This window comes from Fringilla coelebs (genome assembly GCF_963513975.1).
Source record: "Fringilla coelebs genome assembly, chromosome: 5".
In the NCBI taxonomy this organism is placed as follows: Eukaryota; Metazoa; Chordata; class Aves; order Passeriformes; family Fringillidae; genus Fringilla; species Fringilla coelebs.
In genome coordinates, this window is record NC_140033.1 from 49,719,448 (window position 1) to 49,779,501 (window position 60,054).

General features: G+C 51.7%; 3 protein-coding genes across 4 annotated transcripts; 1 reads left to right on the forward strand and 2 right to left on the reverse strand.

Moving 5' to 3' along the window:
• Positions 1-352: 352 nt before the first annotated feature.
• TAB1 (TGF-beta activated kinase 1 (MAP3K7) binding protein 1) lies at positions 353-9,216 on the reverse strand. Its single transcript, XM_084206367.1, has 11 exons — positions 9,153-9,216; positions 8,231-8,367; positions 7,885-8,038; positions 7,185-7,271; positions 6,490-6,628; positions 5,904-6,017; positions 3,350-3,461; positions 3,099-3,243; positions 2,496-2,718; positions 2,052-2,208; positions 353-1,048 (listed from the first exon to the last, which is right to left on the reverse strand). Exons 1-11 carry the CDS (start codon positions 9,183-9,185, stop codon positions 841-843), a joined length of 1,509 nt encoding a protein of 502 aa, XP_084062493.1. The 5' UTR covers positions 9,186-9,216; the 3' UTR covers positions 353-840.
• A 5,254-nt stretch (positions 9,217-14,470) lies between these two features.
• SYNGR1 (synaptogyrin 1) lies at positions 14,471-33,419 on the reverse strand. Of its 2 annotated transcripts, none has more exons than XM_084206616.1 (4): positions 33,187-33,419; positions 22,361-22,598; positions 21,365-21,510; positions 14,471-18,812 (listed from the first exon to the last, which is right to left on the reverse strand). In XM_084206616.1, the coding sequence occupies exons 1-4, from the start codon at positions 33,283-33,285 to the stop codon at positions 18,594-18,596; spliced, it is 702 nt and encodes a 233-aa protein (XP_084062742.1). In that variant the 5' UTR covers positions 33,286-33,419; the 3' UTR covers positions 14,471-18,593. The 2 variants fall into 2 exon arrangements, with proteins under 2 accessions (XP_084062742.1, XP_084062743.1); XM_084206617.1 differs by having other exon boundaries at positions 18,669-20,043.
• Positions 33,420-35,702: 2,283 nt separating this feature from the next.
• Positions 35,703-42,789, forward strand: RPL3 (ribosomal protein L3). Its single transcript, XM_084205912.1, has 10 exons — positions 35,703-35,739; positions 36,746-36,938; positions 37,452-37,620; positions 38,481-38,616; positions 39,776-39,962; positions 40,346-40,506; positions 40,796-40,897; positions 41,373-41,468; positions 41,922-42,041; positions 42,684-42,789. The coding sequence occupies exons 1-10, from the start codon at positions 35,737-35,739 to the stop codon at positions 42,726-42,728; spliced, it is 1,212 nt and encodes a 403-aa protein (XP_084062038.1). The 5' UTR covers positions 35,703-35,736; the 3' UTR covers positions 42,729-42,789.
• Positions 42,790-60,054: the final 17,265 nt, after the last annotated feature.

Sequence of the window (60,054 nt, forward strand, 5' to 3'; positions counted from 1 at the left end):
CCTGTACAGGGAAACTTCATTACATACTCCATCTGCCCTCTACACCTTTCCAGATGGCCTACATGAGGGGAAAAAACATGCATTTTACCTACAAAAAACAATAACCTGTATTTATGGTTTGACTCTAAGCCATAATTCAGTGCCAAAGCTCAGCAAGTAAGTAAACAAAGAGCTTATGCTTTTAAGTCACCTGCAAGGCTTCAGGCCACTTTTTCGGCAGAAGTTTTCCTCCTGCAAGGTGCAAGCCTCAGTTCAGGAGGAACAGAAGGTTTCACCAGGAGGAGCTGTCACACCCACACACAACATTATAAGGAAGAGAGCAAGCCACATGGGTGCCAATGACTGCAGCTATAAGTTATTTATTCTGCAAAATAGAGGTATCTTCTATGGAGTTGAACACTGGAATCACAGCATTATGAATTGAGTTGTGGAAACATTATGACAGCACACACACACACACACACACACACATACACACACACACACAGAGGCACACACGTGTACACCTACACACGCGCACACACGCAGCCTTGGCACGGGCCTGGCTCCCGCAGCATCCACCAGGAGCCCTCTCCGCACCTTTACTTGCTGAAACCTGCAGTGAGGGCTGCATTCAAGACCCCTTCCCCTATTCACAGGGCTTCCCAGGGCTGGGCAGGATTGGGAGCATGGCACAGGCAACACGTGTTTAGTGCACAAGATCCCCTGCTCAGCGTGCAGCACATCCTGGACAGGAGTTAGCTGTGGGCAGAACACAGCCCTCAGTGGAACACTCTCACCCTTGCCTCAGTCTTTGCTCACACAGACGAGCACAAGGTGTCTGCAGGAGGCAGACACAAGTTAGGACACAGTCAGTGCTCCCTGCTCGCCATGGTCCATGTTCCAAAGCCGGTAAAACTCTGCAAAATCCACGTAGGGCTCCACACGCCCATCCTCATCTGGCTGCAGCGAGTGGGTGGGTCGGGAGCGGAAGAGACCTCCATCCGAACTCGAGCTGCTGCTCTGCGTGTGAGTATTGGTCGACTGCAGCGTCACTGTTGGGCTTTGGCTACAGAGGGAAAAAGAGAGAACATAAATGTCTTTATTCTACTCCACCTGATGCACTGGACAAGAAAAGCACCAGAACAAGCACCAGTTTCTCCACAGATGAAGCTGTCCTAGCAGACAGGTAAAAAGTTGCAGTCACTTGCTCTATGAAGCACTCAAAGTGTTGAGAACTGATTTGAGTTGACAAACATCAAAGGTATCTGATTCACATTAACTGGAAGGCCTTAAGTACAACCAGGCATCTGAGGAACAGAGAGGAAGCAGAAAAAAACAGGCATGCACTCTGCTGGCCTCCCCATACCCAGAACAGTATGAGCTTTACGGGAAGAGTCTGGCAGCGAGGAAAGCTATGCTTGCATGACCTGTGCTGCAGCCAAGGCAGCTCTAGTGCGTCAGCCTCATTGTTTCTGGAGCTACAGAGCACAATACCCACAGCGCTTCTTCACTGTGCAGCGTGTACACACCATGCCAAGGGCTCTGCCTAAACCACAGCCACTAACTAGTATGACCCTGCAGACTGGATCCAAAGAGGACCTAATTCTAACCTTCATCCCCTTTTTATCCTGGGCTGTGCCTGTAAGCAAATCAACTTCAGCAGTGCTCTCTCCAAGAGCCTTACAGGTGACCTGCATAATCCTTCTTCCTTGCTGCAATGAAGGGCACCCACACTCCCTCTGTGTACAGCACCCAACACACTTGGCACACGAGGCCCAAAGAGAAGGGCTGCTCACTGCCAGAATGCCCTCCACGAACAGCAGCAGATGCTGCTCCCAAGGCATGTCACCAGAGCTGGCTTCTGAGCTGTTGCTTCACTCATTCCCACTCCTCACACAATCGCTTTCCAGCTAACACATTATGCTGGCTGTCAATGCTGTAGTGGGGGGGAGCACACTCCAGATAAGGGACTGACTAACAGGTAACTGACAGCTGTCTCTGCTTTTCAACCACTTTATACAGCATGAGGTGCAGGGAAAACTCTGAGTAGCAAGAGAGCAGGACTTTACTTAGTGAGGGTGGGAGTGGCTTCATCCAGAGTTGAACTGCTGTGAGCACCATTGACCATCTGGCCTTGAGAAGGCATGACAAGAGACAGCGTGACACTTGTCTTGCTTGTGCTTTGGGAGCTGGAATATGGCACAGAGACTGGGTAGACACGGCCTCCTGAGAAGGGAGAAAACAGAAGTTATAAAATGCAGATCAGACATGAGCAACTGCGGATGCAGCACAGCAGCAAAAAACCCCAAGAATTTGTATCAAAGTGCCCTTGATGCTGTACTGTATCCTGTCAAATTGCCACAGATTCCACATCTCAAAAGCCAATCATCTTGTTCAATAAGAAAATTCCTTCTACACCAACTAGCTCCTCTCCCAGTGTGAGGTGAGTGCTGGATCAATCAAGAGATCTTATCTTCCTCACCCCATTTTGTTTCATTCTCTCCCCAACACACCTTGCGTTGGTGTCAGCGTGGGCTGGCTCATCTCACCCAGGGGGTACCCGAAATTCCTCACAAGCAGCGTCATGTCTTCGTGACGGGGACAGAACTTGGACCGCTCCCCACCACTGGCGAAAGTGTCACAGTGAATGCGCTTAACCCGGTCCACCACTGCTTGTGCCACAGCATCCAGTGACGTCTGCTTGGCAAACTCTGTGGCTATCATGGCTGCAATTTCCTGAGCAGAGAAGGGGGAAAAAAAAAATCACCAGAGGAAAGATATCTAGGAGATTTTGGAGGAAACCATTTCCTGCCATCTGATCTAAGAGTTTTTATGGCAACTCATCTGACCGTGATGCTTACCTGCTGATAATGTGCCTTTGTGCCTTGAGTCATCCCACTCCCTTTAATGGGCTACTCCTAAGGGACAGGCAGCTGCCTAGAAGAACGGGCTTGGCAAAGCAACTCCCATATTATTAGACTGGAATGGGGTGGCACAGGCATTCAGCCTGGCCAGCAGTGACAGCACAGATGAGGAGGACAGCCTCTATGAGAGCAGCTGACACCGCTGGAGTGAGTCAATACCCACGGGAATGTTTCCCTTGTGAGCAGGCTCACCTGGTTGGCCTGCCCAGGCCCATGAGCTGCCTCCAGTGCTTTGTAGAGCCCTTCGGACATGAGCACCAAGAAGCCCGTCACCCCATCCAGCGAGTGCCCTCCGTGGATTTCAGGCTCTGCTATGATGGGCTTAGATTTAGCAGCACTGGAAAGAGACAGTAATTTAGCATTTAACGGTGACATAGTAAGTGAGAATGGAGTGATCATGAAGAAAAGGAGGGCTTGAAATCCCACAGTTGAGTTTTTCTGACCTGAGCAGCTCAATATCAGTATAGCCGTACTTGACTTTGTAATCTCCAATGCGCCGAGTGCTTTCCTGCCCTCGAATAGTTCCCACTTGTTTTATTTTCCCTGCATCCAAGCCTGTCAGATTGAAAACGAAAAATGCTTCATTAACTTTGTGAAACTTGCAGAACTTCCTCTGAGAAAAGAAATATCCACGGTTACACAGAACTGTAAGACAAAACGAGACACTGAAGAATCATCAGGAGCTAAATGGAGAAAAGGAATAACTGTGTTCAAAAGGACACCTTCTCATTAGTTCCAAGCTGGGAAGGAGAGAGAAGGGAGACACACACAGCCCAACAGGCATACTCTGAATTCAACAGCTGGCCCTGTTATCCATATCCTGGTCCAAAGCCACCAGCAGCAGCTGGCCTGGCTGCACAGGCATTTGCTGAAAAGGCAGGGGAACACCTGTGCCTGCCAGCTCTGTGTGGTGGGACTGCCAGGACTTTGTGATGGGAGAAGGCAGGAACAAGGAAAACATACATGAAGGATTCTGCCTTTTCTTCCACCTGTAACTGACCTGTGCTCCTAAGCTCCACATGGCAATTTCACTAATGCATGAGACTGCAGAGAGAGGCTGTGGCATCTCCCTCACTGGAGATATTCAAGAACCTGTACAACGTGCTCAGGGGTGACCCTCCTTGAGCAGGAGCTTGGACAAGATGATCCACTGTGGTCCCTTCCAACCTTACCCATGCTATGATTCTGAGAAATGGAGAACTATCAACAAGAGGCACTGAATTTGCTCAAGTATTCAAATTGATGTGGGCTACTCCTAAAATAAGAACAATGATCAAGCAAGTATTTATTTAAACAAACTTATGGTGATAGAGGCCCTAGGAAGTAATCCCATCTTGAAGAAGGTTCTAACAAGCACCATCTGAGTGCTACTGCTGTTTGAGGCAGGACTTGGAGCAGATGATCCACTTACCTGGTCTGTTCTGGCAACCCCCCTTCCCTCATTATACCTAGAGCTATCAGCCAGAAAACATTGAGATTTAATCTAGGGATGACTGTCCTCGGTACAAGGTGAAGGCAGGGGTCCAGCTGAAACTCTCCCTTTGAGTCAAGCCAAGCCTTGCTGCACAGATGGCTCCACACCTACCCCAGCAGTAAGACACAAGTCCTCCATCTGCTGCAGACCACAGCTGACTCATCAACACGGCCTGGCTCATTTGCCAGCTCCTGGCAGGGAGGTACATGCCACTGACAGACACAAACACAGGGACGCCAAGAGAAGTCATGTCTAAATCACAGCAACTCTCCCAGGGTACTGAACAAGCTGTGATGTGCTGGCTGAAGAACCACAACATCACAAGACCTCTCCCACCCCTCCCCCAAGACAGGGGTGGCACAGGCATCATCATGACAAATGCTATCCCCACTACCTCTTATCACTGTGCTTCAACCTAGCTCAAAAACAACCTTCCCTGGGCCCCCAAAACAGCCTGTGCACACTGTCTTGTTCCACAGGATCTTCGTTATGCTGGAACTGTAGGCAGGAACACCAGCGCTGTGCCAAGTTAAGGTTGATACATCTAACAGATCCCTGTTCTACTATGGACTGCAGCTAAATTCTGCATTTTTGGTAGTAAAAACACTCAAGAAGTCTCTTTCCCTGGATTCTTGTATTCAGTGTTCTGTTTCACAGCACATATCCCTAGCACAGGAGTAGCAGCGGGAATGAAAGAGAAATAGAATAAAAGAAGACCTAGTAGCAGAAATTACCACATCAGCAGCCTCACCCAATAAGAATATATCTGCCAGGTAAATCTAATGAAGAATGCCACCTTAGATCTACCTAAATAAAAGCACAGGACCCAAGTACCTCAGAAAGAAGAATTTGGTACTGGCAATCACACAAGTGGTCTGGGTTAGCTCTAGACCAAGAAAGCAAGCATGTCAAACACTGTAAAGGAAAAGAGAAATTGCCTAAAGCAAAATGTCAGCATTAAGAGTTCCGTAGTTACTGATGTGAGAGAAGTAAATGCCAGTGCTTGGTCTGGCTCTGTCTGAAGTGAAGCTGCTTTTTTTCAGCAGCAGCTTGTACAAAGGCAAATTGAAATGTACCATCCTGAGGGTGAGGCATAACACAAAACTTAAAGGAGCATAAACTGCGGTTTGCCTCCACAGGAGCCGTCATACATTGTCTGCTTCACTTCTACCCTCTGGCTCTGTGCTTCCACTCCTGCCTTCCTATCGACTACAGCAACAGCTGGAGGGCAAATCAATGCCACTTTGGCAGCTGGACACAAAACTAACACTCAAAACTTGAAACAAAAGCATAGTTTTCTGCTGGGTCAGTGAGATGACCCAGCAGAAAGCTATGCTGGGTCGTCCTGTAGCCCCAGAATGGCTAGAAAGGCACAAAAAGAAGGCACTGAACTTGTCATCTGAAAACATAGTAAGCTTCTTTTTGTGGTTATTTATTGTTTCTGTGGCTTGAGTCATTCTTGGTGCCCCAGATAAACAGTCATGCGATGTTCTCAGCTAAGAACATGAAACCCAAATACTCACCCAGCTGAGAGAAGCGAAAAAGTTCATCTTCATTCTCCGTGGTATGGTCCACATTGAGCTGAGTCACCTGCAGCCCATCCACCGTGGACTTGCACAGCAGTGCCCGATTGGTACCTGCAGTGGGAGCAGTGAGATGAGGCACCAGATAGCTCTGCCGTTAAGAGGGAGAACATATCCAAAGGGAAAAGGAGCAGAGATGGGAATAAAGACAGAAAAGAAGACAAAGGCTCATGTACTGTCTCATCATGATCTCCAAAAAGCAGCCTTGCTAGCAGCACAGTAAGGGCCTGCTAGGCAGCTCCCCATCCAGACCTGAGCTGCTACCTCCCAGGAAAGTTCTCTATTTCAAAGTGAACCTGCACTCCTCCTCTCAACCCGCTTTCCCTCTGTTCTTTGGCCACACACACCAACATCTGCAGGGATGAAGAGCCAGGCTGATTTCAAGTGCTTGTGTAAGCAGCAAGCATACTGCTGCTTGGCCACACACCAAGGAAACTGCCCCCCACATTCAAATGTCTTTTACTTCCTAGAGCCCCTGCCACCCTCAGGAATGCTGAGACTGAGCCACTGACAAAAACCAACTCACCCACATTGGCAATGTAGAGTTTGTTATTGAGAACGACAGCCACAATAGCCATGGCTCCTCCAGAGATCTCCTGCTCTACAACCTTCAATCTTTCCACAATCTTCTGGTACTGAGGAGGGAGCTGGTGGTGAGGGACACCCTGGAAGCCAAAATGAGGGGGAAGCTTAAACACACAGTCCACAACACAGAAATCACAGCTGGAATAAAAATTCTGCAGGGAGGGGACTCATCTTGATATGTCTTAGCTTTGTGTCATATACAAGACATAAAATTTCCTGTTCAATTCTAAAGAATGACACAGCTTTGATAAAATTCTGGAGAGGACACTCCAATACACTTGAAGAGCAGAGCCCATACTTGCCCAGATGCCACGCAAATTTGAGGCCTTTCCTCTAATCTGCATGGCTTTGTCCTGGAAGAGCCACATGTAGAGGCTGAACTCGCCTCTTGATACACTCAGCTCCTTACTCAGGTGACCAATGTCAGGTCTAAGCAGTGCCAGTACGAACAGTGGGAGCTCCGGGAAATGGACCAAGGCACTTGCTTCTCTTCATGCAAGCTTCCAGAAGAGAACCATGGAGTAGTAACTTTCACTTACAGCCTCCCTTGGATCAAAGTGACTAAAGTGCCCAAACCTCATCCAGCAAGCTGGAAGGTGGGACCTCCAGCAAGCTCTGCTCTTAAAGTTACATTACCTCTGGTAGCTGAGACTGCAGGCTGGCCTTCTCTGCTAAGGCATCATCAATGGACTCCAGGAAACTTCTTTCCACCACATCAAAAGCCTAAAAAAGGCCATAAAGAGAAGCAAAGCACTTATCCAATGCCTACAGACTTTGGGGCTACTCATCCTCACCTCTCTAAGACCAGCTCATAAGAGTGGATGATCACTGTACATACAGACTTTCAAGACCAATACAGCACATTGAAACACAATTGTTTCAGCACAACTAGTTAACAGCTTGTAAAAACAATCTGCAACAACTCCAAACAGAAGACAACACCATAAAAATCACATCCACAGCAATGTCAGAGACCTATCTGATCTTGTGTGTTGATCCTGTCACTCAAGAAAGCACACTCACAAATCCATCTCCCCACACATTAACTTCTCCCCTTCACTCACTGTCATCTCCTTCACAGGCTGACTTGTTCCTACACGTCCAGGGAAGGCTGGCTGCAGCTTCCTGGAGAGCTCTCAGCACTGTGCTGACGGAGCCAGGGGACAGATGGGATGAGGCAGGAGGGAAACAAAGCACTACAGATGCTCAGGATGAGTGCAACTGCAACCACCAGATGTTTCCAACCCCCACAGAAACCAGATGCTGTTCCCCTGATGGCAAAGAGGAGGTGGGTAATGCAAGAAGCAGGAGCTGCTCCCACTCAAAGCTTCTTTACCTGCAGCAGAACTCGACGCACATCAGCATCGCTGTGATCTGCATGGAGCTGGCCCAGCAGCAGCTCTGCAGAGAGCCTCTGACCCACAAAGTTGGTGACTCGGTTACCATCATAGCCATTGAAGACACCATAGAGGTAGCAGTTGTTCTCGCTCCTGCCAAAAGGGCAGAAGCAAAGAGGTCACAAATCTCTGTAAGACACAGATACAAGCAGCAAGTGCCCATAGACACCTCTTGCATGCTCAGGCCCCACCCTCTTCTTCCACGTCCAGTGTGACAAAATAAATAACCTCTTCTACCTGCACTTGTGCCAGCAGGAGTCAGTGTCCCAGGTGCAACCCACTTACCTGAATTTTAACCAGTTATCTTCCAAGGGGTGACCCTCTGTCCCCTTGCCATCTGCACTGTAGGAACGGTTTGGAGCTGAGCCCACCCCAGAGAGATGGCAGGATGGTAAGTCATCTGTCCAACTGGGCTGCTGCTCCTGGCAGGAAGAGGAAAGAGCCCATATAAACCTCAAGCAGTATGAACTGAAGATTGTGGTCCAGTATAGGTCACCAGTCCACCTCCATCCTCTTCTCAACCCTCCTCCCTTTGCTAACTAATAGCACAGCCAATAACTCCACATTTCCCTGCTGCAGAACATCATCACTTACCACATCTCTTCCCTCTGAAGCTGAGCTCTGGCTGTACTCCGGCTCTTGTTAACAAGAAACCAGATGCGAAATTTGCACACAAGTTTTGCACTCCATACAGCACAGCACAGCACAAACTTAGCTACTCCTATGGTGAATCAGATCCTCACGCACCCATGGCACAGGAGTGCAGGGAAAGCTCTGGATTCTCCCAGGACTACTCAACCAGGACAAGGGACTGGGGCCTGACGCTGCAGCCAGCAATTACAGAACCATCCCTGGGGCCGCCATCTCCAGCCAGGCCTGCAGGCGCCAGCTGCCCCCTCACACAGCGGGGCACCCCGAAGCCCGCAGCCCGACACGGCCCCCCAGCCACCTGTGGCGCACCGTGCGCTGCAGAGCGGCCGGTCCGCGGGCGTGCGGGTCGCTGCCCACGCAGGGACCCCCGCAGTCCGGGCCCCCCTGCCCTGAGGAGCCACAGGGGCCGGGAGAGCACCAACCCACCGCCCCGCGGCGGGGGGACCTCCCCCTTCCCACACGGCAGCGCGGGGGGCGGGTGAGGAGGAGGCCCGGGGACTCCCTCGCACCCACCTGGGGGGTGCGTGTGCGCGGAGGGGGGGAAGATGCCACTCACACTCTGCAGCAGACTCCTCCTCTGCGCCGCCATCTTGCAGCGGGAGCGGCCGCCTCCCGCCCGCCCTCCGCCGCCGCAGCTCGGCCCGCGCGGGCCCCGCCCCCGCGTCAGGCGGCGCCGGGCAGGGCCCGGGCCAAAGCCGCGGAACCGGAACGCCGCGGAGTGTGCCTGTCCGTACACCTTCCTTCTGGTCTAGGCGGAGCGCAGGTGTCTCCATTTCTTACCTGTGGCCTTCAGGTGTGTGAGAAAGAAGCACCTGTTGGCCGCCACTGCCAGCGTGTGTTTGTGGAGGAGGAGGAAAGAGGGGCAGGGTTGTGAGGATCATCTAATCATGGGATCATCAGGGTTGGAAGGGACGTGTGAGATCGTCCAGTCCAACTGTCCACCCAGCACTGCCACTGTAAGCCCTAAGACACATCACCCGGCGCCAGATGTAGGTGCTGCTTGAACACTCCCAGGGATGGGAACACCCCATCACCTCTGTGGGCAGCCTGCTCCGAGGCCTGACCACATAAACAACAGTGGGGAAAACAATCTCTCGTCTCAGCTCAAGGCCATTTCCTCTAGTTCTCCCACTGCAGGCACAGTATAAGAGACCAGCCCCGACCTCACTATAACCTCTTTTCATATGTTGTAGAGAGCAATGAGATCTCTTTTTAGCCTCCTTAGACTAAAAAAACCCAGCTCCCTTAGCAGTTCCACAGAGGATGTGTTTTCACTGGACCTGCTCCAGCATCTCAATGTCCTTTTTAAAGTGAGGGGCCCAAAACTGAGCACAGTCCTTGAGGTGCAACTGGTACTGTGAATCCTGGTACCTGTGAAATGGGGCCACCCTGAGTGCCAGAGACCCCTGAGGTAGCCTGGTGTTGAAGCACTTTTCTTAGTAGTGCATCATGTTCCAAGCAACCTCCAGGGAAGACTCGGCCCAGGTACCAGCTCTCAGCTGCACCCTGTTCCATAGGCACCACATGCATGGCATCCATGTGTCTCAGCTTGCAGTCCGTGTCCTGCCCTTTCCCTCTCTCTTGCAGGCCATAACAAGGATGTAGTTGGACCGTGTCCTCAGGGAAGCAGTAGGAAGGTGTCTAGGACAAATGACAAGTGGTTCTCAATCCTCACTGCAGTTTGGGGCAGTCCTTGCTAGTCTCGAGTCAGGCACAACAGTGAAACCATTTGCGTGCCTGCTTGAGCAATGCTGACAAAATCAGAGAGCACTGATTTTGCTCTTATTTAAGATCCTTTATTGGCAGACATAGGCTGTTTCCACTGAATCAGCTCAGCTGGGGGAGGAGGGAAGACACAAGATTCAGTCTCACTGCTTTCTCAATATTATAAGTCAGCAGAAGAGCCCTCCAGGAGTGTGAATGGCATATCTTAATGTGTGATGACCAGCAGTCAGGCTGTGGCAGCAAGGGCTTCAGGAAGAGCCCTGTGTGTTTCCCTGTGTGTATTGTGGCTCCAGGGGCTCCAGCATGAGAGACGTGCAGTTTCAGTCATGGGCAGCAGCACAGTTGTGGTGAGGGTGGGAGTGTAAAATAGTCTTGACTTCCAGCAGTGGCTTGATACACTCATAATGACATCTTTGTGGCAGATATATTCGGTTCAGATGCACTTCAGAAATAATTGCCAGTTAATTAACCTCATTCTATGGAATGATGGCTTTTGCTGCAGGGTTTTTTGCCAGAGGATTCCAGCTTCCTTTCCTGTAAATCCTCTGTCTATTGTTTTGTTACATTTCTGTCTTCAGACTATACAAAGATTACAGATCCTTCTCCTTCATGCAAGGCTCACAAATATACAGACATTCAACCAGAATTAGGTATACGGGCAGAATTACTTTTTTTAAAGCTTCTATTATGCAAAGATAGAAGAAAATGCAAGATTTAGAACCTGGGTCTACAAACAGGTTTCCTCAGGTTTAGGCTTCTGTATGAGCTTGGTCTCAGTGGTGATGTCATTCAGAGTATTCCTGTGGGTAGAGCTGTGAATAGGTAGAAATAATTATAGGAATAGGTCTGAAGTATGTATTAGAAGTAGGATGGACAGATTAAGTACTGACAAAGATTTGTTTTCTTGCCAGTATCAAAAGAAGAATTCCTGGTCCTGCAGAAAAATGCATAGCACAGCATTGTCCGTGTCATTAAAAAGCTACAGGCAAGTGTCTTTGCTTTAAAACAGGATGACACTTTTTCAGCATTGCAGCAGCAGCTTATGGTTATTTAATGCCACTGAAGGTTGCAGTCATGCACCTTGATGAGCACAGTCAGACTCCGTCCTTGCTCAGAGCGACACTGAAATCAGCAAGGCTTTGGGTGTGCCTAGAGACTGTCAGCATGTATTGCATTGCAGGGCTGGGAATTTAGGAGTCATTTCTGTCTTCTTCTATCCATAAGTGAGTCCTTTTGAAACTAACAAGAGCAGAGTCTGTGTGAGTGTGCGATAAGGCAGAATGTGAAGTCAATGAGAGAGCAAAACAACTTTCCTAAAGATACAAGATAGAAAATCTGCCACTTTCCTTGTTTGTACAATGGCTTGTCACCTCTTGCAGGTAAAGATGTGCCCTGTTCCTAATTTAAATATCTGGCTTCAGCTCATAGTCACTAATCTTTGTCATTTGGGTTTATCTTTTTTCTGCCAGTTTGTGCTGGAATGCAGACCTGGTGCAAAGCATTTTTTTCTTGGTGAAAATACTTGTGCCAGATTCTGCCTGGATACTCCTGTGGTTCTGTCATTGAGCTTCTGCCCTAACCTTGAGTCAGTCAATTAACTACTTGACCTGGAAAAAAAGTGGATAGTAGGATTTAGCAAACGAGGCCATTTGCAGCATTAAATGCATGTTTGTCCAGCATTTCACAGTCCTCCAAAGGAAAGTGCTACAGAAGCTGGTGAGCTGCTCCATTAGTGTCTGCTCATTGAAAGCTTTATGCAGCACTTGGAAGATGAAATAGTGCACCGAGTTTCTGTTGGCTGCATTGATCAAACTAATTTTAACCTCTGTTTATGCTTCTTACTTTCTGCAAATCCTCTCAGAAATTGCTGTGCCGTATTCCCATGCAGCCAAGATCTCCTCAGGAATGAAGGATATTGGTCACTGAACCTCACCATCCATGCACAAGTAAATGAATTATATGATTCAGTGGTTACCAGATATACAGCTCCCTGTCTCATGTTGAATTCCCACATTTCTCATTCCTCCCTCTCTCTCTCCTTTTGTAATTACTCTCCCATTTTCTCTGTCCCCTGTGCTAGGGATTATACACACAGTATTCCTGTTTCCAAGCTGTACTGCTGCCTTCCTGGTTTTATGGAAGCTTTCTCTGCAGGAAAGGAAGAAACATGGTCACTACTCTGCTGGATGAAAGATGAACAGCACGACTGAGCAACGTGCCATGGGGAGCAGGGAGCTGGGGGCAGCCCCTGCACAGTGCTATTGCAGGCGCTCAGGAACCGGGAAGCATTTCCCACATTACCGGCAGAAGGCATCACATCATTTTGTTTCTCTCTACTGATGATGTGTGAGATATGTTTAAGGAGATTTTTTTCTGTTTTGATGCTAACAGAGGCTGGGGCTGGAAAGGAAAGCCATGATTTTTGGCAAAGCTTGCAGGAGGTGACATGGAAAAAAAGGAGGAAGGGTCTCTCTGCCAGAGCCAGCTTGCCATACTCGCTCTGCTCCCACGGCAGACAGAAAGGGATGGTGGGGGGGTGGCGTTGTGAGGCCTCACACAGCTCCACCCCGAGGTCACCTCATCTGCCTTTACCAACCTCAGCCTGATGCTTCCCATCTCTTTGCAGGCCACTGTTTCCAGGCATGCTGGAAGGGCAGAGAAATAATATGGGGCAATAAAAAGAAAAAGCTTTAAGGAAGAAAAGCTGGAAATAACAGATTCCTCCTCCCAGCACCCTCTGTGAAAGTTGGAGACCCAATGTGGAGAGCTACTGCCAGAGAAAGGGGAAATTACAAGTGTGCTGATCCCCCCCAAGAGAGAGTCAAATACCTCTGCAAATCAGAGTTTGTACAGTTTTAGGCCAGATGGATTTATGAGCGCGTTGTTTCATATCATTTTATTGATCTCCTTGATACACTAACCAGAGTTTCATCTCCTTGAGTCCTGGGATTATGTGAACTTAAAAAAAAAAAAAACAACTTTATAACAGAATTGTTTCTAGATGTCATGGCTGCAGGGAGAAGCTTCAAAACATGACTCATAAGCATGTGAAATACCAGAAAGCAAAACTAAAGAGATTTCAAACTATTAGAAAACACAAACAAACTAGTAATGTTGGAGTCCTACTCATCTGAAATGCTTGCTTTTGGCAACATCTTGTCTCACCAGTTCTTAACACCACCTGTTGCCAACACAGATATTTGCCTTTCTGTGGGCTTGGTATCTCCACAAAACATCCACCCCAAAAGCTGTGACTGTAGGAAGAGTCTTTGTCCAAACAAAGATTAATCATGAAACAGATGGGTCGGTCCACCAACACTTTTGCATATAATCTGTGTGCAGCTGCAGTGTGTGCTCAGTAGTGGTCCCAAGAGGGGAGACAGTTTGGGGGACTGGCTGGAGCCTGTTCACCATCATGTGCCTCTGTTTACTGTCCTCAAACCTTGCAAAGGTTGGGAAATGTGATACTCAGGTACTCGGGTGACAGACTCATTAAAAGGGGACGAGAGGGAAGCTTTAGCTAAGCATCAGCACAGGATGGGATTTTGATTTTCATTTTTATTGCAAAGCCTGTTGGAATAAGATCATTTTTACTGATGGGCTGCCAATCACTGACACCCACTGTGGGCAATGGCCCTGAGAGCTCATTTCCCAGGATTTGATTATGTTTTGAACAACAGACACCTGAGCAATGGTCACACGTAGATGACTAAAGATAAAGACACATCAAAGGACTAAACACTTCTGCTTCCCTCGGTGAGGAAATACAGGTGTTTATTTCCATATGGATTTGTATCCTCTATTCCTGTAAGTCCCCCATCCTATTGCCACATGCTTTTCACAGTGAGAGTCCACTTCTAACATGGCGTGTCAGATTCCTCAGGTTTTCCAACTGATTAGGTGAGAGACACTTGATGGTGTGTGTGATTTGAAACTTAGGCCAAGTAAAACATACAACCATTAGCTTCCACCAAAACATCTCAATAAGGGCAGCTCTTTAGGTTTCTTTCCTCCATCCAAGCCACTGATTGTCACTAAACTTGCCAGCTTGGCCATGCAGGAGCACAGGAGCCAATGCTCTTGTAGCAAACCAAGAAAAGCCGTCCCTCCCCAAAGAAGAAAATTCAGACCATTTTTTTTTCCATATAGTACGGTTATTTTGAACGTCATAACTTTATTGAGACACCAGTAGTTACCACCTTCACTTTGTTAACCACAAATATATAGGACATTGTAAACACAGGTGCCGAGGTGGCGGGGTTCGCTGTAGTTGAATTTCAGAAGGGACGGGGGCAGGGGCAGGGGGAGGAGGAGGGGTGAAGGGACACTCGGGCTTAGACAAGACCACTCAGAGGATCCTGTATGCGGCAGGCCATCCATGAGTCATCGGATATACGTATATATGTATAGCTTTATATTATACATCTCTTTAAATATATATATATAATATATATACTATACACAGGCAGTAATGTGGCAGGGGAAGGGGCAGGGCAGCCCAGGTGGTGTTACAAATGCCACACAGGCAGCAGGGAGTTGTCTGGATGTATCGTTTGAATTTGCTGCATGAGGTGGCCTCACTGGGCTCCTTACCTTGTACCTGCTCTGGGGATGGGAGCTGAGACTCCTGTGGGAATCACCCTGCAATGCTGCCTTCCTGGGTCCTCCCAAGTGCTTGCAAGGGTACAGGGACAAAGACACCTCCTCCCCTGTGGGAACTGCCAGGAATAATGCAGAGAGGAAGGGCGTGTGATGAGGTGATGAACAGGGTGGTGGGGATATGGGTGATCCAGGGATGGGGACACATCAGGAGGCTGAATGCACAGACAGAACTGGGGCAACATTTCATCATCTCTTTGCCCTTCACAGCCTCTGCTTCCACAAAACAGTCCCTTACTTGGGGGCTTCATAAAATAAGAAGACATCAAGGAGCCATTGCTCCCAACAAGGGATGTGTAATCCCCTGTAATCGGAACAAATGGCAGAGGGGGAAGAAAGCCGCCTTATCATTTTGCTTATACAGCCTTCCCTCTGATCTCCTAATCTCTAGAGCGGGGCTGATCTCACCCACACTTAGAATGTAAAAGGGACATGTTCCAGTCAGCTGCTCGGGTCTCGCCTATGATCACCAGAAATAGGCAGCACCTTATCAGAAGCCCCTAAGATAAGATAACCAGCCCTTTGGGTAGGTCTGTATGTCTCATCAGCCACAGAACCAGCCAAATGCCACTGGAAATTGCATTCTGCATTTCAAAGGGCTACATGCAAACAAGCAGAGTCCCACTCCCAGGTCTGCCACCACCAACCCTCCACTGCAAAGGCTGAAAGCACATGAAGCCAACCAGAGTATGTTTTCTCCCATGAGCAAAAGCAAGAAGCTGTCCGAGTATCTACTGTTGTAGTGTCACATCAATGCTTTTCTCATGACATAAAGCAAGGAGAACAACAGAGAGATGGGAAGTAACCCAAGATGAAGTCACTTGGCTCAAGTCCCACTGGTTCTGAGGGGGAGGCTCATTCCTGCCTCCAGCCCACCTGAGCCATCAGCTCATGAGGGAAGCAAGCCCAAGAGGATAAAGAAAAGCTTGCTCATTAGTCAGCCCCAAATGGTGTTTAGCCACCTACGTAACTCTGATGGGAGAAGGGGCATGCAAGATGCTCCTGCACCACACCCCAAAACAGAGCCCCAGGTAGATCCCCCACATACTGCCTGTACCTCTCCTTATGTGCCTAGTCACTCACAGAGGAGGGATCTCCCAAAACGTACAACATATTTTTGTGCTGAGGGATGGTTACTTATAGCCTCCACCTCCTCTTGGCTCCCACCCCACACCCCAAAGGAAAGCATGAAGGATAACACAGATGAATCTAGGTGAGTACAACTAACTTCTCCTCCACCTCATCATTCAATCATTCTTCTTCCCTGGTGGGAGACAGACAGGAGGGTGCTCCCCCCACATCCAGTCACAACAAACCTCTCTCAATAAAGTAAACCCGTCCCAAGCCTAAATATTAGGCTGAACCCACAGAAAATGAAGCTCGAGGGGCTACCTCCCAAAAAGCACCCCTCTTATTTACAGTATTGCATTCACTCATAGGCACAGAGCAAGGGATGTGTGCCTGTGCCCAGTCATTCCTGCTGCGTCCTAGGGCTACCTGATCCCCTGCTCCTGTCCTCACCAGTGGGTAACCACCAGTGAGGCAGGCCAAGCCTGGGGAGGACAAGCCATGGGGACAGCTGCCAGCAGCACAAATGTGCTGGAAGGAACAGGGAGAAACAGTGCCTGTGTATGTAGTGGAGAACACTGCTCCACTTCCCCCTGCTGCTCTACAGTTTCTACCCCTTCCTTATCTTTGTGGGGCATTGGGAGGAGGGAAAGACTGGTAACCTTGGTGTCCTCCAGATGAGATATTCACACAACCACAGCCCAGACCTGTGTCCCATTCTCCCCACTCCTAAGGGGGCTATGAGGAATAGGCTGGATGTGCAGTGCAGGCACTGACAGATTTTGGATCTGCTCCTGATCTCTGCTACTGGGACCAGTGTCGCATCAAGCAGGGTGGCTGCCTGGGGGATGGAGCTCCTTACTTCTGCAAGATAAAGCCTGCTTCTTGTGCTCTGAGAGATGTCTGTGCCCAGGAGAATGATCTAGGTAGCTATTGCTAAATTATTTCCATTTAGGGGAAATCTGGGAATCTGTCTTCACGCACAGACCAAACTTCTAACTTGGAACAAAGAGTGGGCTTCCACAGTTGTGTCTTTACTTGAAGCAAAATCATGAGGAGTGTGGAATGACACCCATAGGAGCTCTATCTAACAGTCACTGCTGCCACCTAGGCGAGGCTCTGAATTCAGCCAGGATCTGAGATGCTGCAGAAGAGCACTAAGGTATGGTCTATGGCAAGTAAGAAAGACCAGTTTTTAGACACTCAATCTGCTCTATCTGGCCCCAACCAATTTTCTGCACACCAAGACCTCTTCCCTGTCTGAGTGGGAGGCAAAGCGCAGCCGTACAGGGCAGGACCCCTCGCGCTTGGCTGCACTCCTGTGCAAGAGCCAGACACATGCTGGCTATCTCAGCAGCAGTATTTCTTCCTAAGTGGGGTCCTGCTCCATTCCTGTGTGCTGCAAAGATGGTGTCAGCAAGAGGCTTTGCACTATTGTAAAGGAACAGAGGAACAGAAGATTCAGCAGGACCTGAGGAGCAAAACTGTCTTTCTTTTCCTCCTGCTCTGGGTGAAATGACAAAGCTCCCCTCTACCCCTCGAACGAGCCCAGCTGGGGTTAAAGGCTCTCAGGGCTCTCTAGAAGCCCACCTCCTCCATCTTTCCTCCCACAGGCACTGTGTCTGGGCCCAGAGACTGGGCATGGCTCCCCTCCTGCCTCATCAAACACTGGTCTGGGAAGAGCAGTGACTAGCAGGACGTACAGCTGAGGGGAATCACCGTCCACCTCAATCCAAGGGGGCTGAGGAAGGACTGAATCTCAGGGCACCGCCCCTCTGCTCTGCTCAGTCTCTTGCTGTAACCTACAGACATGCCTGTGATTTCTGATTGTACCTGCAAATCTTCCTTTTTCCCTTCCCATTTTTTCTTCTTTTACTCTCCTCTTCTCCAATACCACTACTCCCAAACCCTCTAAAAATAAAGCACCCCTCCCTCACTAGCATGTGGTAGGGAAAAGCCCCATTGTCTTTACATGGAGGACACCGTTCCTTCTGTCCTTCAGGCCCCTCCTCACACTCTTGAATGCTGACTCCAACACCATTCTCCTCCCTGAGCCACCAGGTGCTCCAAACCAATGTGGATGCTCCCACATCTACTCCAGCCTTTAGCAATACCATCTCTTCTAGGAAGGTCCCTGTTCCCTCTCATTTCTTCTGTTCTGCCTCCAACACCCTTTTCCCTGCCCTGCCGGTGCCACAGCTCCTCTCCTGTCCACAAGACAGACTCTGCCCTCTGTAACAAGGCAGAGGGAGAGGAGGACAGGAGGGACCTTCCTATCAAAATGCAGATTTGGGAAAAATTTGGTTCTGGCAGGTAGCTCGGTGGGAGAGGAGAAGGAATAGGTGATGGGGAAACCTTTTTTCCTTTTTTTTTTTTTTGCCTTTTTTAAAAACAATAAATAAAAACAGATGACCCAGAAGGCTGGAGCATAGCTGAGAGCCACCTCTTGTACCACTATGCACGTGTCTTGTTTGTGCCTCGGCTTTCTGCCGGCAGTGGGAACGGGGGCAGAAGGGAAAGGGGAAGGGAAAGGGGCATCGGTGGCTCAGTAGTTCTGCGTTTGGTACCCCTGTGTCTCGGTGTCGAAAGCATCTGCTGGAGGGGGCTGCTGGTACGTCCCCACCGCATCTGTAGCATCCTCCTCGTTCGTGTAGGGAGCATAAGGCATGCCGGAGTCCTGGCTTGGGTCCATGTAGTCCTGGGAGAAGAGGGCCGAATCGGCACCCAGCTGGAAACGCTGATACGCCAGGAACGCCTGGCCCACCTTTAAGGGAGGAGGTGGAGGGAAGAGATGGGAAGCAGACAGGGAAGAGGAAAAAGAGGAGGAACGTACCGAAAAAGAGAAACAAACAAAAGTGGGGTTAGTAATGGTTACGGATTAGTGTGCGAGGCCCGCCTGGCAGATCGCCGGTGAAACGCCCCACGAGCACGGAAGTCCACGCTCTCCCACAGAAAGCGCGAGCCCACAAGGAGAGAGGAGGACTGGGCAGGGATGGCTGCAAGACCAGCTGGCTGTGTGCAGCCTGCCAAGGCTCCCTGCTTTCTCTGGGATGTTCAGGGCACCGCCTGTCTGCCAGCAGGGTTTCACCAACATTGCACGGGTGGCAAAGGCTCAGTTGGCACTGGTTATCCCGGTCAGCCCCTCCTGGCTGTGGGGAGGCAATCTGCCTCAGCAACACCAGAGAGCTCGGCTGCTGGGCTGCATCCACGAGGCCATTTGACTTGTAAAGCCAGTAAGGAGAGCAGGATTTGACACAAAGTACTGAGGTAGAGGTCACTCCCTGAAACACCTTCACCAGTCAACATCTGCAAGGTGTAGCAGAGACCTTGGGAAGGAGCAGCAGGAAGCAAGGCAGCTGCTTCCCAGACCAGGGGACAGTTAGCAAGCAAACTGCTGTCTCCTGCCTCAGGCACCTTTTAGTGGACTGCAGGAGCCTGGGCATAGGGTTCAGCAGGCATGGCTCATTGTCCCAGAGCATCCCTGAGAGAGGTGAGGAGTCTAGCAAGTGACGGGGGAGAGGTTTTTGGGGAATGAGGTCTGGGAAGAAATGGAAGACATAAAATATTGGGGGCAGAGGGCATCTCCTGGCTGAAATATTAGGTCTGAGCAGTCATCAAAAAAAGGCACAGTGGTGTTACACAGCATTAGTTAGGGTATGGGTGAGGGAGAGAAGGGAGCAGAAGAGGAGAAGAAATTGCCAGTTCCAACCCTCCAGAGGGAGATCCCCCATTTAATGGACAACCCCACTCCAATCCAATGGCCCATATCTTCCCATCCCATGCCCTGCAGTGACCACACACTCATAGTCAGGGCATTGGAACCAGCTCTGCTTAGCGACCTCCTCCATCTGCATCCCTCCACCCCTTCCCCCAAATTCTCCCATCAGCAAGGGGCACTAAGGCAGCAAGGATGGGGAGTTAGGGAACAGGGTATTGTATTCCTCCTGAAAATTAATGTCTCCAAGTCTCCGGAAAGCCAGAAATGCGAGGAAGCCCTGTGAGGAGAGAGGGTTGTGGGAAGGAGAATCAGTAAGGTAGAGCAAACCAGTGTGTTTGACTGAAATTTAAAAAAAACCCAAGGAACCAGAGGTAGAGGATGCCTTTTTGGCCACTTGCAAGCCTCTGCATGGGAGAGGATCACTGCAGGTGATGGCACCTCCAAAAGTGTCCTGAGAGACCCCTTGCAAAAACCCTGCTCCTTGTCTCACTTTCTGCTGGAGCTTGCAAGGGGCTTTTGGCAGCTCACAAGTGCAGGACAGCTCATGAAGGGAACACACACTTCTGTCTCTCAATCCTGCCCAGTGTCACCATGGTGAGGGTGCTGACAGCACAACCCTTTGCAGCCCCCTTTCCTCTTTGACGGCTCTGTGGTCTTATGGCACCTTTCCTATCTGGTCCCTGCCCAACATCAAGGCCTGTAGGAAGAGGAGAAGATAAAGCCACAAGGGCTTATGCATGGAGACGAGGTTAAAATGCTTTCCTGCTTGGCACTATCCTGTCACTTCAGAAAAAAATCACTTGTGCTTGGTGCTCTCAGAGGCAGGAGGAAGTCATCAGAGATATTTATATTTCACCCAACAGTTTTTCCAGGAAACTGGCCATAAAGAACTGCTGGGGAAAGGGCAGTCTTAAGACAGCACTATCACCTCCCTAAAAGGTGACCCAGTGAGGTGGCACTCCAGTGGTGGGTGCAGAATCCAGAAGAACAATGATGACATCTTGCATGATGAGAGCAAAGGTGGGAGGGAGATGGGTGCAACCCCTGGCCTGCAGCTCCCTTCTCTGTTTAGTGTCTGTAAGGTGAAAATGCTGTTGAAGTCCTCTGACACACAGAGAAAACAGTAACGGGTTGTCCAGAGAGGTAGTGGATGCCCCATCCCTGCAAACATTCAAAGTCAGATTAAACTGGCTCTGAGCCACCTGATCTAGTTGAACATGTCCCTGTTCTTTGCCTGGGGGTTGGACTAGATGGCCTTTAAAAGTCCCCTCCAACCCAAATTATTATATGATTCTATGACAATGGTGGTTGGGGAGCTGGCTTGTCCAAGGTCATATTAAAGGTCTGTTGAGCACACTCCTTACAGGGATATGAGCCTCTCTTGCCCATTGTGCTTATTAGTGCTCTGAAACCTTTTTCCACTCAAGTTTTTGAGTCCCAGGTTTACTTCCCAACCACCTCCTCTCCTGAATTTCCTTCTCAGAAGCCATGTGAACTGAGATCCCAGGGGCCCCACTCTTAGCCAGTCTCTTTTCATTCCTCACAAGATAATACAGCACACAGGACATTTGATCCCATGTCATGGCTACTCTACTCACCCAGGTAAAGATGGAGAAGAACGAGAACGTGATGGCTGCTCGGGCTGCATCCCCTCCCTCATTCAGTGGGTTGTCCTCTGGTTTCGAAGCTTGCCACTGGTTGGTCAGAAAGCAGAAACCAACAAACCAGAGGAATGCCCAAAAGGCTGGGATGGACCACCACCGGCGTGCCAAAGGGAAGGACAAAGACAAGAAGAAGATATGCGTGAGCATAACATATACATATTACATTTCTCTGGAAATTTCAACCCTCTGAGACCCACCACTCTGTTGTAGACTGGGCCAAACTGACTGCTCAGCCAATCTGAGCCCAGGTGAGCTTGCAGGCTCCCTGACAGCAAATTGTCAAGGTGACCAAGAGGTGTCTGCAGAGAGCACGTCAGGAGAGTTCATTTGCTTGTGTTTAGACTGATCATAGGACTTGCATTTGGCCTTGGGAGGGAGCCTGAAGGGCTTCCAGTCCTACAGCAATCACCTGGGCTCTATGAAACAGCCACTGCTTCACAATCCTGTCCTGCAAGGACAAGCAAAGAGCGATTCCTTCCATGGGAGCTGCAAAAGAGTGAGAAGCAGCTGGTGTGCAGTTACACGGAGACCAGCTTGTGCTCAGGACAGAACAGCTCAGGGACTCGCATCAAGGAAAGGTGCTGAAAGATCACTAACACGCTGTGCCCCCAGGAAAGGGGTGAAGGTAGGAGGCACTCACCCTCTGCCAAGCACAAGCAGACACCTGGCAGTGAGGGAAATGGGCATTCTAAAGCAACAGAAAAAGAGGGCACAATCCTCCAAACTTCTCTTGTCAGCTGTACATAGGATTGCTAGGCAAGGGGCTAACTGTGAAAGAACTTGCAAGCCCAAAGTCTTTAGCAAATCCAGGTGCTTCACCTGCTCCTGCCCTCACTCCGTTCCTGGCCCCTTTGCCATACTCCAGGGAGAGCCTGACATTGAGCAGTTTGCCTGAAGGGCTGGAATAAGCCAGCCCTTTGGGAAGCTCACCCGAGACACCGATGTCCGAGAGCACTGCCTTCTTGCGGTCCTTGACGCTGCTGATCTGCGGGAAGTAGGCATCCAGAGCCAGGTAAAGAAGGCAGCTGAGGAAGGCGAGGACACCCACGGTAATGCCATAGTTGCAGGCGTTGTGATTGCGGTTGAAGATGCAGTGCTCTTCTACCTCATCCACACGGTTCACGTACCCTTCATTGACAATGGAGCCGAACACCACGATGGAGAACACCTGGTGGGGAGGGAGGCCAGAGACACATCAGGGCAAGCCCCATCTCTCTGGACCAGCAGAAAGGAGCAGAACTCTGCAGGGGACACCCTTCACCAGCACCTTTCTGCTCTGCTGAGCTCCTGCCTGGCTGCCTTGCCTGGGTTGTAGCCACAGGGAATTTACTAGGAACATGGTCTCATTTTATTTCTGAGGATTAACTTATAATAGGACATTTTTAGATTTAACCTTTTTATCCATCTGACCTAAAGTGATGCAAAGCAGTTGCAGTCTGGAGTAAGGGTGGCTTCCTACAGACACACAGAGAAGTGACAAGGAATGTAAATTGGGATATGGTTTTGGTGTGGGTGCCTGCATACAATGGCTTCAAGTAGTGGAAATCCTCTTAGTTTGCACTTACTCTCCCACTCACTCCTTTCTCTTCAAGAGATTAATTGTTTCTGCCATGCATCTGTTCACTATTTTATCTATCAAGCTACTACGCTCTTTTCCCCATCCACCCTCCCACAATCTACAGCCCTGCTTGCTCTGCAGCTCCATACTGCTGGGCTTCCAATCTTCCCATTTCCCCACACCACACACCTCTCTCCACCGGTTTTCCATCACCCCACTCCATGACACCATCTATCCAGTCCACTTACCCATATGCCAACACTCTCCAACCTTCCCCACAGATTTCAGGGCCAAACAAAACTCCAGGTCCACTTGTCAGAGCCACTGTGAGTCCTCCCTACCTGTCACCACCACTGCCACTGCATGTTATTTTAAATCAGGCAGAATTAAGGATGAGTCCAGGTAGAAATGCCCTAATCCGCAGTTGCTGGTCTAATCTTTGCTCATGGGCTTAGCCTTCGTCGCCTGCCACAAGGCTGTCCCTCTTTGACACAGCAGGTTCACCAAAGCAGAGAGCTATTTACAGCAGCCCCAGTTCTGCACCTTGCATCTCAAATAAACAGCTTCCCCTTCCCCACAGAAGAAAGAAGGGAATATTAAGGCATGTACAGATTTTTCTTTGCGGGGCACCTGGAGACCCTCACTAGGAACAGCTGACTGGATGCTGCCTGCAAGAAGAGCCTCAGGGAAATGGGAATGGGACCTCAAGCGTGGGATGAAATTACATATGAAGTGCACTAGGACATCACCAGGGTACTCTGCCAGCCTGGGAGATGTCTGCACAACAAGACTTGGCACCTTTGAAACCACCCTCCCATCCCCAAGGAGAAGCAGCACACAAGAAGATGAGGAGGCCAAGTCTCCTGCAGGAAGTGGAGCTAGGTCTGAGTGTTTGCCTGGTCAGGACCCCAGTTCCACTTAACCCAACCAAGCACCAGAAGACAACCCAGAAAGCAGAGAAGCAGCTTTGTGAGTGCAGGGAAAATGGCTGATTAATGCCAATCCAATACACCATCATTTATCAGTGAGGTTGGATACCTGAGATCCAAAGCACAGACCTCTGCTCCTTGGCCTGCGGCATCAAGATCCAAAGGAAAAGCCTTACTCAGTGTCCCCCAACAGCCCTAAGGCAGATACCCAACATCAAACACATTTCACCTGCTAAACTCTAACAAATATCCACTGACACCAATATAATTTTCACCTCAAGTCTCATAATTGGGTCACACTTGGGTTGTTGAAATTGGGTGTATCAAGCTAGAGCAAACTAAAAAAAGCTGGAAGCTGGTGTTCCTAAGCGTAGGAGCTATATGGGTTCTCTGAAAATCATAAGAGCTTTTTAAGTTTAGAAGTAAAATAACCGATTTGTCCTCCTCCTCCTTCTTCTTGCAAATCGAGATTGATCATATTTTGCAGAAATTGCCCGTGAAAATTAAATAAGACTCTCTTCTGCTAGAAGCAAAGATTTAGTCCTCAAAATTTCAGCCTGAATGGTTTGGAAAGCAGCAAAATTGCAGAAAATTATAGCCAGGCTCTTTTGGTGGGATGTCTCACACACCTTCACAAGAGGCTGGGCTGGCAGGTCTGCTTAGGGTCATTGGCAATAACACCCTGCTCCTCTGACCCAAGGGAGAGCTAACAGACTCCTGAAGTGACATGCCAATGTGAGGCTGTGACCAGCACTGATGCTGACACCTGAACTACCAACCTCCATATATTGAGCGTACAAAGTGGATGCCCTGTTTTCTGCAGCATTAGACAGAAAGCCTATCTATTCTTTGGAAGATGAGGAACAGCCTCTAAAGTAGCATAGTCTGGTGTTCAGTTTTGGTTTAGGACTCAAAACTAGTAAAATGTTGGTTCCCTGAGTCAGAGGAACCCTTGCAATGAGATTTATTGTGAGTCTCTGCTCATCCATTTGGGATTAATGACCTTTTGCAATGGTCTGTCCACAGACAGACATCTGTGGAGACACATCCTGATACACATCTCCTCTTTGCTCCTACCTTTGGGTTTGCTGCTGGGCTGGTCAGAATAATTTCTTTTTGCATTTGCTCTTTCATGCCTTTTTATGCTGGCACACCATAAAGGCACAGCTCAGAGTCACAAGACTAGAGGAACATCTCTCTCTCCTTAATTTTCAAGCAGAGGTAGCATTCCTAACTTCCTTTCTCCACCTGCAGTCAGCCAAGATGCCAGACTTCTCTCCTACGAAGAGAAACCTGTTTCACAGCCTGGAGGTGCCCAAGGTATGATTTACAGGCAAGCATCTGATTTCAGATGATCTTAGGAGTTTTCTAAGGAGATTTCACTAAGCATGTTCTCACCTGTGAGCAGAATAAGACACTGTGGATGCTTATCCTCTCTGTCCTGAAACAGCCATCCCAAAGTACTCTTTGTCCTTAGGAAAGCTTTCTATGGACCAAAGCACAGTAGCTTACGAGACGTCTCCTTCTCTCTGTGTTTTCCTCACCATTGGCATCAGCTGTGATCCATGCTCCCCTCCCTGGCACTGCAGAGAGGGCCAAGAGAGGGTGTGCTCCCTTTGCCAGCCTGTCACCACCCTGCTGGCACAGCAAAACGCTGTGAGGGCCCACTGTGCCCAGAAGCCTTGAGCTGGGCTGGGTTACACTGACTGGGCAAGAATGGGCAGGCTCAAACCAGAGATTCCAGGCAGAGCTGGACAGCAAAAGAAACTGCTGCTGCTGCTGCTGCTGCTGCCAGGCAACATCACCTCTTTCATTCCCATGATGTCCATACCTGGAAACTGTTGTGACAAACAATTTTCTAAAAAAAAAAATCATAGTTATGAGCTTAGATCTTGCAGCCTTTAGGAGAAGCACACTTCATCCATGACAGCTATTCCTTGTTGGTACGGGAGCAGCTGGGTGGAAGCTCCCTGACATGGCAAGTCATCTTAGAAAGAGCAAATATATTTTATTTCCTTGATTTCACAATCCATGCCCTGAAAGATGATCCAAGCAGCAGACGCAGAATGAATGACTGCTTAGATTATAAACAAAGCACCAAGCTTTCAAGGATGAAGTGTTTACATTCCTGTTCCTGGCACATCTGCAGCACTTGTAAGGAAGTACCAGTGACCTCCAGCACTGGCACAAGCCTCTTACTGCTCCATGTTACTGCTGCGTCTTCTCCCCCTAATTGGCATTTGCTGCACAAAGCCCTGCCTACAGCCACTGATAAAGTGGCCCAAAATCCACATCCAACTGCGAAGAGGAAGCAAGGAGAAGATGGCAGAAGTCTTCTCCTGACTCAGCAGTGAGATGCGGACAAGTGGCTTGACTGCAGGCTAACAGGAAGCCTCCCGAGGCTCCCAAATGCAGCCCATCTTTCCCCTCTGCAGAGGGAGATCGCTGGCCACTTTCTTATGCTCGGTAATGAAAACCAGCCAACCATCCCCAGCTTTGTGCACTTAAGCTGCCTCATTTCTTCAGCAAGGCTACTTAAGTCAATTAACAGACTTGAACTAACTAGATTTTTAGGTTGAGAGGGTTTCTTTAAGCCTCCAAGAGCAACATCAATTGGGCAGGTGTGTGGCCTGTCTGGAGGTACTCATTTAATAAGCAGTAAAATATTTGGCTACACTCAAAAAAGGGACAGAAAAGACCACCGGGAAAACTCATCCCTGCTGCTGGGACCAGGCTTTGCTCCACTTCACTGCTCCTTACACACCATGTCCACACAGGTTGTTGCAATCATTTTCCTCGATTCCTGTTTTCATCCAGGAGTTTTGAGGGCACCAAGTGCAGCCAGAGCCAGGTGCATTGCAAAGCTGACACAGGCAGAGCAATGTGCCAAGAGACGCAGCAAAATGAACTTAATGCTTAGCACTGCGGGGAGGAGACAGAGAAGCTGAGTTTTCCTCTCCTCGTTTCTCAAGGGGCTCATGCTGTTACAGGCACGTAAAGGCTCATTACAGTGAGAAAAGTGCAAAGCAAGCAAAATTCTGCATCTTGTCATAAAACACCTTTTTTCCCCCCTTGGTAAACTAGGTGATCTGATTTTGCCAAAGGCCAAGGTGAAAGATGAGAAGAGAGGCTCTCCAGTCCCTCCCCACTGCAGGCTCAACCCTGCAGAAAGCCAGGTAAAACCTCCTGAGCATCATGTGAGGCACTTTCCACCATGCTGCCCATCCCCAGCCATGCATCAGATGCTCCTGAGCATCATGTGATGGATGCAAAGCACAGCCAGCCTCTGGCAGTGCACTAGGATTTTCCTGTACCTCATCCCAGCACTTTGTCATGCTGCCTTCCTGACTTCATCCCCAAGATCCCCATGATGGCTGTGGTTGGGATGAGACTGAAGAGAGTTTCTGCCCAGCTGCCTGCTCGGGCTCGCTGCAATGCCCTCCAGTCACAGCCTCTGTCGCACTGCGTGCTGCCTCTCCCTCTTACATACCCCCTTTTTTATTCTGTTATAGAGAGGAAATAGTTTAATGACATAATATTCCTCGTGGGACTTTAAATCAAATCCCCCTCCGGCAGAATGAAGCCATAACCTCTTCTGAGTTTGATCTGGTTATGACCAGGAATCAGTCTGTTTAAAAAGAAAGCAAGAGCAGGAGACGGCGCAAATGATAAACTGGCAGAGATGATCTGGCTTTCATTTTCATTCAGCCACTTGCAAATGGAGTCTCTGGAAAGCTTTGGAGTGCCCTGTACAGACATGGAATATAATAATAATTATTATTATTGTCATTAAATCTACTTGTATTTAGTTCTTTTTGAAGAAAAATGCAGCTTTTGAGATGCATAGGGCTGGCAGCTTGGAAACAGGCAGCCTCTATTTATTCCCCCAGCCTGCACCATGCAGGCAGCAAACAACTCCTGCCCACAGTCTCGACAGTCTGAGCCTTGTGCAGGTGCTGGAGGAGACCAGTCCCCCAGGAGCCCATTTCCCTGAACATGGGACAGGGGAAAAGCACGGGTGTGCCAGTACTTCCCTCCCAGCTCACCCTCCCTGGCCGTCAGCCCCATGGCACCAGCTCCCCAGCCAGGGCTGAGCCGGAGCAGGTGACTGAAGGGAGAAAGGCTCCGCATCCCTAATCCTGCCATGGGATCTGGGACACACTTTCCTGGCCAGCCAGCCTTTTTTTCACACATGGTTTGGCAGCTGACTGCCTGGCCATTAACCCTTCTGCCTCCCACCAGACCTGTGCTCAGGTCTCATGCAGCTCCCATGGTTAAACAGCATCTTCTGTCCCACCATGGCTGGTGACAGCCCTCCACAATCACATGTCCACGGTGGTATTCAGGTTCTTCTGTACTTTCTAGATGGTCCCTACATTGCTGTGCCACTGGTCAGCAAAGTAGCTGCCCAAAAGTTGCACCTTTTTCCCAGATGAAAAGTTCAGTTTTCTTTCTAGCACATCTCCCCCTCCTTGGCTTGGCTGTGCCAGCATAGGCAGAGAACTGCATGCCGTGCCACCTGCAGTGCCTGCTCCTCTTGCAGCCACACAGGTCCTCTCTGCTGCCTTGTTCCACACAAACATTTGCATTAGCCATGTCCCATCACCATGCAGCTCCTCTGCTTCTCCCCTGTATGCCTCTCATGTTTTCAAACAGCAGATTACATATGGTTATTTTTTGCTCATGTTTCTGACTGTCTTTGGTCCCTATTGCTACTTCTCAGATTTTTATCTGGAAATATCATTAATGAGAGATTTGTTTCTGCTCCAAGATCCTTCCTGGAAATGCTGGGCTGGAAACAACACAACTTGCTGTATCCAACCTGAATCACTGAGCGACTGTGCATATCTGTTGTTCATCTTGTGACACAGCCTTTCACCCAATCTTAATGACAGCAAAACACCAAAAATCCTTTTGAAGCTGACCTAGGCAAGGGCATCCCACAAAGAACTGTCCCTAGGGCTTGACTGAGAGCATGTGCTGTGAACCACTGCGCTCCTTTCATCGGCACCAATTTACCTCACAAGCACGCAGGCAGTGAGCATAGGGGCTGCAGCAAAAATGGAGTGGAGGAGCAGAGGCAGAAAGCATGAGCTATGTATGGCTCAGGAACATGAGCAAGGTCTCAGCTAAATCAGCTGGGGACAGAAGGAAGGTGGGAGCCCAGCTGCAGCTGGTTTTAGACTAATAAGGCCTCCAGGCTCTAAGGCTCAGTTTAACTGCCATTGCAAGCCCATACTACGTGTCCTTAGGAAGAGACTAGTGGTGTTGCAAGCCAAGCATGAGTGTGGCAAGCCAGGGACCTGCTGGCAAGGCAGGAGATGGGGCTCTCTGCCATGCTGTGGCTAGCTCCCATCCTCCAGCTTTCAGATGGCAGCCTCCCATGGGGAAGCCAGGAATGTGGTTCCTGTCCTTCCCCTGCCTTGTCTGCTCAGTTGGAGCTGCTTGGGATGTGCTGTGCCTGTAGGCACAGGGGACAGCCCTTCCTGTACCAGTACAAAAGTTCTGGATGCTCCTAGCAGCCAAAGGACATAGTGGCAACAGCAGCAAGTGATGGAAAAGGAGACTGAGTGTCTCTCCTCACTGAACCGCCCTCCAGAGAGGCAGTGTCCTTGGTGTCAGAGGGGGACCTGGCACCTCAAACTATGTGACAAGTTTTAATGGGCTGCTTTGTCTGTGCAGCTCTGGTTAGAAATACTCTTACTCAAGCCCACGTCAAAATAAGCTGGGCCTGCTTCCAAAAACTGAGTTACTTTTGCCTTGTTAGGCTTTTACATCAAGCAGCACTTCAGTTTCTCCAGCAAGCAGGTTTCCAAGCAGACAGGAGCACCTGGAACAACCTGTTTCGATTAGCATTTTACTTATTTATGGCGCCAGCGCTATATCCAACGCCTGTGGGTTGCAGAGGAGCCACCCAGCGCCCCTGCACCGGCTGTGGAGAGCACTGCTGCACTGCCCTGTGGGGCAGGGCACAGTGGGAGTACGTAGGGATGTGCTCACACTTGCCTGCTTTATTTCAAGAAGAATCCTGGAGCTGTGCAGCCCTAGCTCGGTGTGGGTCACCCAACGCCACTAGCTCCAGCTGTAGCACCAATAGCTGCAGCTTCTGGGTCACCTAAACATCCAAACCTGACACAGGAGCCCCACAAAGCCACCACTGATCACCAGCACACACACCAGGCAACCAGGCAACCTTTCTGGAGGGAGACACTCACTCTGCTGTGCCTGCTGACCTCCAAAGCACCCACGAAACCTGAGCTGCCTCACAACACTGTCTTGGCGGACAGATGTTCCAGAATTGCTAAACTCTTTCCACAGTTTAGCATTCTCCTTGTCAAATTTATCCTATCTCCTCTTCAGCAAGGAGCAACATAAATAATCTTTGGTCATCCCATCTGTTCCTGATCCTGCAATTCTCCCTGGAGATTTGCTGCTGCCTCAATTGGGCTGCAAACTCCATGGGCAGGAGCCAGTTTTGGTGCCTCTCAGTAAAAAGTCATGTGCACCTCTGTGCCATCATGAAGTCTGCTAAAAGGCAGCATGACCCAAGCACAAGGTCACTGCCTAAGGAAGCAATCATGAGAATTTCTGCTCAGTGAAAGCTCATCACGTGAAACAGGCCAAAAGGAGCCTCCAGCTTGCCCTGGAGGGACAATGCACCATTCATGCCATGAGCAAGATAAAGGCAAATGAGATCTCAGGAGATGGCAGGCAAAATACTTTCAGTGTGTGCAAAAGCATGTGAAAGGAAGGATTCTCAGAGAGACCTCGAGGAGGGAGAGCCCTTGGCCACCAGAGGAGCTTGGCTCATGCAGCCTGGCACTAGAAAGTCTAAGTATGGATGCAATCAGTTTATAAATACCCAGGGGAAAACACCAGGGACAGAAAAGCACCGTTTAAACTGAAGGGCAAAAGATCACAAAAGTAAATGGATACCAAACAGATTTACAATGGAAAGCCTCTGACCACTGGAAACATGGAACCCTCTCTCAGAGGGAGGAAGTGAGAAGGGAAGAAAACCACAAACTAGTCTTTTTTCAGAAAAGCTCATCCAATTTATGGAAGGGGCCATAAAGGGTCTGATGCTTGCAACAGCCTGAGAGAGGATTTCACTGCCCACAGGGATCTCTCTTGGTCTCAAGTTTAAAGAAAAGACCAAAACTACAACTAAATATTTGGGGTGAGCTTTTGGTTTCTCTGCTTCGCTAAAGGAGGGATGCCCAGGAGGACACACAAGAGCAAGCCAGTGGAAAAGCAGGAGAAGGAAGGCATAGCCTTGCACCATGATGGCCATGCCACCCTCCCTTGCTGAACTGCTGACCTGGAGCACCTCCAGCTTCTGGAAAAGAACTTTAATTTCCAGGGCCAAGTGAAGTGCCTGGTGTAAATCCCACCCTGTCCTCTGTCAAGGTCAGATGGGCAGGGAGAAATAGAGCAGGGTCCCAAGGAGATGCTGCTCTGTAGAAAGTGCTTCTTGCCAGAGGAGACCTTGCAGGGCACAGAAATAAGCTCAGCAATCAAGCCAACAGTGTCTGAGATACTCTGAAGCAGATTAGGTGCCTAATTAAAAAACAAATGTATTTCTTGCTCTCTCTCCCTCACCTGGCGCCTCCAGGAAGCCAAAATCCTGCAGTGCTTGGATGAAGGGGAAAAAACCCACCAGACTGAGAGGCAGATAGAGAAAGATAAAATTCTGCCACAGAGATTAGCAATGGGAGAGCCTTTGTAGGTCACATCACATCCATCATCCCTGGGCACACAGGCTGGCTCCACTCCAGCCTCCCAGGGGCGGGGGGCACGCGTACCCCCTCGCTTGGTGCCCAGCAGCAGCCCCAGCGAAGCAAACCCCTCCCAGCGTGATGTGCTGTACTGTAAACAAGCTCAGGCAGATGGACAGACAGACAGAATGCCCGCATTAATCAAGTCCTCAGCTGTCCTGTCTCCAGCCACCCTCCGAGTCGTCCGGAGGGGATATCACACACCCACCCGGATGGGAAGGCAAGGGCTGCCTCTCCACCACCACCAGCAGCAAGCCAGGCCACCTTCCCTTTTCCTCCTTGATTGCACCTGGCACTGCTTTTATTTTATTTTCCCAAAGCCAGCCTGCCGCTTTGCCTGCCAGCTCCCATGCGCATGTGTCTCCCCGGCGCTCTCTGCCTGCCCTCCCTTCTCCTCGCCCGGCTCAGACCTCAATCTCTCCCCCGCCAGCTCGCTGCTGCAGCTCTCGCTCCCTTAATCCCAATGACCTTCTTGAACAAACGCGCCAGCCCCGTGGGCAGCCATGGATCAGCGTCACGGGAAGAGGGAGAAACCTTCCCGTGACACCCCCGTTAGGCTCCTCTTCCCCCCTGCCCCCTTCCCCGCGAATTACCAAGAGGAAAACATTATAGAGAAGCAGGTTGGGGGGCTGAGAGGAAAAGGGTAAAACGCAGAGCAACATCCAGCCCCCGCAGCCCCTTCAACTCCCCCAGCACGGCCTGAGCCCAGCACCCTCTGACCCGCAGGGAAGCAATTCCAGGACTGCAGCATCCCCCCGCCCGGGTTCCCCGTCACCCCACATCCTGCTGTCTCCCTGCATCCACCATAAACACACAGGCATGGAAGAGTGAGAATTCAGCCCACCCTGGAAAGCACCAGAGACGGAGACAGGGTCATGGTCCAACCTGACTCACCCTGTCCCTCCCCACGGGAGAAACCCCAAACCAGCCTGCTCTCACCCTATATGGGCCTATACTCACACACAGTTATATGTGCATACAGCTGTACATCTATGTGCATGCACACGTGTGGATATGCCTGGACATTTATACATACAGATATATATATATAAAAACCCAGAGACAGAACCCTACATCCAAACATATTTATAACAGACATAGCCATAAATGCTACGGACGCATAAACGTCCATATCTCTGTGTACAGATCTAGGCTGTGTGGAGACATATTGATGGACACATGCTTATTATATATATATGAGGATACATGCGCATACACATGCATCTATAAAGCATATAACAACAAATATGTAATACATAACAGCATATGATGATGACACATAATAACATATAATGCTATATAACATACGGCATAATGATTTTATGTGTGTGTGTGAGCGTGTACGCAGGTGTGCAGGAAGGTCAGGGTCGGGGCCGGTGGCGGCCGCCCGCCCCGGAGGGAGCCCCGCGCCCCCCGCAGCCCGGCGGGCCGCCCCCCGCCCCGGTGCCGGTGCCGGTGTCGGTGCTGCCCGCGGGGGCGGCGGGGCCTTACCCAGGAGACGAACCGCAGGATGGTCTGCGGCTGCCGGATGAAGGCCTGCGGGTCGAAGGCGCCGCCGGCTTTCCCCGCTCCGAAGGCGCCCCCGTCCATGGCGGCGCGGGGGTGGGCGGGAGGCAGGCGGGGGGCTCGGCGGGCGGTGCCGGGCTGCGCCGAGCCGAGCCGGGCTGCGCCGAGCCGCGCCGAGCCGAGCCGTGCCTGGCAGCCCGGCGGCGACGAGCCGCGCGCGCCCGCCCACGGGGACGCGCCGCGCCGGGAGCGCGCAGCCTCCCCTTCCCCCGCCCCGCCGCCGCCGCGGCCGCCCGCGGCACACGGCGGGGACAAACGCGGGGCTGCGGGGCCGGAGGGTGCGGGGTGCCCGGGGTGCGGGCACTGCGGGGCGGGGAACACCTCCCGGTACTAGGACAGGCCACCCAGATCCCCGGGCAGGGCTGGGGGCGATGCCGCTCCTGGGTTCTGTGGGGCCCAGCAGGGCCAGCCCCCCGCCCGCCCACAGCCTCTGCTCGGCCCCAGGGAGGCTGTGCCCAACCCGGGACTCCCAAGCAGGAGACAAGGAGCCGCCGGAGGGGTCCTGCAGAGGCCGCAAAGATGATTCGGGGTCTGGAGCATCTCTTAGGAGGAGAGACTGCGGGAGCTGGGCCTGTTTAGTCTGGAGAACAGAAGACTGAGAGGGATCTCATTAATGCATATAAATATCTCAAGGGTGGGTGGATGTGCCAGACGCTTCTCAGTGGTGCCCAGCAGAGCAATAAGCTAAAGCACAAGAAATTTCACTTCAACATGAGGAAGAACTTGTTTACGTTCGAGGTGGCAGGGGCACTGGAACAGGCTGCCCAGGGAGGTGGTGGAGCCTCCCTCTCCAGAGACACCGGGGTGCCTTCCCATGCCACCGGCTCTAGGTGTCCCTGCCCGAGGACGAGGTGATCTCCGGAGGTCACTTCCAACCCCAGCAATTCCGTCACTCTGGGATGCTGCCCCGCAGAGGGGTAAGGCTGGGCCCTTGGGCCAACCCGTTATCCCTCACCAAGTGCCTGCCCTGGACAAAGATGCTCCGTGAGCCTCAGGATCACTCCGCAGCAAAGCCTGGCACTCTCATTTCCAACATCCACCACCCCACCCACACTGCGTCCTAGGAGAGGGTGGGAAAAGGCCCTCTGTGAACATGGGGAGTCCAGGTTTTGGGGAGATGCCCTAACTCCAGGAGGCAGAGACTGCAAGATACACACCTTGCACTCCAGAGGCTGCAGCCTTGACAGTAACTTGGGCTTCTCCATTCAGCCACTGGCACAGCCAGGAAGGAATGTGTGGGGAGAAGCCTTCCTGCCTTAGGGGCAATTCCAGCTCCTCGGCCCATGCCTGTTGGGCAGAGTAGCTGCACACTAGTGGTGTGCTGGCTGCTGCAGAGTCCCTGATAATCTGAAACGGAAAGCAAGCCCTTGAGTTGTGACATGGTTCCCTAAGCTCAGCAGTGGAAGCCAAAAATGTACACGAGTGAAAGGCGAATGTACAAGGGAGATGGAGGAGCACTTACAGCCAAGCCAGGGGCTCCCATTGGGAGTTCCCAAAAGTGAGCAGCCATTCCTCACCTTTTGTGGGGCTCCTTTTGAGGGGCGGGTTGGTGGTAGAAGATGGACATTCTTCCATCACATCTGGCCACAGAATCCTAGAATGGTTTGGGCCGGAAGGGACCTTAAAGGTTCTCTAGTCCAAACCTCCCTGCAATGAGCTCATCTTCAGCTGGATCAGCCTGCTCAGAGCGCTGTCCAACCTGACTTTGGATATTTCCAGGGATGGAGCATCCCTGTTTTAGGAAGATGAGCTGCAGTGCCAGCACAGCTGGATCCTTAGGTCTCCAGCTCATTCTGGGTGCGGGAATCTCCCCACAGTGTTGTGTCAAACACATCTTTGTTTGTCAGCCCCAGCAGATCCTGAGGGTGCCCCATGTGTGGGAGGCTCCAAACCACCCAGCTCTGGCTTCCACTGATACCATTGCCTTGGGTTTGCATCCCCTTATCTACCACGAGCAATAGTGGATGAAGGCCTGTGTTAATTATAATAACACAGATAAAATTTCACGAAATTAAAATAAATTAAATTTTGAAACTCCATTTCCAAAGAGGAAATTAATTGAAAATTCATGGAATGAAATTTCAAAATTTTCATGAAACTGAGTGACATTTTGAAATTTCACGAAATGAAATTAACATAATGAAATAAAATTTAATTAAATGAAATAAAATTAAACAATGAAATGAAGCTTGATGAAATGAAATGACACGTCAAATTTTCATGACATGAAATGAAATGTCGTTGAATGAAATGGAATGAAGCGAAATAAACATTATCTATTATGACCGAAGTTCCCCACAAGCTCCACCAGATGGTTTGCGCGGCCTTGTTTTTCCGCGCATCGGTGCCCGCGCACCTTTCTGGACCCGCTCGCCGCCCGTAGCGCCGCGCGCCCTCTCGCGAGACCGAGGGCCGGGGCGCTTATAAAGGCTGCGCGCGGCGCTGGCGGCCCTTCCGGCCAGGCGCGTGGACAAGATGGTGGGTGCGGAGGCCTCGGGCCTGGCCGCGCATCCCGCGGGCATCGCCGCCATCCCGGCCCCTCCCGCCGCGCGGCCCCGCGCCCGCCGCTCCCGGCACCTGCGGGACGCCGTGCGGGGCTCATTTCGGGGCGCGGGCGAGGCGTTGCGCCGAGAGGCCGGGCGGGCCGGTGCGGTGCCGGGCGGGGCGCGGGGTTTGGGTGGCGCGGGGTTTGGGTGGCGCGGGCGGCTGTGGGGGCATTTGGGGCGCTTCTTTGTAGGAAGGGGGGCGGCTTCTCTCTAGAGAGCTCCTGTGGTTATGGCCTTTTTAGGGTAGCTCGTTTGGAGTATTGCTTTTCTTTATTAAAGCCGTGTTTATTTCTAGTTCCGTGTACAACTGCACGATATTTTTCTTTAATTTGCTTGTGAGATTGGGTGGCTAAATCTTTCTTTGGGCTGGGAGTTCTTCGGATGGAAGCCAGTCTTTAATGGCTCTCAGGCTGCAGAGGGAGGCTGCAGGGCTGATACTGGAGGAGAAAATCTTTGGAAAAAAGACTGCGCTTCCAGCCAGAGCGACTGGCTCAAAGGCGGGTGTTGGAATGCTGCTTTACCGCAGTTTTTCAAACTAAAGTTGTTTCTGTAATGCTTATTTTGGTACCGGTTCATTGAAAAATGTGAAGCTGTCTGTGCTGCATTTTCTAGACTTGCGAGGCAGACTGAACATGTGGTGGCATGCTGTCGCCAAATTATAGCTTTTGTAGTTCCCTGGCCAGAGTGGGACTTAGTGACATCTTGGAAGGGGCATTAAAGAAATCTGAGAAGCGCACAGTTATTGCATGAGGATTACATTCCTGTAGCATAATGGAATTCAGAAGCTCAGCAGGTGATAGGGGGGATTTCTGGAATGCAGAATGTCTCGCATATGTGTAGTGTTCGTGTTTTCAGGCAAGGACAGTGCTGGCCTTGGCCCCGAGTGGGCATAAGCCAGCCTCAGTAGCAAGCGCTGAGTGCTGGTTCTCTCTCCGCAGTCTCACCGCAAGTTCTCGGCCCCGAGGCACGGCTCCCTGGGCTTCCTGCCCCGCAAGCGCAGCAGCAGGCACCGGGGCAAGGTCAAGAGCTTTCCCAAAGATGACCCCAGCAAGCCTGTCCATCTCACCGCCTTCCTGGGCTACAAAGCTGGCATGACCCACATTGTCCGGGAGGTGGACAGACCTGGATCGAGTATGTATTCGTGTTCCTCTTAGAACAGGAGGTGGGTTTGGTCAGGAATGGTGACAGGCGGCCTCTTGAGCAGCAGCTCTGGGTTTTAGTCCTAGCTTGACTTGTCTCTGTTCCAAGTCAGAGTAGGAGGTGTATTTCTGCTGTAACCACTGGTTTGGTTTAGCTGCACAGTAACAGGTTCCTTGGGATGGCTCTTCTGGATGGAGGGACATCAGTCAGCACATCAGTATTTGGTGGTTTTTTTGGAGATTATCCAGTCCTGAATGTATTACTTGCTGGCATCCATTTTGCCTATCCAGCTTGGCTGACCTTTCTCCTCATGACCCAGCCTTAAAGTTTTGCAAGGCATTAAGTTATGGCTTCAGAGTTGGTTGCTTTAGCCTGCATCATCTCTGTGAAAAGAGCTTGAGACATCTAACCTTTCACATGGAGGACTTGGGAGTGAGAAAAAACAGGTGGTGTTAAAAGAGTTGCTGCTGGAATTAATTGTGCTGTGTTCCTGTTTCCATCCAGAGGTGAACAAGAAGGAGGTGGTGGAGGCAGTCACTATTATAGAGACCCCTCCCATGGTCATTGTGGGCATCGTGGGGTACGTGCAGACTCCTCGTGGTCTCCGTAGCTTCAAGACCATCTTTGCCGAGCACATCAGCGACGAGTGCAAGCGCCGCTTCTACAAGAACTGGTGAGGCAGCAGGGCCTCGCCTGGTCTCAGGCCATGGGTCGTGTTTTTACTGTTGGGTTGCAATGATCCTAGCATGGCTTTTTAGCAATTAGTGTTTAGCTTTGACAGAGTGGCCTAATAATGGGATGGGTGTAGGAATGGCTCCGTGAGGGTGGCAGCATAACTTAGAGTAGTGCTGGTGTGGGTGTGGTGGCTTTGGGCCTGCCCAGGAGCTCCCTAACAGGCTACACGTGATGATACTTCGACGGGCGGACATAAGGAAATCGCCTCTGGCGCTTGTTGTTGAGTGTCGAGTCCTGACTGTAGCCCTGTTCTCTCAGGAAAGGGGAAGACAAGTGTCACTTGTGATTGCCATTCCAGGCGCTGTTGTTGTGATTGAAAGTGTGCGTTTGCCCAAGTGTGGCTCCAGCGTGTCTGGAGCTTCCAGCCTGTTTATGAACTTGGCAGGCTGAAAAGACGTCAGAGTGGAGCAATAAGGTTCTCAAGGGTGTTTTAGTAATGACCTTGCTGTCGGGCACACAAGGGGGGAAATAAGGGTATTTTGAAGCAGAGCACAGTCATCTCACAATTGCCGTAAAGATCTGGGTTTTTTTATGTTATTGTTTGACATCTCCTTACAGTCTTTTGTTTTCTGTAGCGTGAATGTTAATGTGCTTTGGAATTCATGGCAGCTCCGCTCAGCTTTGGCAATTTTGCCACTGTCTGATGAGCTCCAGGCTCCGCTTGCCAGTGGAAAAGAGTCATTAGAAGCTGGCAATGAGCCAAAGCCAACTGAGGTGGCAACTCCTTCCGCTCACCCCACTTCCCTGGGGATTGATGAAGGGCTTAGCCAAACCTTATCTCTGCTCTGCTCCTGAAAGGCACAAGTCCAAGAAGAAGGCCTTCACCAAATACTGCAAGAAGTGGCAAGATGAGGAGGGCAAAAAGCAGTTGGAGAAAGATTTCAATAGCATGAAGAAGTACTGCCAGGTTATTAGAGTCATGGCTCACACTCAGGTAAGTGCCTGTGGGCTCAGGTATGGTGGAAAACGCTGAGAGAGCAGGCTTGGAACTTGATCCATCTCTGTTGGGAGATTTCTGCCCTCTCCTGCAGCTTGATGCTGTCTGTTCAGCACATTACTTACACATTCATTCTTGAGGAGCCATGGCAACCACTGGCTGGTTTTGAAGGAGTGTCCAAAGGAGAGTGAGCTGTAGTAGGAACTTTTTGGGCTCAGTCCTTTGCTGATACTGTGTAGACCTAGTCTCTTTTAATTTCAGCTACAAATAATACCAGACTGAATGTTGAACTCAAGGGTTTGTGTGCTCAGCATCGTTTCAGGCTGCATTCTGTTGGGATTGCGGGCACTCAGCCTTTTGGCAGCTTCTCTTGCTCAGCTGGAGGAGGTGTTCTACTGAGTGATGTGGTGTCTCCCCAGCTGTCAGTGCTCTGACTAACTTTTTTGGGTTGGCTCTAGGTACAGCAAGATGACAAATTTTACTAGAATTAATTTCCTGTAGTAGACGGTAGAGGTAGTGTTGCAGCCTCTATTGATTCTCTCACCAGTTCCCTCTGCTAAATACAGCAGAAGTAGCTGTAAAAGCGGTCCAACCCAATGTGGCCTTAAATGTGGCAGGTTTTATCAGAGAATCAGAACAGTTTGGGTTAGAAGTGATGGACGTTAAGGATCATCCAGTTCCAGCCCCCATGCTATGGGCAGGGGCACCTTCCACTACACCAGGTTGCTCTGGCCCCTGTCAAACCTGACTGAACAGTTGAGGAGTGGATGGGGGGGCATCCAGAGCTTTTCTGAGCAGTCTGCCAGTGACTCACGACCCTCATAATAAAAATAATCCTTAGGTCCAATTTAAATACACTCTGTTGCAGTTTAAAACTATTACCCCTTGTTTATTGTTATTCCTCGGTGTAATTTTGCTGATGCCTGTGAGGTAAGAGAACTCTGCTCCTGTGGGTGGCATATAACTTCCAGGTGCAATGACTTGCAAGCCACTATACAACTTTCCCCTTTACTGTAGGGCCTTCTTTAAGTTCTGTATTTTGGAAAAAGGATGCTGGAGAAATATATTAGGCCAGGGCTAAAAGGATGCTGGGCTTATTAATATAGGGTCCGTTTCAGAAGAGCAGGAGCTGAATGTTATGTTTTCTGTGTCCTAGATGCGTTTGCTCCCCCTGAGACAGAAGAAGTCTCACCTGATGGAGATCCAGGTGAATGGTGGCACTGTTGCTGAGAAGGTGGATTGGGCCCGGGAGAAGCTGGAGCAGCAGGTGCCTGTGTCAACGGTCTTTGGCCAGGATGAGATGATAGATGTCATCGGAGTCACCAAGGGCAAGGGATATAAAGGTAAACACGTGGAAGTCCTTCTCTTTGTGATAGGATACAGTTTTTAATGAAATCCTAGCCTTGTGTTTTCATAAGTGCATGTACCAAGAGCTGGGTAGGTGGATCAGGACTGCTGTCACAGTTCAATGATGAGACCATGGAATGAGCGCTGGGCACAGCGCCTGACATCCGTGAGGAGTCATTCCATGCTGCCTTCCTTCTGAGAACACAGCCCAGGGACAGCCGGGGAGGGAGCTTCACCAGGAGGCGTTGGTTCCTGGGATGCTGGGTCTCTGCTTCCCTTTATGTTGCCTGGGGAGTGCAGCTTGAAAAGGTGGCTTAAACTCTTATTGAAGACTGAGTGACATCTCAGCTTGACAGCAGACTGCTTTGGTCCCTTGCAGGTGTCACCAGCCGCTGGCACACCAAGAAGCTGCCACGCAAGACTCACCGTGGCCTGCGCAAGGTGGCCTGCATTGGCGCCTGGCACCCCGCCCGTGTGGCCTTCTCTGTGGCCCGAGCGGGCCAGAAGGGCTACCACCACCGCACCGAGATCAACAAGAAGGTTGGTGTCTCTCAGCCGCTGGGAAGGAGCGAGAGCTGCCTGATGTCACTTGCTCTGTGACAATGAGCAGAGTGGGGAGTTCTGCTTTGGGTGTTTTGCTGTGTTAGAATGTTGTCTTGGGGATAGTGGCCATGGTTAGTTACATTGGATAACTAAAATTCTTGGATGGCCACGTTTCCCAAGTGCAGCAGACTGTTTCCTCTGAGGCTTTGTAGAATTCCTTACATTTTATCTGATGACAGGCTCTTTATCCTACCTTTTGCTAAGTAGACTTTCTTTATGTTTTTAGATTTACAAGATTGGCCAAGGTTACCAAATCAAGGATGGAAAGCTGATCAAAAACAATGCATCAACTGATTATGACTTGTCTGACAAGAGCATTAACCCTCTGGTGAGTTGCTGCAGCTCTGTGCCAAGAATCTGCTTGTGAGCTGCAATCCTGAGAGGCAAATGGGCCTTGGTATAAGTCACGAAATTATTAAATCAAGAGCTTTTAAGTCAGCAGCTGCTGGAGGTGGTGGTCTTTAGTCAGCGTCAGTATTGACGCTTATTAACATGGAAATTGAATTTGTTACATGGCAATAGGACAGAGATGTTGCAAACCTTGAATGGTACTTGTACAAGGAATAACTTAGCAAGAAGAGCTTTTGCTGTTTTCTCAGCCTGTTCTGCTGTTCTTAATAAAAGCCCTACAGCAACAGGTAAATGGCTGCATCAAGAAACTTGACCAATGAAAGGCAATACTGGAAACAGAATTTCAGTGGATGTGGGACTGACCAAGGCCCAGAAATGGTGTGGATCTGTAGGCAGATTGTGATCACTGCTCCTGCTAGGTACAGAGTGCTGACTGTTCTCTCCTTGCTCAGGGAGGCTTTGTCCACTATGGTGAGGTGACCAACGACTTTATCATGGTGAAAGGCTGTGTTGTGGGCACTAAGAAGAGGGTCCTGACCCTGCGCAAGGTGAGTGGTGGGCTGGCACAGTTTAAGGGAGCTGTGCTGCCCCTGGTGCAGGTGGTGTGGGTGCTGTTCTGGGAATCATGTGGCTTACTAGAAAGAAAAACATTCCACACAAACCCACCTCGTAGTAATGGCCTTGGGAGTGGCATGAGGTCATTTCTGCAGGTGTAGTGATGGACCTGGTTTAGGCTTGAGAAATCTTGTGACCAGAAGGACATGGGCGGAGTGGGGCTTGTGCTGTAGGGAGCTGGCCAGTCTTCAGCCTGGGGGGCCAAAGGTGCAAGGGTAGATGGCTCATGGTCAGGTGTTCCTTGCACATGGTAGCAGCTGAAGTCTGGGGTCAGAGGGTCTGAGGAGGCATTAGCCATGGAGGGGACAAGAAGTAGCCCATTGTATTGGAGGCTAAAAGGGTGCTGCTGCTGCAGCTGCTTATTCACCTGGCATCTCTCTTTTTAGTCCCTGCTTGTGCAGACCAAGCGCCGGGCCCTGGAGAAGATTGACTTGAAGTTCATTGACACAACCTCCAAATTTGGTCATGGCCGCTTCCAGACAGCTGAGGAGAAGAAGGCTTTCATGGTAAGGGTTCTTCCTGGCACATTCATTGGTGTACTGCTGGGTTGTCTTCCAGCTCATGGCAGCTGATAGCTTGGCCTTTGGGCTGTCAGTGTGGCTAAAGTTCTGTGAAACAGAAATTTCAGTTGAGAGGCCTCCTCCTGCCAACTTGGTTATAACTGCCGGGGGGCTGGGGTCTGTTCCCCAGTGACAGCTCTCTGTGTCTGAGGGGTGATGCCACGTTAGGGCACAGGTTGTTCAGTGTTGGAGCATGGAACAAGCACTGCTCCAGTTCCTCTGAGAGCAGCTCAGGAGGAGGTTGCTCACAGTGGTGACATTCCCCTATTGTCACTGGCTGGAGAAAGCAGCCGGGAGCTCTGAAGGCCGTGGCAGGGTCAGAGCAGTGCTGTGCTCGGCCCGAGACGGAGCTTCCCCACCAGGTGGCACCAGCGTTGCTGCTCTGGCACATCCAGAGTCACTGGGCCAGCCCAGAGCGCCATGTTCAGCTTTCCCAAAACCTCTGGCTGTGGGATTGGGGTTTCCAGTGGGTTGCAGCATGGAGGGGGGTTTTTTGCCTTGATTTCTTTGCAGCTTTTGTGATTTGGATGTTATGTCTTTTGTGCAGGCTGCTGTTTACATAGTTTGTTTTTTGTGTTTTTTTTTCAGGGACCACTCAAGAAGGATCGCATTGCAAAAGAGGAGGCAGCCTAATGGGTGGAATGGTCCTATTGCCTGTGGGCTCTCAGACCAAATAAATATTTCAAAGAAATTATTTTGCCTGTTGTTATATGCATTGCTGTGTCAAGCCTGGTACTCTGACTGCAGGTTCTACATGTCGATCAAACCAGAGAAGCATGTGAAGGTTTAGCTCACGAGCATCCATCTTACAGCAGCAGGGTTGCTCTAAAAAAAATGAAGCTGCTATTGTTTATTTTGCAGAGTAATAATTGTGGGTCAGAGCAGGATGTCTCTGGGTGTGTGAAGTAGTGAAGCAGCAGGGCCCTTAAATGTGTTTGCAGTTGCTGAGATACTGGTCCACCTGTCAAGCCCCAGCTGGGTGGACAGAGAGCTTTGAGTCAAATGGGTTTTGAAATAATCCAGACAGTTCAAACCACTAAATTTTAGGAAGCTGGTAGATGCTGGTTGTTGCCATGGAAACCTTTCAGTGTCTGTATGGCAGGGGCTGTAGCCTGCACACTTTGCAAATACAGTTTATTGCTGTCCCTGAGAGCAGCAGAAGGCAGCAGATATCCTGAAAAATCCCAGCCTCACAACAGCTGGATGTTTCTGAATTGCATGTATTTTCCCTGCTGCTGAAAGATTGCAGGAGGCAGGCTTGCCAGGATGGGGAGTGGGGTGATCTGCATCCCACCCTCTGAGGAGGTGGGAGAGCTGCGAGTGCCGCTGGTGTTGTGTTACTGCCTGGCCTAAAATACCCTGCTGGCTCCTGGGGAGATGGTTTGGTGTGTCCTTCCCTCACCATAATTGGAGACATGGCAGCAATTGAGGCAATAACTGCAGACCTTCACAGCAAAGTGTAGCGCTGCCCTGAAACAGACCTGGGTTGGCCCTATTTGCTCTTATCTAAAGTGGGGAAAGGTGGGATGTAGAGATTCTGTGGTGAATGACAGCCTTCTAAGAGTTAAAAGGTGGCAAGAAGGAGGAAAAACATTTACCTTGTTTCCCTAGAAACCAGACTGGGTGACTGAATGAGCTGCCTGGCTCACTGTCAGCCTCATTTAACACATGAACCTGCTGGTTGATTTCAGCCAAGTGAAATAAGAGAGAAGTAATAATTCTTTTTCCCTTGTCACAAGTCTCAAATTGGCAGGTAGGTGGAGAATATCCTTCCTCTGATGCAGAAAAGTGGAATTCCCAATGTCTCTCCATCCTGAGGCTGCAGTTGTATGGGCAGCTTTGAGGAGTGAGGGTTTTTCCCCTCCACCTGTTAGCCTTAGGTGGGCTTTTCACTTTTTATGCACTAGCCTGACTAGGGAGTGCATGTTTCTGAGCCAGCTGTTTCTGCAGCTGCTTCTATCTCACCAGTCAAATGCATCCAAGGGAATTGGGATTATCAGGATAAATGGGTGTGCTGGGGGTGAGCATCCATGACAAACTGTAGACTACCTCGATGAAAATCTCTAAAAGTGCCTAATTTTACCATACCTTATGGTGGGAGCTCTGGGATGTTGCTGATTTTAAATGACAATGATAGCAGAGGGAATTTTTAGTCAAATTGGCACCTAAGTAGGTGGAAGCAGTCCTGGAGGAATGTCATTGTTGAAGATGCTCAGCGTGTGCGTGGCAGGAGGAGTTACTTTGTCTTGCAACCCAGTGCCAGACTTGGATTTGTTTATTTTTGAAGCGATTGTTGCTGACTGATAAAACAGCGGATGGTGAGGGAGAAAACCACAAAAGCGGATTCCTGGAATCCTAGGGACATCCAACGTCAGGAGGTGGCGCTCCTTCCTCTGTAGACACTTGTCACCGAGGGCTTGCTGGTGGGACTGGCCTGGAGAAATACCCTGCTTAGCCGGGGCAGCCGGGCTGTGAGTCCTCAGCCCCACGATGACACCCGGCTGTCTTGCTGGGCAGCTCCTGGGAACGTGCTGTGGGATGTGCCTGGGCAGTGAAGCCATGGGAAGCCAGGCTGGCTTTGGCAAAGCCTCCCACTCCTAAAACCTGGGTCCACCCTGCAGCTCTCATCTCCCAACCTTCCTGCTCCTGCAAAGCACGTGTCCTCTGTTTTGGGGACAATCCCCAGTGCAACAGGCAGCAATTGCTGCAGATCACACATTGGTCCAGCAGCTTCTGAGAGCCAACATTTTTAGGGTGACTTACATTTATATTTAATTACTTTGGGTTTTTCTTTTTGGGACTGTCATCTCATATCCCACAGCTTCATGAATGCAGTGGTGGTGCTGCTTGACTGCATCTTCTCTGCTCCAAAATGTCCAACAACATCCAGTCCTGTCAGAAAAGATCCCACACCCTGGTGATGCTCAGACCAACCCAAGAGCCACAGGAGGACGGGGACAGCCCTGGCCCTGCTGAAATAACACCAAAAGCCGTGGGAACGTGCCCTGTCCCAGCTGGTGGTGGGAGGGCTGCCGCTGGGAAGCGGGACTGGGTTTCACCCCCAGCTGCCGGCAGTGCAGGGCTGGGACCCGGCGCTCCCGGCCGGGGGCCGCTCTTCCAGCAGCATCTGGCCCCAGCCAGCGCTGCCGCCTCTTTTCCTTGCCGAAGATGAAACGAGATGCAGCTGTGATGCTGGAGCGGAGACTTTAGAAGTGTGTAAGGATGCCTGGGGGGGGTGAAAAATTGGGTTCAAGTTGGAGGTCTTGGCTCCCGCAGTCAGCTTCACAAGTGGCCCAGCTGACACCCTGCCTTCCCACCCCGGCCCCTGCCTTTGATCCCAGTGACAAGCAGGGAGCTCCAAGTATGCTCGCTGGGGGAGAAGGGCTGCCGAAGGTGCCCCGGGGGAGCCGCGGCCGGGTTCACGCACCGCGGCAGCTTTTCTGCCAGAGCAGCTCCACCGAGGGTGCTGTTCCGAGGGCGGCGTGCGTTTGATTTGCAGCCCCCCCCCGGCCTGAGGACTCCTTTTGTACCTGACAACTTGCTGGCTTCTCACCAACCCTTAGAAGTGCCTGTGGGACCTGGGGGCATGGATGTGGTGGGGAGTGGCTCCCCGCAGAGGCACTCCCAGCGTGGGCCAAGGGGGTGGCAGGCAGCCCTGCTCCAGGACTGCAGCTCCCTGTGCCAAAATAAAGCCAAAGCTGAAGTTTCCCCATTCCCATGGCCACCAGGCCTTCTTGCCATGGAGATGTCAGTAGTCCCGGTGCAGCACTGTTCCCTGGCTGGGCACAGGACTTCTGGGAGCTCATGTGAGTTTTGGGAAGTCTTTTCATTCCTCCCCTCAGCTCGGTGCCGGGGAATCACATGTTTCTGTGGCGACCAATGGGCGCACGGGGGAAGAATAAATTTATCTTCTACAGGCTCCCAACTTCCCCAAAGCTGTGTGGGGCCGTCCTCCCTCCCTGGCAGGGACAGCTCGTGTGCCGCCATGCCCAGCTCCCTACAAGCCCCGAAGCACTCCGATGTCAGGCACTCTTGGTAGCATGCGTGGCATCAAATTCAAACCCAAGGATTGAATCAGGGAAAGACGTACACCTAGATCTGGCTTGGAGATCTAAGGGATACCTCTCTGAGACTGTCCATCAGGCTCAGGCATCACTTCACACCCAAATGCCACATCACAGGCCTTTTAAAACATGTATTTTTAAACTTCTTTATTGACACCAGTGGCAGTAGAGACTGAATTAAGCCAACAGGGGCCGTTGCTGCTGGGGACAGCACTGCAGGCAGTCAGTGAGAGAAGCCGCCCCCACATGTGTCATTCCACAGGATAATTCCCCCTCACCTTTGTGGCTGGAGCTGTCTGCTGTGCGCTCTGCTCCTCTCTGCCACTGTCTCCGAGGGGTAGATGGAAACCAAAGCTCATTATTTCCCTTGGGAATCAGCCAGGAGCCGGGGCTCTGGCAGGCCAGGTCGGCGAGGAGCTGTTGATGGCGGAGGTATTTATAATCTTTGTTTGGTTCCAGCAAGGCTGGACGCCCACTCCCGCTTCCCTTCATACAATAAGATCAAACAGCTCCGGGACATTTCCTTGCTCCTTGCAGATGAAATTCTTGCATCTGCCGACCTGCTCCGCCCTGCCTGGGGCTGCAGCCTCTTCCTTTGCTCGAAGACCTGGAGGGTTGCTGCTGCTGTTTATTCTGCCCCTAAACTAGCTTTCCCACCTCATTCCCCACCATTTTCAGAGCTTATGGGCGAGGGGTAGAGGACTAGGACTGTGGCACCTTCCCCACCTCAGCTTCCTTCCTTCTCCCACTTCTGAAGGACCTCAGCTGTGCTTGATGGGTCACATGTGGACTTTGCCCATGGATGTCGCAGCAACTGGAGCAGGAAAGCAGGAGCTGGCACTTTACCCAAGGGCAAGGTGCCTGGCAGGAGTTTGTATCTGTCCCACACATCCATCCTCCTCTTTGGTGCCTGGCCCTGGTGCCAAGCTGGGATAAAGAGAGGATGAGGTTCTAAGGAAGGCAGTACACCTGTGCTGGGCAGGTTGTCTGCATCACAGATGATGTGGAGGCAGGATGTACATCCTTGCTGCTGGAAGCTCTTGCTGCTGGCCTCATCCCAGCCCAAGGCCCTCACCATGCTGCTATGTTGGGGATCTTATCAGACCCTTCCACAAAGGCCATTTTGTTCTGGGGATCCCTCCCAGGCGCTCAGCAATGGGAGACCCCTCCTCCTCCACCACCCCTGCAGGCAGAGACAGCATGCAGCATCTTGAGGGAGGTGATGCTGAACACTGACAAAGGCTGACCGTCCCCCAGGCTCTGCCTGAGGCAGAGTGGAATCTTCCCCTGGCATCGAGCCACTGGCAAATACCAGCCCAGATTCACCTGCCTCCTCTCCAAGAGGGGTTTTCCTGCCAGACAGCAGCAGGCCCCAGGGATTCCAGCCAGCTGATGGCAGCAGTGGCTGACCGTACCCCGAGCCATGCCGTGCTGTCCTGTCCATCTCCCAAGGAGGTTTCCATTCCCCTCTCCAAGCAGGAGCCTTCCCAGGTGTCCCCGGTATTGAGGGGCTGCTGGCGTGGCAGGGGAGCCTGGCTGTGGGCAGGAGACGCAGCTGCTTTTCATGTCCGCCCTCACAGCACAGCTCATGCTCAATCTTTCAGCAGGTCCCTGTGATCTAGGGGTAAATTATGGGTGTCAGGTTTGGGGCAGCCAAGAGGGGATTTTGGAGGGGGGGAGGTAGCAGGGAGCAGCACGTGTGAGTGGCTGGGGAAGGACAGAGCAGGGTGGTCCATAGCTGGATTTTGGTATCTTTATAGCATCTCCTCCTGGAGTGTGCCAGGGTTTGGAGGGCCAAAATGCATGTCATCCCCACTTCGAGCCTTCGGCATCCCTTCTTCTTCACCCCAAGCCTTCACCCCAAAGGAAACCCCCAGTACTGTCCCCCTGCTCCTCCTCCTTGCCCCCAGGATGATGAGCTAGGTCTCTGCGGTGCGGAGCATGGGATGTGTGCCAGAGGAAGCAGTGGAGACGGCGGCGGGGCAGGGACCCAGGTGTGAACCCACCCAGGTAGCGGGGCCGTGACTCAGCCAGCCGAGGGAAAGCGCCGCGCTGCCCCAGCTCTGGCACGGCCGAGCCCGGGAGGGCTCCGGCGGGGAAACCAGACACGCCACTGGCCTCACACTCGCCAGCCTTTTGCTCCAGCGGCTGTGCCTGGCTACCCCGGGGCTGCTGGGGTGCAGGAGCACTGAGCTTTCAAATTTAGTGCTCTTCATTTCCATGGGAAAAAGTACCTCTTTCCCCTGGAGACACAAGAGACACACGTACCCCAAAGATTTTCCACCCCTGGGTCCAGTCTAGTGTTCAAATCTGATGGGATCCAACCACGGAGACCCTTTCTCCTTGCAGGCAACCTTCCCTCCTCCTTCTCTTTCTCTGCAAAGAGTTAAATCTCTCTTCAATTCAGCACCTTTTCCCTCCCTCCTGCCCCCGGGGTAATGTTTAACCGAGCTCATTGCTAATTAAATATCGATGACCTCAGGCAGGTTTTGTTATCGTCTGGAAACACCTGATGCATGTGTCACCAGAAAGAGTTTTTCTTGTCTCAAGTACACCGGCAATCCTTGAACTCGTGTTGGCTTTTCCCTTCCCAGCCGCCGGTTGCCCCTGCCCATGGGCACCACCGAGGCTGTGCTGGCAACCCAGCGACTCCGACTCGTGTGGGCTTGTTGTAGCCACTCCTAATTGCAGGGGACAGACACGCTGGGAAGGAAAGCTTTATTCCTCCTTTCCTTTCCCAAAGCATGGCCACTGCTGCCCACTATCCACAGCTGAACAAGCTCAGCTTGGACTTCTGGACTTCCCTCTTCTGGGCCGAGTCTGTTCTTTCCTACCTCCTGTGAGCTTGGAGATGACCCATCTTGGGGTTTGGCTCTCCAAAATATCTCCTGGGTTTTCCCAGGGGAGCAGCAACATTCCACAAGGAAAACTCCCCATTCCTTCTTCTCCCATCCTCCAGGGTAGACTTGGACCAACCTTGCCAGGATGAGCAGGCAGGAGACAAAACCCTAAAAGGCTGCAGTGGAGAATGAGATAGAAAAAAAAGGGAGCGGAAGAGAGACAGTGAGAAAAGGGAGGCTGTGAAGGGGTACTGGGAGGGGTTGTGAGTACATTTTAGGCAAGATGGACTTTTACAGGGCAGAGGCATATTCTGGATGGGTTTGGGACCACTGTGCCCCTGAGCTGGATGCGTGGAAGCAGAGGGGACTCCTCAGGAACTGCATGGCAGCTGGTGTTTCCTGCCAGGTCCACCAGCCTTGTGAACAGCCTCCGAACATTTCTGCTCAAGGAGGTCTCTCAGTGCCGCAAAAATTCTCAAGTCTGGTTTTCTTTGTGGCGAGGAGCAGAGGCTTTGCTGACATCATTTTCACACTCTGCGGTATAAATAGCCAACCTGAAAAACAAAGGAAAACTCCCCATGAAGACCATGTAAGGCAGAGCTACAGTTGCACCATTTATTTGTTCGCTCACCGTAGCTATTTCCTGCCTCTGTTGGTCAGAGACCTCCTGTGTTGGCCAAAAATCAGATTTCCTCCCTTGCCAGGAATTTATGGATCAGCAGCACTGATGGTAACAAGGGAATCACAACCCCCCGGCCCTGACAGGACAAACTCCTGTCTACACTTGGCCTCAGTCCCACCAGTGGCTCCAAGGCCCAGCACATCTGCTGGGCATCTACAGAGCAGGGCAGTGGAGGAACAGCAAGGCCAGGGCTGAGGCTGGAAGGTCCAGTAAGGCTGGACCAAGCAGTAAGGCTGGAGGCACTGTCTTGCTCCCTCCATCAGCTCTGCAAGTCTGGTGTTCGCTGGATGTTGCAGCAGGCAGGACTTCCTCAATTTCTCTTGGCTTGTACCACCTCCAAGCCACCCAGAGCCCCGGTGGGAAGCAGATGCCGCGTTAGAGAGGGGCACAGTGGAAAGGTTTCCAGGCCATACAGCCAGGGGGGTGTCCCTTGGGCGCACATTGAGTCAGTTTTTGCTGTGCCCCAGTCTGCAGGTCCCTGCCGTGCGCGGCAAAGGGAGCGCTTGGTCAAGGACAAGCCCAGCACCTGCGAGGGGGAGGGCGGTGCAGACACGGACCCGGCTTGCTCAGCAAGCTGGAGCGTGGCCGCAGATGCACCTTCTTCAGGCTCCAGCTGCACTGCAGCTCTGCAGCTCCTTCCCAGCGCTTGTTGCTGCCTCCAGCCCTGCCAGCAGATCAGTCTGTGCATGTGCTCCTTCGCTCGCTCCAGGCACCGTCAGCCAGGCTCGCTCGGGCCCCTTCTTCCCCTGCCCCCGCTGCGCCGGCAGCGCGCCGGGAGGGCGGCAGCTCCTCGTCAGGAAGTGGTGGCCAGCAGCTGGGGATGGGACCTCCCTCAGGAGACCCAGGCAAACATTTTGGGCCATGAGTGAGGGTTCTCTGAATTTCAGATCTCCATGTGGGATGCTAAGCAATCCCACCTCTCCTTTGGGTGTGCCTGGGGTGGAGAGGTGGACACACAGGTCCAGGACTGCTGCTGCATGGGAGCCCGTCTGCAGACATTAGCTCCCTTGGTCCCACCTATAAGCCAGAGCTGCCTTCAGCTCTGTCCATGGATGAAGACAGATTGCAATTACCCTTGCCTGCTCCCCAAAAATGCTCTGTTCCCTGGGAAATGGAGCTGGGATGGCAAGGGAGAGCATGGCACAGTACCTTGTTGCTCTGCTGACCCGTGATGGGGACAGCAGCTGGGGACAGTGGGGACAGCATCAGAGCTGCTTTGCCTGGCCACCATGGCCAAGGTGTGGGGATGGAAGGACCTGCCAGCCTGGAGCAGTTCCCCTTTCTGGCTGCTCACTCCCCTGCCTGGAATCCCCCCTGTGCACGAGTAGCCACGGGAGCAGGGAAGAAGGGGGTGCCAAAGGTTGGTGAGAGCTCTTTGGAGGGCTGACTCTAGGGAGGGTCCCGTCCAGAGGACTGTCTCCTTGGTCATTGTTATCAGGATAATTCTCCAGCCACTCGAATCCTGTTTTTGTGCTGGTGTTGCCTGGCTCTACGGGAGTGAGGGGGGAGAAACACAGGAAACGCTAGCGACGGAAGCAGAATCATCTCCTGGAGGGAGCGAAGAGCTGCTGACGCCACTGAGGGGAACAAAGACATTCAGAAGGAGTTAGACATGGGCTTGTGCTGGAGACAGCCCAGACAAGTAGTCTCAGTCTCAGCTTATGGCACACCTCACATCCCTCCAGCACGCTGCACCTCCATCTCCCCCAGCCCAACCTCCTGCACTGAGTTCTGGGGTGCAAAGAGACCTCGGGGGATCCCCGGGTGAGGAGAGGAGGCAGCTGTGAGCTAACACTGCCTGGTGTTCTTGCCATGGAGAAGCCCTGGAGGGGTGACCCGGGGGGATGTCCTCTATCCCCAGCCGCTGCAAAAGCTTGGGCTGGTACGGTGGAGCGAGGGTGGCCATGGGAACAGCACAACACCCGCTGGCAGCGTGGGCGCCTGCCTCACCGCTGCCTCAGAGCTCTCCCCTCCAGCACCCCAGAGTGCCAGGGGGCTGTCCCCACGCCTTGCACACACAACAGGCCCTCTGTCCCACAGGCACAAAAGGAAACTCTGAGTAAAAAGGCCAGAGGGTCTGACATCCATCTCACCCAGGGCCAGGAGGAGCATGCAAACTCCTGCTTAGCAGGGTCACAAGCTGCCCCTGCCCTCATCCCCATCCATGGCACCTTCCAGGTCCTAGGGAAGCCCACATGTGCTTTCTCTCTCAAAGGTGCAGGTCAGGAGTGCTGCATCCCAAGTGCCGAGGGATCTTTCATGGGATCTTTCACGTGGCTCTGGGGCAGGAAATCCGCTCTCCTGGAACAGAGCAAAGCCCTGGGGTCTCCTAGCTGCTGGCCCTATGGGGTGCAAGTGCCTCAGCCAGGCTGGGCTGGGGCGCTCTCTAAGTCCTGGCCTTGCGTGTGGCAGTGGAGTGTGATGGCAGTGGACACAGCCTCCTCCTCAACACACTTGTGCCAAGGTATTTCGTCCCATCCAGCTCCCATATCCCTAATTCCAAGACAAGGATGTGAACCAAAGCTGCAAGTAACCTAGACACATTTTCTGTTACAGGGGGCAGCGTTCACATCTCAGATCCTTCTGTGGCTCAGGAGTGAGAGCCCATTCCAGCTCCACCAGATGTAGAAGCCCCTCCCTTCCATGACCCCATCCCCATGGCACGTGCACTGCCTGCTCCAGAGCCAGGGAGGAGGGTTTTCCCCGCCAGTGATGGCACGAAGCTCAGTGGTGCTGTGGGACACTGGGGACCACAGAACCATTTGGGGCAGCACTGCTGGGGGGAAGCTTACAGCACCCCTGCCCTGCTGCCTGCAGAAAGGGCAGCAGAGCCAGGATGCTGCTGCTGCCAGGAGTGCCTCCAATCCCCAGGGTCTGCCTTTGTGAGCAGTGTTTGCGGCTGGAACATAAGCGTCAAAATGTCATCAGTCCCTTATCTGCCATGTATCTGGGTCCTTTTGGTACCTCCTCAGCCTCCAAAAATAGCCTAGCAGGGAAAAAGAATACATTCCTAAAATAGCAGTACCACTCGGGCTCACCAGTGCTGGAGCTGACACCTGGTTGAGTGCCCACTGCAGCTTTGCAGGGAGATTTCAGATCCATTCTCCCGTGCTTTCCCAGCCTAAAATAGCAGCCACACCTCGCTGCACTGGGAGGCTGGCAGGTGCTTTCCAGCTTTTGCCCACAGCAGTGCCAGCTGCTGCCTGGCCGCCCTGTGCCACGGCGGGACACCGCCCTTTGCTGCGCCGCGTGGCCCCGGGCATGTCCCTGTGCCCACACTGCTGACACGTCCCACGGTGGGCAGGGAGGTGTGCACGGCCCTGGAGCACGGCAAGGCCCAGGTGAGTCACCCCTAGGGATGCAGCCAGCCATGTGGGAGGAGAGGGCTGGCTGGCTGCCTCTCCTGAAAAGGAGAGCTGCCGAGGAGGAGGAAGCTGGGAGGAAGGAAGGCCTTGTTTGTCCGTTCCCAGAGCGGTGCAGGAACTGCTATATGAGGAGTTACCTGACCTCAAATCTCCAGATGCTTTTCACTAACTTCCTCGTTTGAGCCTCCCCCAGCTCCTGCAATCTTGCCCTGAGCTCTGCTGCTGCTGCCGCCCCTGAGCTACCCCAGCACTGGCAGCTGGTTTCCTCCAGGCTGCAAGGACTCTTCCGCCCCCTTATGCTCCAAATTTATCCACACCTGCTCTTCCTCCTGGATGGGCCACGTTCACTCTGCATATGTGAATCCAGAGGCCCAGCTCTGCCAGGCAGGCAGGGAAGGCAGGGAAAGCCACGGTGAGTGGGTGGTTCCTGAGCTTCCAGTCACAGGGAGGATGCTGCAGGTGTGCGGTGTCCTGTGGGATGCTCTGTGGGACCCAGGTGGGAAACTGGGGGCTCAGGATGCAGGAAATCGATGCTGTGCGAGCATCACTGGCACATCTTGGCCTTTCACACCCATTCCAACCCTACATACCTCGTGCTGCTCCCCATGCAGCCCCATGCAGCGTTGCACAGCCGGACTCCTCGGCATCCGTGAAGGATGAGGGAACACAGTCATGACACAAAGGCTTCACGCTCTTTGGAGACTATTGCTTCCTCTCCTGCCTGGCCCTTTAGGAGGTCTGGGCAAAGATGTTTATGCAGAATACAAAAGGTTTAAGGATGTGTGTTGGATGCTGAGGGATGGAGCCCAGCATGGGATATATGCTGATCTGGAAGCAGGATCCAGCACTGCTGCTCTTCGTATTGAACAGCGTTTCCTGGGGCAGCGGGTGGAGGAGGGGTGAGGCTGCCGAGCTCAGGAGGGCTGGGAATCGTGAAGATGAGGTGCTCCCAGGGATGCAGTCAGGGGCTGGGGTGTCCTGGAGAGCAGGGATGGAGGCACATTTTACTGCAGAAGAAACCTGGGACTGTCACGTGTGTCCAGGAGCAGGGCTGGGAAAGGACGCATGGAAGGGCGTGCAGGGAAGGGGAGATCAGCAGCAGCATGTGCTAAACGGGGCTCAGAGCAGGGCTCTTTTTGGGGAGCCTTCTCTTCCAGCAACCATGCTGGGAATTGAGTAGGTGCTCAGAGTACCTCCTGGGACAGAGGTACCCTCAAAAACAAGATTGAGGGATAGAGGGCAATGGAAATGGATTGTAGAGGTGTGTGAGGGAAAGCTGGGAAGGTAGGGAATGGCAAAACCTTTGTTTTTCTCCAGGGAGAATCTGTTCTACAAGAGACTCTCCAGTGCTTTGCAACCTCACAGTACCCCACCAACCCATGGTTAAATTAGGGTCTGAGACCTTCCAGGCTGGGGCAGGAAGGGGGGGATGTGAGTCAAAACAACAAAAACAGCACTCTTGAGGAGGTTAGTTTCAAGGTTGGGATGGATCTTTTTAAATAACAGGTTATTTCTAGACTTAGGAAATGAACCAAGTAGTCCACAGGCCCCGAAGGAACCATGGGGAGGTTTCATGGTCTCATACCTCTGAATTCAACAACCCGTTGTGCAAGCTGAGGTCACTGGCCATTGCAGATGACAGGAACTCAGAGAGAGGAAGAGGGGACAGGATGCTTGGCCAAAATACCTTAAGAAATTATGTTAAGGATATCCCCTCTCCTCCAGAGCCAAGATGTGACAGTACCTCCCCAGGGCTCCATGGGGAGCAGGGGTGAGAGGGTCGCTTGCAGCAGGAGAGGTTGCCCCAAACCTCTCCCCAGCTCCATCACTTTTCCTGGCCTTCCTCTGACTACAGCACTGCTTTCCCCCTGCCCCCTTTCCTTTCATTTCAACATGAGAAGCAGCAAGCGAAACCTTCTAAGCCCAAACAAGCAGGATAAATATGGGTCAAGACTGAGCAGGGGGTGGTGTAATGGCAGGGTCATGAGATTGCTGATCTGTGAGAAGCCAAAGAGACGATGGGATGGGCTTTAGGGCTTTGGGAGAGCAAACAGGCTTATGCTGCAGCAGCAGACGAAGCAGGAGCCAGCCTGAACATCATGCCAAACCCTCCGAGCACCACAGATTGTCCAATTCCACTGCCCATCTGAGCAAGAGTTGGCCATTGCTGAAGAAACTGTGAACCCCAGCAAGAATTTCCCAGGGAGGTGGGGGAAGCCCTGCCAGCACAGGCATCAGAAGTCCTGAGGGGCTGTGCCCATGCTTCTTGGCCTGCCTCTATCCAGCAGAAAAGCTATGGCTGAAGGACTCAGGTCACCCCAGGCAGGGAAGGTGGTGCAGACCCTTAGGGCCCCTTCAGTCACCCAATGGAGAAATGGGACTGTTTGAACCTTAAAATCTGCAGTAGAGCCCTGTGAAATGCTGGTGGTTACCCAGAGAGAGGGGGCTGTGGTCATGAGCAAGAATGTGGCAGAACCAGAGAGATGCACAGCTTTGCTGGTTCCTGGGAAAGGAAGCCACCATCTGTTATCAGAAAGAGGAACGCTGATGAAAGAGCAATTTCATTAGATAATCTTTCTAATTAAGACAGGTGACAGGATGCAGGTTTCCCTCCTGGAAACCTCCTTTGTGGAGACCTCAAGCAAGGATGCTTCTGACCTTGTCCTTCCAGTCAAGGCCAAGTGCCAGAGTGAGAAGAGAAGCTGAGGGTCCCCAGGACCCTCCTTGCTGCTCCCCAGTGCCTGAACGCTCTGGGGCTGGATGGGATCGCTCTGCAGGCCTGGCTGGTGAGGCTGGGGACCAGTAGCTAGACCAAAACAAGGTATTCCATATCCAGGACAGAGATCCCACAGCACCAGGCTATGTGCAAACCTGCCTTCCTTTGCCAGTCAACATCTGCTGAAGGCCCTTACTCAGGCTGTGCTTGATCCTGGTAGCTGCGTCATTCTTCCCCTCTACCCAACCCCCTTTTTCCCCTGAAGAAATTTCTGCAAGATTTTTTTTTTAATTGGCTTTGTCTGTTTGATCCCTAGTTCCTATCCAGGCCAAACAAGGAATGCATCTTACTGGAGACAGGATAGAGGACTCTTGGAGTTAATAGTTTTCTCCATTGTCTTTCAAATGTGTGCTGAGATGTCCCTAGCTGGGGGACCCATTGTGCTGCCTTCCTGCTTGTTTTTCCAAAAGTCTCCAGTGAATAAAAGCAATGCAGAGCTTGTAATACACTTTCCATGACCTCTAATCTCGTGTACGATCTGTCTCGATTGCCAGGTCGAATACAGTATTCATTAGCAGTGGTTCCACCTCCACCTCATCTACTTCTCCAAAGTAGCCAGCCCCAAGCTATCCCTGGCTGGCTCCAGCTTCCCTCAGCTGCACCACCATCTCCACTGCCCTCATCCATACCTTCTTGTCCCTCCTCCCTTTTTTCTGCTCTCCCAAATCATGTGTCCTCCCCTCTTCCCCAGAGCATTTGGTCTCTGGAGGTGCTGGCGCGGGGGTGGCTGTGGCAGGGAGGTGACAGATCCTGGGGAAGGAATGCCTGCACCTTCAGGAACGTACTTCCTGGGGACCATCCTCCCTCCCCATCCCACCACGAGTGGACTGGGGATGCCACTTGGTGGTTACCAGCCCTGGCAGCACAACAGGGAGCCAGAGCAATGGCTGGATGGATTTGAGGGCAGACAAAGGCTCTGGGTTTGCCTTCCCGCCCTGGCTCTGAGCTCACTCTGCCGCGTGGGCTTGATGAGATTCCCAGATGCACAGGCACACAATGCAGCAGGGAAACCCTGTTCTCCTGTCGTTGTTCTGCATGGCTTCTCTGGGAATGTTTGCCCTTCCTACCGCTTTCCTGTGATGCCGGAAGCCTTCAGGTGTCCCTCAGCTAGGACAGCCACCTGGGCTTTAAGGATGAGTCACCCTCTCTTCCCATGTTCTCCTCAGCCTTCCCTTTGGCAAGGACTGGCAACAAGCAGCAGGAATGACTCAGAGCCCAGGGTAGCTGAGGGACCAGAAGGCCATTCCTGGGCATCCCAGCGTATGTGTCCCAGCTGCAGCGCCACAGGGGACTGGGCACTGCCCATCGCTGAGTGACAAGGACTGGTGATCCCACAGCAGGGACATCTCCAAGCCATCTCACTGCAAGCTGTGCTCAAGTCCCTTCCTAAAAGGACTGAATTCAAATTGTGATCTCTTCCAGCACCAAAGGGACATTCCCAGAGCTTCCTCTGGAGTAAGGATCCCTCTCCTGCTCCAAAGGTTTGAGCCCAGGCCAAGGATGAAACACCGGCTTTATATGCTCTGGTCATTCTCCATTACCCGTGCTTTTCTCATTGTTTTTTCCCTCTCGTTTTCTTCTTCACAGCAATGGGTAGGCCCTGGCCTGGATGTCTGTGCCCACCTTAGCTGACAGGGTGTCCCTCTCAATGACTCAATGACCAGTGTCCCAGCTCTTGTCAAGGGGGTGTAGGCAGGAAGGTGTGGAGCTGGGGCACCACCACAGCCCAAATCTCCAGACAAACCTTGTCAGTCACATCTGCTGAGGAGACAAGTCCAGCCTTGCTCTGGCATTCCCAGGCACTGTGCAGCTGGGCCTCTCTGCAGAAAAGAGGACACTGGGTCTGACTGCTTGCAAGTCTCCCATCTTCTTCCCACTTCCCAGGGATCCCGTAACACGCTTGTACCTCGCTGTGCCACATTGCAAGGATTGGTCACTGGAGGCACCACAGCCACAAAAACCCGGGCTGGGGAAAAGGCTTGGCAAGCAAGATTTTCTGGGCTGTGTCATGCACAGGACAAAGGGATTGGACTAAGCAGTCAGAGTGGTTGGGTTTAGAAAAGGCAGCTGGAAATCAGCCTCTCCTTCTGGAGATTGTTCACACAGTCACAGAAGGGACTTACAGCTTGGTAATGCTGCTTCCCTGTGCCTCTCTTCCCAGAGCTCTGCCCGGTTCAAACCCATCCCATCTGTGGGGGCAGGAGATGGACTCAGGGCCTCTGAGAACCAAGGTCATGGCATGGCCGTGCACAGCCTGCACAGCCCAGGCTGGGGACAGCATGGGCAGGCATTCTGGTGCTTCCTGCAGGAAGTTAGTGCCTATGCTGTGAAATGCTACCCAAATATTCTGCCACCTTTATCAGCCTTGGCTTTACTGCCCCTTATCTTGCTCCCTTTTTCCGAATTGCTCCTCAGGTTACAGCTACTGATGTAAATCAGTGGGGTGTCATGCAAGCAGGCTGGAGGACACAGGGCAGATGGTGGGGAAGGAGAGGGGCCACGGCTGGACTGCTCCTCTGGGAACCCACCAGAGACAGTGGCAGCCCTGGGCCAGGGGTGCCAGGGGGACAAGTCCGGGGTGGCTGTGGCTGCCCCTTCTGCTGCAGCTCAGCACCCAGGTAAGCCGCCCAAGACCCACATTATCTCTGATGAAAAGCAAACAAAAAGGGGAAAGTGAGAAGGAATTCCTCATCTGAGAGGGCTCTTATCACCTTTCCGCTTCCCTCCCCCTGGAGAGATAGGGCAGCAGCTCAATGCTCCGTTGTTCCTCAGGGGGCCTCTCCTTCCCTACTCCCATCCCCGAGGGGATGTGATGGGGGCTCCCGGCCCCGCAGCTCTCCGGACATCCTTAGGGACACATTCCCTTCCATAAATGAACCTCTGTGCTTACCGAGTGTCCACCACAGCACCTCTGGGCTTTGCAAGCCTCATCCAACACACCAACGAGCCCCCAGTAGCTGAGAGCCTTTTGCTTTGCCTTGGGAGCGCCGTGGGTTTGTGTGCTCCCAGCACACACTCAGGTGGCAGAACAGACAGTGCCTGCTGGCCCCAGCCACTGACGGTGACACCGCTCAGGGCAGCCTCGCTCAGCAACAGGTCACTGAGGCCAAGGAATAAAGCTCAGGCTCATCTCAGCTCTGGAGCGAGGCACAGGGTGCTTGCACAGTGGCCTAAAACAATTAACCCTCCCAATTAGCCCTCCAACTGAAGCAGAGCAGGTCAGGCTGGCGGGCTGAGGGTGGGAGGAGGCAGCGGCAGGTGGTTGGATGCCGCTGTAGCAGTGAGGTCCTCAGGGCAGGTAGAAGAGCTAAAACAGTCCCTGACACCGCATGGGGGAGAGGCAGACATCAAGGAGACCCATGGTCCATTCTGGCAGAGGCAGGGAAAAATGCTGGTCAACATCATCATGAAATCTCAAGGCCCCTCGCACCCATCCCTGTAAGAAGAGCGCTTGGGAAAGATTTTACACGGCGCGCCAGCTGCCAGAAATGGTGAAGCTATTGATCATCAGGTTACAGAGTGGTGGCATAAAATCATGTGAATCCGAAGAGTGAACAGATGGCCAGCCTGAGCGGGGATGAAATTATTTTGTAGCAGATCTGACAAGCAGCTCAATTCAGCGTTAGTGCAAGAACCGGATTTGATTCGGCAGAGAAGACAGGGTGCTTGCAAGGCTTGGTAGTGCCACGTTTGTTCTGTTCTCAGATTTGCCTTCATCCTGAGGTTGTTTCTCTTGGGTTGGGGATACACTCGCAACTCACTCAGCTGTGGTTTGATGCAGTTGCCCAAATATTGGTTTCCAGTTTCATTTTAGATGCAGTAGTGTATCCTGCCTGGCCTCCAGCTGCTACTCCAGACGGTCTTGGGCTCCAGTAACTTCCATGGCAGATCTGCCAGCCCCCTTCATGTGTCTCAGATACTCTAAGACATCTCATATGACTCTAAACCACTTCATTTTGGCAACAGGATCCCAGGATTATGAATACACTGAAGAAAATATTTAATTTTGCATAATTCTTGCCATTTTCTGACAGCACCTTTGGGATTTTAGGTAGGCAAACCTCCAATGAAGGGGTCATAAATCAATCAAAATAAAAGGGTCTGTTCAGCACAGGGTTGGGAGAGAAAATCTTTGTAGAGCCAAAGTAAAAGAAAGTGCAAATATTTCCAGTCTGTTTTCCCATGTTGGATGTTGCGATTGATCCTTTTCTTGGTAACTGAGGTGTCTCAAA

Excerpts from the sequence above, each read along its gene's own strand:
- TAB1 (XM_084206367.1), bottom strand. The coding sequence starts at position 9,185 with ATGGCGGCGCAGAGGAGGAGTCTGCTGCAGAGT. Across the intron at positions 6,629-7,184 it reads TGCAGTCTCAGCTACCAGAG|GGTGTCCCTCACCACCAGCT; the intron begins GTAATGTAACTT and ends TTTGGCTTCCAG. Across the intron at positions 6,018-6,489 it reads ACTCTACATTGCCAATGTGG|GTACCAATCGGGCACTGCTG; the intron begins GTGAGTTGGTTT and ends CTCCCACTGCAG.
- SYNGR1 (XM_084206616.1), bottom strand. The coding sequence starts at position 33,285 with ATGGACGGGGGCGCCTTCGGAGCGGGGAAAGCCGGCGGCGCCTTCGAC. Across the intron at positions 22,599-33,186 it reads TCCTGCGGTTCGTCTCCTGG|GTGTTCTCCATCGTGGTGTT; the intron begins GTAAGGCCCCGC and ends CCTCCCCACCAG. Across the intron at positions 18,813-21,364 it reads TCTTCTCCATCTTTACCTGG|GTGGGCCAGGCGTTCCTGGC; the intron begins GTGAGTAGAGTA and ends CCTCCCTTAAAG.
- RPL3 (XM_084205912.1), top strand. Across the intron at positions 40,898-41,372 it reads ACAAGAGCATTAACCCTCTG|GGAGGCTTTGTCCACTATGG; the intron begins GTGAGTTGCTGC and ends CTCCTTGCTCAG. Across the intron at positions 41,469-41,921 it reads GGGTCCTGACCCTGCGCAAG|TCCCTGCTTGTGCAGACCAA; the intron begins GTGAGTGGTGGG and ends CTCTCTTTTTAG.